The sequence below is a fragment of the Hyalella azteca genome, unplaced genomic scaffold (assembly GCF_000764305.2).
Source record: "Hyalella azteca isolate HAZT.00-mixed unplaced genomic scaffold, Hazt_2.0.2 contig4936, whole genome shotgun sequence".
NCBI classification, from domain to species: Eukaryota; Metazoa; Arthropoda; class Malacostraca; order Amphipoda; family Hyalellidae; genus Hyalella; species Hyalella azteca.
In genome coordinates this window covers 29,716-81,179 of record NW_025935144.1, presented here as the reverse complement: position 1 = coordinate 81,179, position 51,464 = coordinate 29,716, and the positions used below count along the sequence as shown (strand labels likewise).

General features: G+C 41.2%; 1 protein-coding gene across 1 annotated transcript; it reads right to left on the bottom strand.

Annotated features, from left to right (window-relative positions):
* Window positions 1-8,453: 8,453 nt before the first annotated feature.
* Window positions 8,454-17,880, bottom strand: LOC125177790. The gene is made up of 9 exons (XM_047880188.1): window positions 17,799-17,880; window positions 16,238-16,456; window positions 15,759-15,898; window positions 14,724-14,906; window positions 12,853-13,353; window positions 12,086-12,695; window positions 11,653-11,670; window positions 8,878-8,996; window positions 8,454-8,591 (listed from the first exon to the last, which is right to left on the bottom strand). The coding sequence occupies exons 1-9, from the start codon at window positions 17,878-17,880 to the stop codon at window positions 8,454-8,456; spliced, it is 2,010 nt and encodes a 669-aa protein (XP_047736144.1).
* Window positions 17,881-51,464: the final 33,584 nt, after the last annotated feature.

The following is a 51,464-nucleotide window of genomic DNA, read 5'->3' as shown; positions in this document are numbered from 1 at the left end:
TTTTTAGTTTAGCAATTTTAGCAATTCAAATCATTTTCCAGGGTTGGAAACTCTGTATGTTCGAGAAAAAAAAACGATTCCCGACCGTGAATTTTTACAGTTTTTTTTAATTTTTTAATTTTGTTTAACTTATTACTTCTGATGATCAAATCTTGAATTGTTAGGCAGCATAAGCATGCATGCCAAATTAAAAGTTTCTAGGATCTTCAGAAGTGCTCTAAATTAAGGTTTGATTTTTTGATGACAGACGAACACGAAACGAAAATAAGAAAAACGTGTTAATAACAATATAACTCACTCGGAGTTGGCTTGATCACTCAAACAAGACTTAACATATTCTCCCCTGACCTAACCGAGCAGCGCCTTCTCTTGGATACTCAATACCGCGTTCAGAAATTGAACAATATGAAATTGTTCGTAATTTCGTCAAGTGTGAATTAATTTTATTGGAACCATCATGGAAATTTGAATGAAATTACGTAACTACGAGTATAAAAAATTTCTTTTTAAATAATGTGATATATTGTTTCTTGTTAGTGTTATAGTTCAAGGTTGCAAAAGCAATAAGCCAAAAAACGTATTAATTGGTTTGTGTTAATTGAATTCGTTAAACCAACCGTATTGAGTGAATTTGGTCCTATTTTGAGCAGCATGTTATCTCGAACAAAATTCTCATTCAAAGGAAAAGTTTTTTTTTTTCTTCTCGTAATGAGATGATTTATTTTAAATGTATGGTTTCTGAGGTTCATTTTATATCAAATATAAGCTAATATTAATTTCATTATTCAGAGAAGAATTTAGACTTCGAGCTTCAATACTCATGCCGATTTTCGATCCAAACACTTGAACGCTATGACTTTAATGCTCGCCATTATAATAAAAACGTAGGCTTGCAATGCCTGCAACGACAACCTTGTACGTAGCCCAGGTCGGCTGGCCTTATAATTGAGACCATCAACAAGATGATGCATTGTTTGGCCCTTGCGTTTCGGCTACATTACAAATTCTGATCGAGGACCTTAAGCAATAACAAATTTACCCTACGACCTTGTGATTATACGTCATATTTTCAGAACTATTCGTCGGACTGAGAATTATTTCTTGGAATTCCACAATGTACATCACACATCGAATGAAGGTTGTTCTCTATAACCTTCATCAGTCGATCAGAATTCTCCAGCACTCTGAATCACTGACCGTTACCGTGACCCTGGCTGGCACGGCGTTACCGTGAGCCTGGCTGGCACGGCGTTACCGTGAGCCTGGCTGGCACGGCGTTACCGTGACCCTGGCTGGCACGGCGTTACCGTGACCCTGGCTGGCACGACGTTACCGTGACCCTGGCTGGCACGGCGTTACCGTGACCCAGGCTAGCACGGCGTTACCGTGACCCTGGCTGGCACGGCGTTACCGTGTTGCTCAATCCTTGATAATCTATCACGATACAAGAGCCATTAGCCACCAGGTGATTTACTCCTCTAATTCTCATTCAGAGCTGCAAAATAGTGATTTCTTACACAGGTCACTAAAATCTAGACGCGTCAAAAATAATTGAGTTGCAATTTGCCCTCGTAATTTAGTGCCAGCAATTCAGCACCATTCATTTCTTTGTGAATCCTCTCTATACAATTCATGGACAAATGATTTGTCGCACCCCGGCAGAGATAATCGTCGTGACTGACCGCTCGAGACACGTGCGATTTTCTCTATCACCCCAGTGAGTTGAACGAACACTAATGTCTTAGTAACCCATCAAGAATTTCTGCGAAACATTATAATGTATACCCAAATACTGGATAGGTATACCGGATGTTCTCAGCAGCTGGAATGTTCAGACAGAACTCACACTCGAAGACTGATAAAGGCAAATTTTATTGGCAATGAATGTGGAGGAAAATAACCAAGATGATTTCGCATACAAATTTGCATGAAGCGATTGGTTTTAAGAATGAGGGTGGCTACAGCACTTTGAGATTATGCTTAGAAGCTACGAACGGCCGCCCCTTTTAATCGATTAGTGTAAATATGTATTACGTATGTTGGGGATAAAGAATAAAAAGATTCAATGTGTTTTTAATGAAGGATTGAAGAATGATGCCGCCGACCAACATCAGCGTGCGTGATGGTCGTTGGAATAAAGACGTGACATAGCATAGTAATGACATAACAAAACAGCATAAAAATATCCAAAAAATACTCATAGCAAGTGTTTACACATTGAAATTTCTAATTACATTATAAGAATTGAATTCTAGAGCAGAACTTTACAGCTTACCCCTAGCAATTCACGCGTCGATGCTAACCAAAAAATGAAGGTAATGCATGACTAGCTAATGTTGCCCGCTGACGCACTCTAAACGGAATTTAGAAATTTTGAATGACCCTATTAGAACTTGAAAGTGTTTTTGTCACTAACTGAATTTTTATTATTCGCAAATGAGACGAATATTGTTCATGCTTGAAAATTAAAAATATTTTTGATTTAATATTATACAGTTCAGTTATAGTAAACATTGAAATAAATAGTTGAATTTTAACTAACAAGGTTACATGAAGCTACAAAAAATGAGGTTCAACGAGCTTGGGGATTTAATGAAAATAAATATGATGTTCGCTAGAAATGATAGTGCGAGTTATGGATGCATGGCACTATATCTTCATCAGTATCTCGGACGCCACACGCGTTCCGCTACGAACGTGTCGCCTCCTCCTTCTGCTCGTCTTACGCTGCACTTTCCCGCTTGAAGAAACTATGGCGATCAGTTTGCATTTCTTGCATTTGGCATTGCACTTTCAGCTGCTGTTTTATTTCGCTGCAGGCAGAAACTTTAACACCTTCCTGGTCTCCGAGGTCGTCTTGGATTTCTAAGACAGGGGGTGGATTCGTCTGGGCAGCGTGGCCCAGTGGTTAGAGTTCAGCGTACCAAGATTGAAGCAGAGAGGTGCGGGTTCGATCCCAGCCCTGGCCGCGCCAGTTTCTGGTCAGAATCGGCGAGGAGGCCGGGCGGTTAAGCACAGCAGAATTGTAGCAGTGTGTTGCGAGTTCGAAACCGCAAAATGCTGTGAATGTTCTGCGATGTTAAGAATCGGTGACAGGCCTACAGCCTACTAAACGCTGCAACCGCTATTAAGACCTAACCTTGCGGGAAACTGGAGAGGTGGAGCAAGTGAGGAGGAAGGGCCAGTCATTAGCTTAATCAAAGTAGAGAGAGTCGGGGGTAGGTGCGGAGGTATGGCCGTGGGGGTTATGTTCTGATAGTATGGCATTAAGGCTTCATATTTTGTGAATTGGTACATGGCACACAACATTTCGGTCAAGAAAAGGTCTTGTTTCTGGTATTCCAGCGAAGGATGCAACTTCTTAGTTCTGAGTCTGAGTGAATTTCAACCGATCACCACAACTGAACAATCCAAGTAAATTGAATATATATATTAGGTGGCGAAACATTTTTTACCCCCCCCCCCTTTTCATGGGTCGAACCAGCCCTCGGTCGAACGGCCACTTGTCGAAGGACGATAAATTTTGGAACAGAACTATGCTATCTGAAACCTAACCTCAGATGCGGTGAACGTAAAATTACGTAATTTAACGATGCCTGGAAGACATATTCGATCCGCGGCCTGGTGGTGCAAAGCAGGTGGTGGTCAAGGCCGGAAGAGGACAAAGCCGAGTGGCGCACGGCTGATTGGTGTAGGTCCGGAGAGACCCAAGGCGTTTGATTCAGGGCTTATTGGTGCACGAAATTGGTGGTGCACGGCTGCGCTCCTCTTTATATACTCTACCTCGCAACCGAAGACGATTATTTTGGATTACAGTGCGTGACAGCGGTGTTTAGAAGTAGTCGGTTCATATCCTAACACATCGTTTAAGGGAATTTAAAGCAAGCTACTGTTATAATGTTAGGTTGTTACGTAAATTTCCGGTAATAGATTTTTAGGCGTAATGGTAATTTTTCAATGACAGTTATCGCAAAAACATTTAGCTGATGAAAAAAAGTGCGGAAGCAGTTGATACGGAGCTGTGATCTGGTATTCAAAAACAGCTGTCTCACGTTTTCAAAATGAAGGCGACGTAAAGGAGGCAAACATTATTGGAAAAGAAAGCGAAGCCGTAAACCTGCATAAGTAGGACTGTAGGAGTAATAGTCTAGACTCTAGGAGATGTAAATAATTCTTTGGAATTACCAAGTATAAGGTGCCTGGTGCTGTGCACACAGCACAATGCATGCAATGATGCAATTCATAGATAGGTTTAGGTACAATTACAAATTTGGAAAAATTTTGGTTTGCCGATTGTTGATGACTCATTCTACTATTGAGCGTTGCGTGAGTTGCGTGCTGCGTCATGCTTGGCGTTTGCAGTGTGCACTGCATCATCTGCATCATGCATGGGATGTGATAAGTGGGCCAGGCCAGGTGGCTACTAGTCAGAGCCTACCTAAATTTTCGACTCATCAACGGACTAAATTAAAATATATATATATATATGAATAGTGACAAAATTATTGAGACTGCTTAGTTTTGACAGATTGCTCACGTGCCGTTGACCGTCGTCCTGAGCTCGCCGGTAGAACGCAGTCAGACCACACAGAACGTCTTCTCTCTTCCACGGTTAAATCGAGACTCGAACGTAGCATTCAACACTTCAAGCCGTCCGTATCTAGGCCGTGGGTCGAACCAGCCTCTTTTTTTATTTATTTTATATTTGATTTTATTTTTTTCTTCATCCATTCCTTTTATTTTTATTTTACATTATTTTATTATTATTTTTTTTTTTGTTTTTCCATTTGTGTGTGTGTTCTCTCTTTGTTTCATATTTTCACTTTCAGAGTTATTAAATTGTTAGGTACCAATTAAACCCAGTTTAGGCAAGGGGCTTTATGGACTAGTTTCTAGTGCTCCTATAAGAATAAATAAGAAGAAGAACCAGCCCTCGGTCGAACGGCCACTTGTCGAAGGAGGATAAATTTTGGAACAGAACTATGCTATCTGAAACCTAACCTCAGATGCGGTGAACGTAAAATTACGTAATTTAACGATGCCCGGAAGTCAGATTCGATCCGCGGCCTGGTGGTGCACGGCAGGTGGTGGTCAAGGCCGGAAGAGGACAAAACCGAGTGGTGCATGGCTGATTGGTGTAGGTCCGGAGATATCCAAGGCGTTTGATTCAGGGCTTATTGGTGCAAAAATTGGTGGTGCACGGCTGCGCTCCCGTTAAGTTCACAGCACATTATAAACTTAAAGATTCGTTTAAGTAACTTCACAAACGAATTATATCATTACATGGCATGGTAAAAATATACAGAATGTCGCGAATATGCCAGATCCACCATAATCAATTCTATAACTGCTATTGCGGTCAAGTGACAAAATTGTAGGATCCCTGGCTTTGCTAGGATTTTTCAAGCTATCCAAACCTCGTAAATAAACTCAAGATGCCTTTTCGTGGCTCGAGGATTTTTCAGTCGCTGTATTAGACTTCCGCTGACTTATTTGCCGAATGAAAATTAATTTATATAAAAACTGCGTAAGGATGATATCGCATTAACAATTCCCTTGTGATAACAACAAAATGAACATTTGCAACGTTCATTAAAAGCTTTGGTAATGAGCAAAAATGAGCGCAAATAAATGGACCCCTAGTTCAGAAGCTAGCGTCATTGAGACATTGACGTAAGTTTAAGTTGCTTCTAGTTTATGCGATTTCGTAGCCCAATTCAGTGACTCTCCTAGACGTTAATTCAAAATCAGCCCGCTCGTTGCCGTCTAACCAACGTTTTTAAGCCATATTAACTACAAAAAAATCGAAGCTCATCTCTTAAGACTTAAGCCACAAAAATCTTCACATCATTAATATTCACAATAAGCTAGTTAAATTGGTACATGTACATTTCTTTGTCCCGGTATTTGTCAATCAATTTAATTGATAACTTCTAGCATTATTTTTAAAGAGGGAACATATGACCCCAATGGGAGACAACAGTATTTAAATTTACAGGATTAATATATAATCTCTTGTAATTGCAGCTATTCATTCATTAGTAGGAAGCTCATTTATGCGAACGGCGGTAAAGTTAAGATTTATAATTTATAACCTCATAGAATTTAATTTTAGGCTCATTCTATAATGAGTCAGTGGCCTTTTTGCTTTAGAACCTTAATGTTCTTCATCAGTACATAATTAATTACATCGGCAGGAAACGTTCTCTCGGTGAGCGTGACCAATGCTCATCGAGGTACACGCGTGGCATGGCCATTGCACTGCGGTACACATGTGTCCAACCCACTTAATAAAATTAGTTTCTGACGTTTAGAAACTGAATGAGCCTTGCAGCTCATATGTACTCTCCCAGACGGACACATCTTGCGATCTTGAATATCAAATTCGTCAGCTGCTACTTGGCCTGAATGAGAGGAAAACTGCGCCTACAGTGGGTTAATTAAAGCTCATGCTGACATTGTTCGCATCGAGCTAGCTGATGCTGTTGCAAAGAAGGGTCCTACTCCTGACCATTCTGCATTGTTCGAGCTAAAATCAGGGTATGAAGTGGTGATTCGATGTAACGTTCAGATCAGTGGTGGACAACCATTATACTCTGGGCTATTCGATTCAGAATATGGTGACGTAAAGTGTCAGGGAACGTCGGTTCGAAATTATATTTAGGGGGTAAGCAAATCAATTCAAGTAGGCAGGTTGGATTTATAAACTACAGTTAACGTTACAGGCTTAAAGTATATAGGATACAAGGGAATATTATTGACAATAGTGCAAAGTGAATATAAAAAAGGTAAGTTGATACAAGTGGATACGGGAATATAAATTAGTATTTGAACTAGTATGTGAACTCGCGGGACGACAAGGTTCAGTCCTAAAGATCTGACCTGCTCAGGAAACGAGCCTAAATTAATAACTAAGCAATTATATTGATCTGTCTTCACTTAGTTAAATTTTATCAAGCATAAATGTCAACATTCATAGTTTTATCCTAAGCTACACAAATACACAAATATTGCCCTACGCTTATATGCTCACCTGCTCAGTGTGGGAGAATAGGGTCGACAATTTTATTCAGGATACCCAGCCCTGAGCAAAGTGACGGTATTGAAGAAAAAGTCTATGACAGTAATGTGGATGGACCCCTCACATAAAGCTCCTAATATTTAAAGCAAGATGATGTCATGGGCTGGTTACCGACGGATGGCTTTACCGCGGCTGATTGGTGGTCATCCGCAAATATGCTAGGCGTTACTTTCAAGGCTGATTGGTGCACAAATTTGGTGGTACACGGCTGCGTACCCAATACGGCGAATATTTTTTTAACCGGCGAGATTAACCGTATGATCCTAAAACAGAATACACGAGTAAATACCTACGCATAACAAATCAATATGTTCACTAAAATCACGTTATTTTATGAAGCATTCAAATTTCAACACTACCACGTGTGACACCACACCTTGGCGTCGGAGTTATAATCCTATAAAAAAGTCGCCAGTACGCCAATTGGGATCAGCAGCATAACGGAAGCCCACAAATTTAAAGAACACGACAAAGCTGATCGCGCTTATACGTATAGCGGTCTGATTGCCAGTGGTGGGGAATTCAATGCAGTGAGTACTAGGTTATATTTTTTCAATCAGGATGCATTAATTTCATGAACTGACTAGCAGTTATTTTTATTTAATTAACTGGAATCCTTAATTAACTGGAATAATGATCATTGCGTATCATAATTGCAAAACACCACGAACACACCTAATAGATCCCATAAAATTCCGGATAGTAAATACTTTTCAGTATTGCCATGTTCTTCATGGTTCACACATATAGTTCACCCAAATGTATGACACGAATTCATTGATATTCATGCTGGCAGCTCCGGAAAATATAATTCGGATCATAGAACCACATTTTGCAGTTTTTCTCGTATTATGAAATCCAAGCTAAACGTAAGTTGAATTTATTTTTCTGCTGAAATTCGAGTAGCTAAACATTAATCTGTCATATTTTAATCAACTTCATGGAAATGTTTCAAATATTTAATTTTAATTATTCAACAAAATTTAATCAACCTTCAGTGACATACACTTATATTCTGCCGCAAATTGGGGTAATTACTAGCTTCCAAATTATATTACCAAATGCGTCTAGTTTCTAAATGAAAAATATGAAGTAACTATGAAAAGCCGTCCGGCAGTCGGTGCAAAAACGCGGGGAGACGGGGTAAGCGTGGAGGTAGAATTATGATGGGGGACAACAGCTGCTACGAGCGGACTGGCTGGAGTGCTGGCTGTGCACCAACAGTGATGTGGCGTAGAGAGTTCCATACCGAAAATCGTAAGGATCTTAGGATATCTCAGAGAACAATTGAATATCGTCTGGACTCCACTTTGCTGTGTTCTTAGAACCATTATCGTTCAAACAAGTCATGATTCACTTCACCCAAGATGCTTCACATGAGCGGCACAGGTACTCTCGCCATGGCTGAATCAGCACCACGTACTGGCCACTTCTCCAGCGAAGAAATCAACACATCGTTGACCCTCTCGGCCGCGTCTCGGGCACGTGCCGGCACATGCCTCTTAAGCGGCTGAAACCCCATACACAAGGACAGTAGCGTGGACAGTTCAAGCGGCAGATGAACTGGCAGCCAGTACTGGGCACCTTTAATTCGTCCAGAGTTCGGGGCTTGTATCGCCAACGTGCAACATTTGCCCTTACTTCTTTGAAGACTGTAATGGTCATGCTGTTACAGTGAACTCAGAGCGCTAATCAGAAATGACGATGGTTATACTCTAGCCTTGAGATGTCCCCATGAGAAAAAATCGCATTTGGATAAATCTGGGGACCGAGGAGGCCAAAGAACAACGCCAAACCTGGAAATAAGGCGACCAGGGAAGAGAGGGCGGATGACGTCCATTGATGCTCTGGCTCTGTGGGCGGGCGCCCCATCCTACTGGAACCACACACGTCTGGTAGGGGCTCTGGGCTCTAACTGTTGCACAATGGCTAATTTGTATGGGGGAAAGCATAGATCCAAATGCAAAATTCGCCTCACCGAACGGTCACTGAGGCGAAGTGCAGCAGCATGTTGCCGGTCAGATCGAGTCGGACTGCGAAGAACGGCTTGTCGAATGATGTCCATATTTTCAGGAGTTCGAACTGTTCGCGGAGCTCCTTTTGTTCTTCTGTTGATCAGTTCACCACGCCTGCGGAGTGATTCAACCCAACGAATGATGGTGTTTTAAGAGGTAACAGCTCTATTTCGGTGAATGTTGAAGTAGCGTCGAAACTCACGCTGTACGACGGTGACTGACTCATTATTTAGGACGAAAGAATCATAGGCGAAAACGCGATGTTCCATCGTCCAAGACTCCAAGGCTCCATGGCAACTGAAGCACGAACAATGCTATGACCTCACGAGTCAAACGAAACCATCCGCCCCCCTCTCTTAGACGGTATAGGGGAGAGTACTACACATCACAAAAACATCCGCCCTCACTGCCGCACCCAGTAGTTCCAACTCATGAATAAAAAGCATGTGTGAAATTAGCTATAAGGTTAAACGAGTGTTTATTTATAACATTTAAAATTTTATTTCGAGTACATGAAAAGCGTTATTACATTGGTGCACTTGAAGCATTGAAATACTTACGTTAAATGCTAACGAAACTACAACAGCGTCCTTAAACTGTCAATACGTTACGTAAGGTTGAGGAAAACTGATTTTTGTTTGAAGCAAAACTGAAATTCCAGCTTATTATATGAATGGAATGAAAAATGTTATATAGGAAATAAGTTTGCAATATATCGTTATTTGCTTTAAAATACATTTATATAGTGAAATATAGTAAGAATTCGCTACGATAACCATTCCGTAGACACGTAATTAATATATCATATTAAACGTCTATATTAAAAAGAGTAATGAGACATATCAACAGTTTTCTTAGATTACATCGAGATTAAAAGCAGTAAATCAAGTGGAGGAGTTTGCATTTACTGTTTGCATTTACTCCATATTGAATTTCTTTGACACAGCCATCGCCTTAATGCTGCGTCGCTACCATGCAAGCTAATATAACATCGCCGTCAGCACACGTTCCAGCATTCTAAGCGATGTATATAAAGCCTTTACTGCTATATTATCCATTAAGTCGGTTGGTAAATCCGGTGCTACATTCACCAAAAAGTGAAGAATGCTCGTGATCCAGGAGAAAAAAATATAGAAAGTATTCTAAAGAAATAATTTTCTGCGCACTGTGAATTAACAGTTGATAGTCAATACTAAAACAACAATCAATACCTCTTTTCTGGCCGATTGCAAGCGAGTTAATTATTCAACGTTGCGATAGCTGACATAAATCATGGATTTTGGCGTTCGAACGGCATATGATAAGTTAGTTAGTTAGTTTAGTGGCCAAATGTTTACTAGCGCTTCAGCTATTTAGCTATCTCGCACCGAAAGTCACGATGAACATCACCATAGAGGTGGAAGGTCTCAATTATTCATCACCCACAAGGGGCGGAAGGTCTCAGATGTCCAGCCCGCTGAAGCTGGCTCGAAAGAAGCAGCGTTAGCATCTCAAAGAGACGAAGTGACAAGGAGGGACAGGTGAAAAGCAACAGAAACGAAGACACTCGAACATGAGGTCGCTTACGCGGGACGTCGGCCACCCGCACGAGAGAGACAGAGAAAGGAAATGTAAGGAATCCTGCCTACATAATAACTTAACCCCACAACTGAGACCTGCAGTCAGACACCGCGAGCTCAACGGTGGGGCGCTCAGGAACAATCCCCCTAGGAACGCGAAATCACATAGGACTTCTGACGAGCAGAGACACCCGTCAGAAGTCCCCCCTGAGGGGGGCATATGATAAAAAAGTTTTTTTCAATCTTACCTGTATTCAATACTTTTGAGCTCTTCGGGAATTCCCCTTTGTTAATCTTTTAAATCTTTTCATCAAATGGAAATGGATCTCGCTAGCTGCTAAGAGAGAAGTTCTCTACTTGGATGAAACATATTTCACGCGAGTAACATATCAAGAATCGATCAACATACCTAGACATTAATTCTAGGTTACCAAAGTTTGGCTTGGCCAATAACAAAGTAACTGTCATTGACGCCGACAAGTTGCTCCGACCGATATTATTCTTTGACGTTTTGAAGTTTTGTTATGTTTGGATGATTTTCGTGAATTTTAGAAAAATACCCAGCATAATTCCCATTTTGAGCAAGGAAAAGATGTCACACTTGTTTTCCAATGACTTTCGGACTTATTTATATAAATTTAGCATGATTTCGAAGTCTGGCTCATCAACGGAAGAAGTAAATAACTTAAAGGAAGGTAGTCAGCTCAACTTGGCACACTCTCAAGTTAAACCAAACCTGAAATAATTATTTGCAAATTTTTCGCTTGATTTCCAATGAAGCTTCACTGATTCATTTTTTTTACCGCACTGTAGTTGGAGAGCATGAATACACACTAGAGAAACAAAAGCTTCGATTTATTAAAATTGCTGAAAAAATTCTCCTGTGCACGACTAGAATTCACAATAATTTTTTACTTTTTTATTAAACTTATCTTGCTCATTTACATAGGCTTCTTTTCTGCTGGGAAGGTCTTTCAAATCCCCAATGATACAACACCTTCACTGATTATGTTCGCTGTTGAATAGAGACACTTGAAGCTCAAATATGTATTGTATACAATAAGATTGAAATAGTGTCTGTCGAAATACACAACTGATCTTGGTGATTTCCGTAGTTCGGGCAGATGAGCATTCCCTTCTAGATTTCCGTAGTTCGACGATATTTTACAACACACTTCGATAACAAACAGTTGAATAAGTAAGCAATCAAAGCAAATATTCTTGTAAAATTCAAGAGAAGATGCTTGTAAAATTTAAAAGCTTCATTAAAAAACCATCCATTTTGTATGAGACTTCATGATGTTTCATTCATAGATACTGTATTTGACTATCACGGCACCATAACTGTTCTTATTATATATGATATATGTATCATTTTTTATATTTAACTGATTGAATATTTTTACATTTTCTATGCAAATAGTACGTACCTTCGTCCGAGTTGTCTGATCCTCCTTGGACAGCTGTTCCTCCAGCAATTAATTCAACTCGAGATCCTTGCTCCAGATTGGAAAATAGATTTCCATCATCGTTGTAAAAGAAAATTTCCGGGAACCAAATTTTCTGTACCTCCTCGGGCGTCAGCATGTTGAGGGAACGTTCGTTTTTCAGGTCAAGAAATTTGAGGCGCGAATCTTGCCACATTAACAGCAGCACGAAGTTTGTTTCGAAGGAGAGAACTTCAGTCTTGATTCCAGGGAATGAAGAAATGAACACAGATATATTTACTGGCAGCGGTTCGCTCTGAACAAGAGGTGGTGGTGGGATCGTGTTGCTGTAACCGACTGGGATGCTCAGAAGAGTGCATTTCGTCTCGTCGCTGTTGTCGGGGCAATCCATTCTGAGGTCGCACTTCTTGCGCAAGGCTATGCAGGAACCATCATCACACGTGTACTGGCCAAAAATACAGGCCGATAAGGTCAATTGAACCTTTTCACCTCGACTGTATCCGCAAATTTGTGATTCCACCTCCCACGTTTTCTTCCCCAAAGGATAATCAGAGGGCGAATCAGGAATGTGCAGAGCCGAGGCCCCCGGCGTCTGTAAAATTTTTATAAAAACATTTTTTCATTGGAGACTTTCCTACTTCAATTCAAGGAATGGAATGCATTAACAAATGCATCAAATTCCAGAAATATACTAAAAAAATCACATTGCATAAACAAACGACTCCATGCATGCATCAATTGTGTCTCACTTTTTTCGAAGCCAGCTTCCACGCTTGGGTTTCGTTGTCCCAAAAGATGTCAGAGTGCCGGTAACCAGTGAGTGAAGGCCGGTTATTGACGCTTCCACGTAAGATGTATCTAGTGTTGAAAGGCGAATTTTTGCACAAGAGAGGCCCTTTTAGGAACATTGTTGGGTAGTTCTTAAATTCACAGAACATGCATTTTTTATGTGAATCAAAGCAAGCGAAATCGGACCAGAGTCCGTTGATGCCAGGACCATACATCATCGCCAAGCAATTTTCGACAGTGCCTCCGTTGGGGCCACCTCCCCGCCACCGGCCTTGGTACGTGATTGTTTTATTGGACTCGAAATGCTCCCAGCGGCCTTCTACATTACCGTCCTGAGCCCCAAGCCACAGGTAAGCTGATCCGAGGTAACTAGAGCAGTGTTCAGCCCACCCGACCGTCTCGGTGAACATCCGAGTGTTTTCTGCGTCGTTGATAGGGATGCCAATCTCCCCACCAAATTTCTAAGCAAATAAAATTGCATGTTTCATTTTAACAAAATTTGGTAAAAAATTTGTTTCATTTTAACAAAATTTGGCGAATTGCGTATAAAAATACGCATTTTGAGTTTATTTACTAGCGTTGTGCATGATTTGATTTGATTGATTCTATAAACGGAATCAATTGGAAACGGAATCTAAACGGAATATATATCTAATCTAAATCTAAATGGAGAAATAAGTTGGATTGGGAGTGCATTTTTTTTCAATAGTTGGTTCCAGTCAGACTTACCGATAATGAGTTTGTGAATGAATATAGATTTCGAAATTCTAGCAGAGTATCAGAATCTAGGATTCGCATAATAAGCTGCTCATATTCTAATGTACAGGATTCAACAGGGAAGTATGGGTGATTTGAGCTGCACAACACGTGATGTATAAACGATCTTAATTGGGGGGGGGGAAGAGTAAAGGGTCTGTTCGTGACGAAACGTAATTTCAGTAGAGAGAGTGGTCGATAGAGAATCACATGTTGATCTACAACCAGTTAATAGAAACAGGCCGTTTTGTCATTAAAAAACAGAAACTTTTCCGGAATCATTTCAACGTTGGTCTTTATTGTCGAATTCCGGAGTTTAATTCGATAGAGAAGTGGACGAATAATTAGTGAAGGTTCTATGAGACCAGGGACTGCAGGAGGATGGGACGGACCAAGGGAAGCCGACCCAGGAAAACTAGGGACCTAGGAAAACTTTGAACATGAGCGTCCAGCCACTGAAGCCATGCCGGCCTAGCTTAGGCGCTCAGCCGTACGACATGCTGGTGCAATCAAACAAGAGTTCGCAGTTTCCCGACGTTCGCACTGTTCGATCACCTCCTCGTGCCGTCCCAGGTGTCAAAGAACCAGTTCATTCAAAATTATTCGCACATCTCTCTACCGATGCATGACCATCCCTTTCAATTAACTTGTTGAAGACAAACACACGCGATGCTCTATTGACTACGCCTCTGAGCAGCCTCTCTTGCTATTCAAATGACTTCTCTCTATCTTGAGATTTACTCTTTACCCCCCCCCCCAAACCACACCTTCGCATAATTGATCTGTCCATACTTCCTCTCCGGATCACGCATTTTCGTTGGCTCATTGTGCTTCAAATATTACTTTTACCTGTAAAATTTCATAATTGCGCATCAAACTTCTAAATATACTACTAGAATGCGATACAATACGGATGAGCATTGGAACAAACTGTCAAAAATGAGTGAATGTTTCCCTTATTATCTCAAAATATTTATAACATCGAAAATTCAAATTTATTCGAAAAGTTTTAAAAGACATCAAAAAATGTATGTCCAAATGGATTAATATATACTGACATCAATTTTTTAATCACCTTACACACAGCCCGAGCCTCGTTTAACTGAAACCGGCTTGGGAAGAAGATGAAGTCTCGCCTAGACGATGAGCAGAGAGTAGTCAAGTTTTGAACAAGCCACTCGACCTCTCCACTGATATTCCAGCGCAGTGTTGACCACGCCAACGCATCACCTTCATCTTTATTACTGCATTCGGCGATCTGCCGGGTTATAAGGGGAAAAATTCGTGAATTCCTCTATATACTCGTGAACTGCAGTTGTAGCAATATTATCCTTGTGCTTTCCATCATCTATACATCAGACCACAAAATATTATTATTAAACTCAATCCCATATGAGCGTTCTCCAACAACTTAATTTAATTAATTTGTTGCCTAATTTAAATTTCTATTGACATTAATTCAGTTACTTCTTAAAGTTTAATGCATGGGATACTACATTTTTGATAGTCGATGCGTCTAAAACTCGGTGCCAAAAGTTGAGTTGTGTGATCTCCCCGCTGTAGCTCCTGTCTCCTTCGAAACCACCTCCGAAATTATCTTGTTGTTGGCCTGGTCAGAATCAACTTATAACTGGAAGAATTGAAATAAGTATGCTGTTCTGCTAACACAATCGCTGGTCAATTAAGATCACTTGATATTTTCACGAAAATAGCGAATCAATGTGAAAACAAATTTTGAATTCGACAGCTACCGATTCATCTTCGATTTTTTCATATCTTAGGCCTACATTAAAATAAAATCGAGCCTGGAATGAGGTAAGAAATATACACGAGGACTGCCACTTACATAAATATCCATAGAAAATAACTTTGAACTTGATAGTTAAATGAAGGTTAACGACAAATATAAAATGCATTTTAGTTTTCCTTGTTGAGTAGAGTAAACAAGCTAAAATATTCGCTAAGTTTTAACTACTACAGGAAAAGTGTCCTTCTGTGAATAATATTCACATTAAGAGTAACATCTTCAACCCGTCTTACCAATGACAAAGGCTCCATTTCCAGAAATCACTCCGGAAAAGTCGTATAGTTTATCTCCGGCTTCCTTTACTCCATCCTTGTAGATAATCCAGGACTTGTCAGAGTCGTCGAAAGTGAAGCAAAAGTGACTCCAGTACCACAGTGGAGTGATCACATTGGATGTTGCACAAATGCTACTCAGGCACACCTGGTAGCCATACAGCCTGTGATCTGCCCCCATATTGATATGTAACGTAAATACCGTCGTCATGACACAACTGAACTGGTGGTCATAAAGAGAGCTGGTGCTCATGTCAAACCGTTCATCTTTGTTCACAATTATGTTAAAAATTCATCACCATAATTAGAACTACTATAAAACTCGCAATATCAAATAAAAAGTATTATTTATTTACATAGTCTTCAGACAATTGCTTCAGCTTCTTTGATTTTGAAATGTGGAAGTAATCCAAATAAGTATCTCCTGCAAGAATATCGAAAAAATGGCAAAAACAAAACTATTTCTGGATTTACAGCCTGAGTAAATTTACGAAAACTTCAAAGACATACCAATCCTGAGAGCGCTGCTATCAGTATCAAGCAAGGCATATGACAGGAGCGGTCCTCCATATATATTTATATCGTCCTCCTCCCGGTAGCGGTACATGCGGATGCGGTAGCACAGAGTGAACTTCCTCAACTCGGGAAACGGGTTCAGGAGACGCGCGTAACTTGTGGCCGCCGGTGTGCCGGAGCCCTGCAGCAGCATCACAGCCGCAGCACCATCGCCTGCAGCGTCAAGAAGGCGATATAAGTTCAGGACATATAAGTTATTTTACACGTAAATGTATAATTATAGTATTTGGTTGTTTGAATACTCAACTAGATATTGATATGGCAGCGCTGTGATAAAAGTGGTCGCGATGAGTCTTATCTAAATGCTTCATGCACTGTTTCTACTCGTATTATAAAAAATTCTTAGACAAATGCAAAACTTGGCTCAAACGGAGCCCCCTATTGGCAACGTCAAATTAATATAGATTCCTGAAAATGTTAATATCAGTTTCGCAATTGTTATTACTCGTAATATGAATATTGCTGCTAGTACTGCAATCTTTTTTATTTCTTGTCTCCGCAAAAAACATAGTCAAAATACTTCCATCATAGTGCTGCGATAAGAGGCTAAGTCTTGTTTCCAAACAGACTGTAATATTTCGTTAACTTGATGTACGACTTGACCTTGCACATTTCACTTGCATAATTTGTACTGTGGATGATTCAGGATGATTCATGGAAACTTTCTGATTTGAAAGCTCAATAAAAAATAACTAGCAAAGATATCATTACAATAAATATATTATTGAAAAAACATTGCCTGAAATTTTGTATCACTTGGTTTTTAAGATGACATCGGACAAATGACGGCATCCATTGTCAATACATTCAGTTGGTCGATTTTCGAAGCTCCGTTCAACTCGCAGAAGCATATTGACAGGTATGTTGGCGATGGCTTGTTCAATAAGGTAGGGTCCTATTCAATGCTGATGTTCTTCAAATAAGGTAGGGTCCTTGGACAGTCATTGTAAACATTTTATTCAAGGTAATCCCATGAAAAACTCACACGGAGCCAAATCGAGGGATCGAGTCGGCCATAGAAGATGAGGCTCTCAATGAGATGAGGCGCTCTGCAAGATGTAGCGGAAGATCCAAAGTGTGGAGAACGCAGAAACGCCTCTCGAACTCTATCTACGTTTTCGGGTGTTGCGGCAGTCCGCTGACCTCCAGTTCACCTTGCATTCACACTTACACACCCTCTAAATGTATTCACCCTCGTACCCATCGATTTCCGATCATGAACCCGACCTGAAGGACGAATACGGAACCGAGTGTGGAATGCTCGTTGAGTAGCGATAATGAAACGACCAATAGGAAAGTGCGCCTCGACAGCAAACACACGCTGCGCACTTGTCCAATGCATCGCGGCAACAGACTAGCCGGGACACAAAACTTTATGACCTTGCCTTTCATATGAAATACTTTTCTCCCTTTTCCTACATTTGACTGTTTGGCACGAAATACAAAACAGGAAGTTTTTGTGAATCACCCTGTATAACAGAGCGCTGAATCTCACCTGGTTCCGGCCGCTGAGTCTCCTGCGCTAGGGCGGCGGCTGCCAGACTAGTGAGCAGCAGCAGCGGCGCTAGCGCGTTCATCTTGTCAACCGATGCCCTTGAAGGCAGTGTTGAAAATGACCCCCTGACGCTGATAGGAAAATATAGGATTTAATATTATTATAATTTCGGATTTTTGTATTTCATTTTTCGCAATTTACATATGCGGACGTTAGATTTGTAAATTCCCATCCGATTAGTCAGCCCCGCTGTTGAACCCACAGTGTCAAAGAGCGTTTTACTACCTTGGACTAGTGTTCAGAGCTTCAACTCCAAATGAAGAAAAATAGAGTTTTAACTTGGTTTAAGGTTTGTTCGTGTGTTTTTCATTTAGTGATTATTTCAATGTGTTGAATACTTTGTTATATTCTGTATAGTTAGATAAGTTAATTTGAGCAACCCCAGCAACGCCCTCTGTGCTTCATTTCAAACTGTGGAGATTAATTACTTGGAGCGACCTCAGCAACGCCCCCTGCGCTTCATTTAAACTGTGGTAATCACTTCCATTTCACTCTTATAAATTTGTCTCTCATTGCTACTAGTTGTTGTGGTTCCCCGGTTTCCCTTTTACAGGAGACCCCCCTCACGCAGGTACGACACTACCGATAGGAGGTCGCAATTCAGAGCTGTAGGGCCGAGGTTATGTGGTGGTGTTGTCTGAGATCCTGCCAGAGCTGACATTCCAGGAGAATGTTCGTGATTGTGTGGGGAGCTTCCTGGCAGGATGGGCAGGTGTCTGAGTCTGCTTGACCAATTCTGTTTGCGTGTGTTTGTAGCGGGGGGGTGGGGATGGTGGCCGCAGCGCAGCCTGGCTAGGTGTACTCTCTCCAGTCTTGAGAGCTGGGTTTCTGTGATGCTTATGTCAGGTGGTGGGTGTCCAAGGATTTTGTTGTTGCCGGCCAGCTCCAGCATTCTCTGTGTTATGATTGTGTGTATTTTTTGTGTTGGTGTTGCCTTGGGATTGGGATACTGTGTTTAGCGTGTTGGTGTAATATCTCCGTTGGGTTTGCAATATTCGTCTGTGTGTAGGTGGGTGGTCGCGCAGGTAGTAGCATGGGTGTTCTGTGTTGTTTATGGCTGCAGCTAGGAACTGTGTTCCTCTCATGTCGAGGTGTACTTTTATGGGAAGTATTTTTGTTTCAGCATGAAGTTGTTCGATGGGGGTGCTTTGTGTGCAGCCTGTGACTATCCTGAGGGCTTTTTTTGTAGTGTTTGGAGTTTGTTTGTTGGTGTTGGATAGTGCGGGCGCCCAAGCGGGGCTGGCATAAGCCAGCACTGTTCTGATGAATTGTTTGTATGTGGGTGCTAGTGTTACTCTGTCTTTACCAAATTTGGTACCGCCTAGGAACCGAAGTGAGTTGAGTGTGATGTTTGCGTTGTTCACTATGTTGTCGATGTTAGGACCGAAAGTCACGGAGGTGTTGTAGGTGACCCTAATATTTTTGTTTCGTTTGTGTGAGGGATCGGGCTGTTGTTTAATGTGATGTTTGGTCTGTATTGGTGCTCCTTTGTGTAGCTGGTCATTAGTGTGCTTGTACCTTTGCTAGGGGCCACCTTGAGTCTGTTCAGTGTAAGCCATTGTGATAATGTGTTGAGATATGATTGTGCTTTTTGAGTACATATGTCTGCGGATGTGTGAGTGGATGTTATTGTAGCGTCTTCTGCGTAGGAGGCAATTTGTATGTTTGGAGGTGGTTCGGGTATATGTCGTGCATGTATAGATTGAAAAGTGAGGGTGATTGGACGGAGCCCTGTGGGACGCCGTTGGCTTGAGTGACGTGTGTGAAGACTTGCCAGAGTAGTGTACGTATGCTTGTCTTCCTGATAGGTAATTGGCAAGCCAGCGTTTGTTGTTGTTGTGTAGTGTGGTGTTGTAAATTTGGTTTGTGAGAGGGAGACGAGGGATGGCATCAAAGGCTTTACTGATGTTTATTGTAAGGAGTAGTGTTCTCTGTGCGGGTTTGCGGGAGTTGATGCTATCGTTTATGCTTTGTGTGAGGTTTGTGAGTAGTGTTGTGGTCGAGTGGTGAGGTCTGAATCCGTGTTGTATTGGAGAAAGTGTAATGTGCGGAGTGGCTGTGTTCAGTATGAGGCGCTCTATGACTTTTGATGGTGTACAGAGTAGTGTGATTGGTCTGTATGAGACGGTCTCAGTGGGTGAATTGTTGGGTTTGAGAAGTGTAATTATTTTGCCAACTTTCCAGATGTCTGGTACTTTGGAATGTGAGGAGAAGTTCGCGATATTTGTAAGTGTTGTGATTTCCTGTGGACCAAGGTATTTGAGGTGTATGTTTGTAATGTTGTCGGGCCCAGCAGCGGAGGAGTCTAATTTTTTATGACCCTTTTAGTGTCGTCTGTAGTTGCTAGGGTAGCTGTTGGGTCTAGTGGAAATAGTTGTTTGCGTTTGATGATGCGTCTGTCTTCTTTGTATTTGGGTAACCTACTTATGTTTGCGTAGTGTTGTATTAAAATGTTTGCTTGTGCTTGTCTGGTGGCAATGTTGTCTGTGTTAGTGGTGATTGCAGCGTGGGTGTGTTCTTGTTTGCTGTTCGAATTGTGTATGCTGCGTATTGTTCTATAAAGTTGTGTGGTGTTGGATTTGTGGTCCAGTGTATCTAGGAACTCGAGCCAAGCCCGGTGCTGTTGTTCTGTGATTTTGTTCTGAATTCGTGCGTTTAGTTCATGGATTTCTCGAGTAGTGATTGATAAGGGAGGGGTGGGTGTTTGTCTGAGATTGTTGCGTTGACGGATGAGGCTGGCTATCTCAGGTGTGAAATTAGGGTTGTGTTTTTTTCTGTTGCCCTTTGGTATTTGTTTCTCGTCTGCCTCTTGAATGATTTTGTTAAATTGGGCAACAGTGTGCTCAATTTTTGTGATTGGGAGGAGGTTCATGTGTTCAAATTGAGCTTCAGTCCCGTGTTTGAATTCCTACCATTGCGGGCGTTTAAAGTTGTGTGTTTTGCGTGGTTGTGTGTTGTTGGTTTTGGATTGTGTTGATTTCATTTGCGCCTAGCCTTGCCGACTTTCAAACATCACTTTTCTTTGCTATGACGACTTTCCATGCAACATTGATGTTTCCCTGGTTTAATTTCTATAAAACCATAAGCATTTATTTGCACAGCTTGAACCTCGGTTTCTCGGTTGAACCTTTGCGAGTGATCAGGTGCCTGTAGGCGCTTTCGGCGGTCACTATCTCGAATTGCTTGCCAGAGACTATCCCAACACATAATACATCCCGCAGGCAAGCAAGCTAGAGGGCATATAGTAGTAGCCTTTGGAATTATGTGATTGAAGCAATAGAGCCGAAAGTCCACAAATACTGCTGAAACATGCCCGATCATAAGCAGGCAATTGTGCATCAGGCGCCACTTACTACGTTGTCCCAACTCTCCCCATAAAATGAAGCCTGAGCGGACCTAACCTAACCTCACTAGCTGCGGTAAGATGGAGTGGCGGAGCAAGTGCATGTGAACGGTTGTGCGCGGTGAGGCACTGCAGCAAACGACTCAAAGCGCATGTCGTTGCCACTAGTGTAACGGACCTTTACGATGTTCTCCCGACGTGTGCGTATCTTTTATCGCTGTAGCTGAGTTAGGTTAATGCATCTGAAGCTTTACGCTTTCTGCAGGGCTTGTTCGTGAGTTAAATTTATAGCCAGTGGATGTGCCCCCGCTTCCGCTACCTTTGGTTCTGGCCCCTCCAGGACACAACTTAGAGCCACTTCACCAGTTAAAAAGTAAACTTGGTTAAATTAAATTCACCTTATTTACCATCCCAGCCCCTCACTCATTTTCAATGGTCTGTAAGGGATATTCACTCATTTTTCGAGACTTCAGTTGCTATACCTATATTAAGTTCTTCGTTCTTTTGTTACTGGTTACTGGTAAGGTTGGCTACCGTGTCAACGCTCTGACGTTGCATTACGGGGCTGAAGCCCGCGCTAGGATACAGTTCTTAGGTTGCTGAGACGTTGTATGAACGTAGGGAAAAATGAGGTGCAGTGGGACACGTCAGTTATTTTAAATAATTAAAAATATTGAATAGCATTATAAGGTAGTAATAGCACATAAGTTTGTGCATTGATAAACGTGGCAGCGAGACGTGCATGTCGCCCTGTCCTGCATTCCTCAGTGAGTAATATTTTGTTTTAAGGTAAGCCGACTAAACATTTTTATGAATGTATTAAGTGTGATGAGAGCGCCAGTATTGCAGACTTAAGTTTTACTGTGTGATTTACTGTTATACTATAGGTCCAAATAAAATTTTTTGAGATAAATAGTAACTTGGTTTTATAATAATAAAATGGCAGGTGAATGTTTCCTGATGGGGGTTTGGAGCATACTGGGACTGAATCAACGTCCCAGGACTGTCCAATTCCTCAAGCCAGGACTTTCCATTATGAAGTTGAAATTGACCGTTCGCTGCCAAATATTCGTTGAAAGAGATCGCAGGCTCTCCTCGTGTTCATCAGAAGAAAAATTCAGTATTTAGCACAATTCATTTGAAGCAATATACTGCTAGGAAAAAGTTAAAAAAATATTTTTTTCACAGATTCAAAAACATATTAAGGCTTAATAACAGAGCTAAAAGACGACAATGACGAATATGAAAAATCTTACTTGAGTCGTAGAGAAAAATAACAACATTTCGTATTTCTCTTACCGACCCTACTACAGTACATGCAGAACAACGAAAAACAAATTCTGACCTGAAATTTTGATAGTGTCTTGGTTATGAAAAGTGTCCCAATTGGCCAAATGCACTGTACCTCGGGTCGAGGTACTATATATGGGACATTTTATTTTATTTCTCTTTTAGTATTTCTCGCCTGTGAAACAATTCTTAGCATTACTTTGGTTGTAAGCAATTCAATCAAGGATGTGATGCTTAGTTTTATCCATCATTTTTATTCATCATCAAGAGTAAAATAATTGTGCTATTTTCCATTTAATTTGTTTTTGTCCCATTAATAGTGCCCACTTTTCCCAACCTACTAGCTCCGATGTACTCTGGGGCCGCATTATCAAAACTTCGTAACTTTTTGTACTTCCGACAAAAAAGTTACGTGTTACGTAAGTATACCCTAATTTTGGCATTATCAAAACATTCGTACATAAGACTTAGCTAAAAGCGTATTATCAAAACCATCTGACCAACTGACCAATCAGAGGCTTTGGATTTGTTTACATTCTGTGAACTTCGATGGCGGGAATCGATGCCTTCCATGGTATCGACTATCGAATGCTGTCTGTCGGTATTGCACCTTGTTGGCCCAGAAAAAGCCGTTCTAAAATGGTTGTGAACTCTTTTTAATTAACAGCGTGAGTTGAAGAAGAAATCTGTGTACGGAGCTAAAAATTATGGTTGGCAAAGATATAAAGTACCGACTAGAATGGAATGAATGAATTGAATTTTGAAAATGAATGAAAACATTTTTGGAAAAATGAATTGAATTTTTTCCAATAGCACTGCTTAGCACGATCACATATTTTGATCGTGCAAATGTTGCACAATCAAGTAGTGGAGCCATCACAAGTAGAGCCATCATTCTATGCGTGTATAATCTGCGCTGTCTGATTATTGACAAAATTCTATCACAAATCACGGTGTTGCTACTTGCTAGTAAATCAATAGTTTCCTATTGCTTCAGGTTCAGCAGACACTCTAAACTTGTGTGGAACTCCACTTACGACATCTCCGAGCAGGCGTACAGTTACGTTACGTAGGTTCCCGCGCAAATGTTTTGATAATACCACCTCTAGAGTTACGTCATCAAGTCAGCACTTACGCCTCTCGTAAGTTTATTTTGCGTTCATACGAATTTTTGATAATACGGCCCCTGGTGTCTGTGTAGCGTTTCTAGTAGGTGAGTTACATTAGAATTAGAAGTAGGGCCAACTCTATATAGCGTTTGGACCTCTATAGTCTTTCCAATAAGTAAAAATTAAATTGTCCATTAGAATTATTTTCATGTATTTGATATTGTTGTAAGTATGTCCGTTGATAGTATTGCAAATTTGTCCGTACAAAAAGTCGGGCTGACCACCATTATCTGGCAGGATCGATTTCTTATACCCGGCCATGGACGGATAGTAAGCAGGCCGACACCTACGATGCTTCCTTGTATCGGTAACAGTCCTGGTTCAAAGCCCCTCCGTGCGCTACACATGTGTTAATTAATTAATTAATTACGGATAGCTGTGCATTTTCTTCGTTATATACCAAATTTGTGCATCTTCTGAAGCCTTCTCATCGTGCAATTCGCATCCCTTTCTAGCTCATCGCCCACGCTTGAGCCCGGCGCACCGTGTACCTTATAAGTGACATTGTACGTTGAGGAGAGATTAATGAGGATTTGTAAAGGAATTTACTTGTTTATTCGTTTTTTTTAATTTGCTCAATAAATGTTTATTTATTAAGCTTCCATTTGTCCTTTTTTGAGGATCAGTGGCAGCATTGGGTTAAATCAGTGGTTCCCAAAGTGGGCGATATCGCCCCCCTAGGGGCGGTGGGAAGATTTTGGGGGGCGATAAGGAAGAAGAAGACGGTAGGGGGGCGATATGGGGGGCGGCTGTCCGAAGTCAATGACGGAAGTTCGAACGTTTGTTAGACGATTTGTACACAACACGTGCAGCACATGACTCCCAGCGATGGTTTTTTCTGTTTTTTTTTAACCTAGCTCTCCTGGGTTTGCGTCCCGGACAAATTAACGGCCGGACTCGAGGCCGGTCTCACGGCCAATTTTCAAATTCAATGATCAAGGAATCCGAATATCTCTCAAACTAATGAACTTAACTCGATGAAACTTGGTACACGTATTCATTAGGACCTAACGGTAATGTTTTGCTCGTGAAAATTGTTTGAATTTTGCCATCGTTCTTTTTTTCCATACTTATATCACAATACGTGCCGAAATTCACAGTAATCAAGTAATTTCTTCCAAACTACTGAACAGATTCGAACGAAATTTTGAATTTACAGTCCTAACTAAAAATTTTTCGATTGTGCCTTCGTTCGCGAGTTTTTTTTTTTTCATTTCAGCTTCATTCGTGATTTAAACAGCAATGCGTGCTTAAATTCGCAGCAATCAAGGATTTTTGCCAAAACTACTGAACAGATTTGAACGAAACTCAGTATTTAAATACCTAAACCTCAGCAACGGTGATGTTTACATTTTTTCTTTTTGCCTTCGTTTGCGAGTTATACAGCTATACGTATACTGATTCTGATTTATAGAAGCCATCGATCGACCGGTAGAAAAGCTGGTCGTTCCTACTATGTCTGTATAACTCGCAAACGAAAGCAAAATGGAAAAATTGTTACGAGCTAAACATCACTGTTGAGAGGTTATGTATTTTACAACACTTCTCTTTAACTTCACTTCTTGTTTGTCTGTCTGCTACAAATCTTGTAATCAAAATTTAATACACTTCTACTTATCCTATCAATCTGAAATTTTGCCCACTTGTGTAAAGTTGGAGACAATGCATGAATCAAATGTCAAAATAAATTATTTTAGAAATTAAAAACAAAATTCTTCAATATTAAAAAAAATTGAAAAAATACTTTTGTCAGCTACAAATCTTATAACTGATATTTGACACACTTTTACCTGTCTGATTGATCTGAAATTTTGCACACTTGTGTGAAGTCAGAGGCAATGCATGCATCAATTAACTGTTTAAACAATCTCATTAGTGAATCCTACAAGTTATGTGCATGATTCAAGTACTATATAAAAGTAATTTAAAAAGAACATTAATATTTATAGCGAAATAGAGTGATTCTTAATTGATGAATAATTGAGAGTATAATTACAAAAGTGTATTCAAAATACAAGCTTGGCATATAACGAATCCTCATTGAAAGATTTAAATTAAAAAATTGAGCAAAACCTAGATGGAATGCTTTCCGTTTACGTTTATGTTTAAACAAAATTAGCCGTTGCAACTTTGAGAGAATCACATTTCCGACATTTTATGAGGAGTATCGAAACAATTCAAGCAATCCTCATCCCACGCATTGAGCAGAACTCATTTTTATTGTGTATATATTTTAATTATATTGTATATATATATGTCAAATATTGTACGGGAATTTAAAACCACCTGTGCTTTTCTGATGTATGATTTCCGGTATATTAAAGTTGATTTTCGATTTATTTCATTGACTCCAAATTGATGCGACCATTTAACCCAGTGGTTCCCAAACTTTTTCAGGCTGGCGCCCCCTTTGACCCCCTAGTGAATTTCTAGCGCCCCCCACAGACATACGCCACTCTCTTGAAATTTAGTACGCTGAAATTTTAAAAGATTAACGCAGCTCTATGAAACTTGGAACACGCATTCATCAGAACCTAACGGTGATGTTTAGCTAGTAATTTTTTTTAAATTTCACCTTCATTCGTGAGTTGCGCGTATCTTGCGAAACAGGCCAAAATTCGCATTGATCAGAGAATTTCTTCCAAACTATTGAACAGATTTGAACGAAATTTTGAATATACATTCCTAACTACCAAGCGGTGATTTTTAGCTTATAAATTTTTTTCGATTTTACCTTCGTTTGCGAGTTTTTTTCATTTCACCGTCATTCTTGATTTCACACTTCCTTATATTCGGCCCGTATCGCCGGGTAATTTATCGCTTAAATTCGCGGCGATCAAGAAATTTCTTCTAAAATACAGAACAGATTTCAACGAAACTTTGTATAAATAATATACGTTTAAAAACTACTTTTTAAAGACAACACTTCCAAAGAATCCAGCATCTCCAATCTTACAGATGTACAATGAATTTCTTATCTAATTTTCGAAAATTAAAAAATTACCTTTTCAATTTTTTAAATATATATATATTTTCTTTAATATATCAATATTTCTCAGAATGATTTATTCTGTTAACTTTAAAGCCTTAATGAACCAAGAAGGATATAATTTGTTATTAAGGAGGCCCGTAATTGTTCTGAACTATTAAGTAGAAGGCGCTTGATACATGAAGATATGAACTATGACCCTCTCGTTATTCCAGAGTCGTGACATTGACGCTATTGTTTTGTTTCTTGAGAACTTAGATTTCGCTACAAAAATCTACCACTTCTAAAATCTTTCTTACACGTACCGACGTACAGGCGGATTCTCCTATCATTGGATGAAATATTCCGTATAATTGCAAATGTAAAATCTGGGGTTAAGTCCTTCATAATAGCGGTTTCAACGTTTATTAGGCCGTATGCCTGTCGCCAATTCCTAACATCGTAGAACACTCACAGCTTGTTGCAGTCTCGAACGCGCAGCGCAACTCACTGCCCCATGCAATGTTGCTTTGCTTAACCGCCCGGCCGCCTCACCGATTCTGACCAGAAACTGTCGCACAGAGCAAGGATCGAACGCTAACCTCTCGTCTGATCCTGGTACACTGAGCAGTAACCACAGGGCCACCCTGCCCTCATTGGCACCAGCGTTTTCTTCTCTGTTCGCGTTCGCATGGACAATTGAATGAATTATCAGGACTGGAATGGCGTTAATAAAGATACAGTTAATTAACTGTATACTTGCCTAAAGACTGCCAGCTTTCGAACCATAATTAATATTCCGTAGTAAAATTTTCTCAAAAATTCATACCGGTCTGTTCAATTCTCTTTTGCGGGGAAGCATAAAAATTTGAAGTAATTTTCATTTCTGAAACAAGAAGAGAAAAGAAGAAATTTTTGCATATTTAAGGAGAAAATTTCCATTAAATATTTTATTACGTTGAAAAATTCCAATACAATTAAATTGTAAAGAATAACTTTCAAGCTTCAATTAAATTCAATTTCATTAAGTTACATTAATTCAGTGAAGAAATATCACTACTTCCGTCTTTAAAAAATGCGGAAAGAGCATCAATCTCATTGTTCTAGTCAAAACTTTCATTTAAATGCTCACACTTTACATTTTTTAACAATTAAGGTAGGCGATGATGCTATGTATGGAAGAACTGTCAGATAATTAATGATTTGCACAGGCATGATAACTTAGTATCAAACACAAACCGGATTTGACCATATATGGACAGATTTGATGGACCATATAAGGACACTTACCCGCGAAAAGTTAAGTTTGGTCTAGCGTAGTCTCAGATGTTCAACTATGCACACCGGTGTGTACTTGGTGTCGTTTAGGTTTGATCTAGCGTAGTCTCCGATAATCAACGAGCATGACAGTCTATTTGATGTATCATTTCTGACTGGTATCAGTGGTATGGCCTGTGCCTGCCATTGATGATCAAAAATTTATACCGGCCTGCTTGGTGCTTCGGGCCCTCCTGTTTGCTTCGGGTCAAAATGACACGCAACTCCAACCTTATGCCCAGAGGGCATAATTAATTTATGGCTTGTAGCAAAAATGAAGACAACTGGAGGATAATATGGTCTTGCTCAGGTCTGAGGTGCATGTCGGCAACCAACTTTTCCCGACTTCGCACTACATTAACCTTTCCGTGTGCGAGTTGAAGGTGGAGAGGCGGGGCAAGTTAGGAGGTTAAGAGCCTGTTATTGGTTGCTAGAGGGTGGAGGGTCAGGGCAAGGTGGAAATCGGACCTGCTGGGTTAAAGGCTTTCGATGTACCGCCTTGATAAGCAAGTTGCAACGACTATGGACTTACAGTACTTTGACTTTGAGCAGTTGGGACGTGATCTCTCTTTTAGCGATTTCTCTGCTGCTTTGTAGCTTTGAGACGGAGTGTAGCTATTGCATGCTGAGGTTAGGCTTGGTGCCATGGCTAATTGAATAGATAAATTTATGGCCCAGAGCTGCGCCGTCTCTGGATCGATGTAAAGAACAAATTATCGATTGATCTATTCGTTCAACAAGTAAAACGGTTGATGAAACCCCGTTTGCAAAGAAAATTATAGTTCACTCAACAATCTATTTCGTGCGGTTCTTGGCAGACGCCTAGGAAATTGAGTGGAATTATTTCCTGAATAGTTATGATTCCTGACGGCAATTGTGTTTTACTCTCCTGTTCATTTAGGCTTCAAGTAACCTGAGAAGTCAAGCTCGCTGCTTAACTTATTGTCAAACTGGAAAAATATTAGAGCGTCATAATAATTTTTACTGCGATTTCATGTCATGTATTTATGCTTGAATTTCAATCTCAAGTGGGAGTGAACATTCACTTGTTGACTCATTTTTGTGAGTCTCATATGTATAATGTTTATCCGACATTTATTATTCCTATGTTCTTGACTTTGAAAGAAGTACAAGGATATTTTTTGGATAACAGAGCATTTAGAAAATAAGTTTCACTATTTTCACTAAATACCTCAATCAAGTTATACCCTATATTTATCAACTTTTTCGTTTAACCCAATTCGATGCTTTTTCAAGCATTTATTTGTTAATTAATCCATTATATTTAATTTGCATCTTCCGAATTTTTATTTATTTATAGTTACTCATGTAGTTTTTTAATTTAAAAACGATGATTGAAATCAAAATATCAATTGAAATTATATAACCAAAAATACATAAATAAAAGCTATCGTTCAAATAATTATAATTTCTTTATTCTAATTCTACTTTTCGTTACTCAATTGTAGACAATACTCGATTATTCTATCTGTTCATTACTTAATATAAGTGCAATAATTAATACATTAAACCTCTGAATGAATAATTTCTTGTGTCATAGTAAGGCTGAATTTTGGATCATGGATCTGCCTACAGTTATAATACCTAATTGAAGAACTCAAGAGCGTCACGTACTTTTGCTGTTGCCAATTCGAATAACTTGCAGTAATCAAAAACAATTGTACTCCGTTCACGGGCATGTGGATGACAAAGAAATTACTCGCACGTGTCAAAATAATGGCAAGATTTAAAAAGTACCAGACAATTCAAATTCATGAATAATAAAAAAAAAACATATCAGTGCACAGCCTTTGTCTTCAAGTCAGACAAACGCCACTTGAATGCATTCGCCACGTGTAAAGTCCGGGGCCTTTCTTGTGCCGGCGACTCTATTTGTAATGAGTGAAGGATAGCGCTTGATTAGGTTACTTATTTAGCACTCTAAGTAATAAGTCTTAGGCAGGATGGAGAAGCTCACGGCAACTAAAAGACCAGGTTCACTAGTGAGCAAGATGTGGATATCTCTGTGCTAAATAGTTGAACTCAAACAATTCGTTATCGTGGTTATCCAGTAATATTGTCGGGTTACATGTCACTGTTATGATATTTGTTGCGTGTGTGAGCACTTTCTCATAAGTTCTGCATTGCACTGGCCACAAAATTGGATCCAATATTTAATTATTGTACGAGGCCATGCGTGAGTTGAGGTGGTAACCAGCAGATATCTTAATCGCTTTTAATTATTTGCTTACATAATATTCTCAAAAGTATTGATTACTGTATTAATTAATGTAAGAAAATCGGTGCGGAAGCCAACATTCTTATCATTGCCATTCTGAGTTTAATGGTGAAATGAGCTGGACGATACTGGTATGGAATACTTGCCAAATGTTGATGAATATCTTTAACTGACTACAAAATATCCATCTAATACTCGTATATACAGATCATGGCAATCTCACTGAAACTTATAGGACTTGTTCGTTAAGTCAAAAATTTATTTTTTGACTATCATTATTTCCTTTTCAACTTAAACTTCAGAGCAGCTCATACTTGTTATATTTTTCACAATTTTCCACTATCTGATTCCTGAAAAATTTTCCTTAAAACAGCGAGGAAAATGTTGCCGTAATATTTGCATTCACATTCAGGTACCATTAATACATCAATCTTTTCTCGTGTATTCGTTGGTCATGCTCGCCTCCACTGTACTGATGCACGGGTATACGCTCTACGTTCATACCATGCAAGATGTAATTTAGTTATGTATGTTTTAAATATGAAATAGATCTAGCGAAATAAAATGGTGTTACTTATGTAGTATCAAAATATCACTCAAGATTCTACAGCGACCCGTACACTTGGGCCTAATTCTGTTGAAATTGAAACTAAAGTTCTAATGCAATGACAGCAAATGGGCATTGAACGTGGTAATTTAATCAGCATAGTTTTCTTATTAATTCATTGACCCTGTCTCTGTTCCGGTACATTTAAAGCCTGATGCCATATTAAAGGTGTTTGAAATATGCGGAGCTTGATGACCTAGGCCGGGCATATAATTTGAATAGGTAATTGGGAAGAGTCAAATAGAAAGAGATGAGCCTCCTAACTATTAGATAGCAGTGGCTCGCAGAATTTTCTATAACATTATTTCTTTTTTTTGGGGGGGGGGAGAGGAGCCTCTGTCCAGTCGTGGCATACGACGAGGTGTGAGGTGCTTTCCACCAATAAACTCATATATACTAGCCTGTCATAAGAGTTATTAGTTGCATAGTGTTTTTTTTTACTGCACTAATAATTTGCACATTGACTGAATGTACCGTTTGAATTTAAGGGTAAGCCGTTGTGGCTGGGGGATCGGGGCAAAAGTTGCAATCCGTTGACAGCTTCTCGCGTCAAGCTGTACATTGCACGAGTAAACCTTGTGTGTGAACAAAAATTAACTTCCTAAAACTGGCGTATATCCTGACAATGTTCACATACCACCTGTGAAATGCCCCATCGCACCATCAAGGACAGGTCAAAAACACTATTTCCGCACAATAACAGGCCTTTCCCCACAATAACAGGCACAATAACAGGCCATATAGTGGGGCCTTTTCAAGTGAAATTATCTTTTTTAACCCGAAAATCCAGAAGTAAGTCCCGCTGGGCCGTATGAGATATTTTTGATGATCCTGACACAAATGGTGACTGAAAGCTAATAATCTCTAAATTTTTGTAAGTGCCCAGCGTTAATATAATATATTTTATTTGTGCTTCAATGCAATAGAACTTTTGTTTTTATGGTATGACAGAATTGACCATAACTGTTATAAACGGAGCAATTACAATAACATACAAACAATACATCATATAAATGAATGATATATAAAATTTTTAATGCTGTGAGAAATAAATGAGAACCATTATCATGACGGCAGATCACAGCCGCCAGTCTCTCCTGAACAATTCAGGTCCCTCGACCCAAGTCACGCCCTCGACCTTCACAATTAATGCTTGCGAAGAACCTAAGAACCCGCAGTTTCGAACGCATATGATATAAATTATGAAATTGGGCATGTTAAATTCAAATCATTGCACGAAACATTTGAATGAAAAATGCTAGATTCAAGTTTAAGTGGTGTTCCCAACTAATCTGAGCGTTTTCAATACTCTGGTTCAACTCAAGGTTGAACCATGTAAGTATTACATGTTATACAGGGTGTTTCAGAATTAAGTAACCCTTTTAATTTGTTAATAAATAAAAAACTAAGAACGTTATGAATTTGAAACTTGTTTTGTTGAAACTTGTACATGATGGCGCCATATGTTTAAGATTATTTATTAATTTCAACCAAGTGCAGGCGTTGTGTGAGTTGAAGAACTTTATATAAACTATACAATATTTTTAAAAATGTGATTGATAAGACAGACGAATATCAAGTTAAACGATTTATTCATATTCATATGTCTGAGAACGATTCATATGCAACATATATTGATCCCTGCTAGTAAGAACATCGCACAAAGAATTTGCTTCTTTGAATTATGTACCGTAACTGCAATAATTTTCCAATTCGATATTTACAATACCTTATGTACAAATTACTGACAAATATTTATTCCAAAAATAAGTCACACGTTTTTGTCACAATATTAATGAAGCAGAGCGTGTCGCAATGAAACAAATGAATAAAAAATCATTCATACTCGTATGAAGATCGGTTACTTAAGAACATCTGTTAGTCATATTACGAATATTATATCATTTGCAATAACATGAGAGAGCCAGAGAAGTATATTCAACAATTACTTCGACAATATGGTCCTACCCTTTATAAATTTACCTACATGAAATATTCGAATTTTTCTTATTATGGGGTTGAACGATCCATGGAATTTGTCGTTATGAAAAAATAGCGGGAATACCGACATTACGGAAGTAATTGTATAGCAGACCGGAGCTTACCAGGAATTAGTTGTTTTATGTACAAAGGTTATTGACTATACGCTCCAATCCTCAGCGGACGTCTCCCTCTGATCTATCTCTTATGTGTACAAACTCCAAAGTGATTGCTGATTTTACTTCAATAAAATACAAATGGAATGTGTGTGATCTATACTCCGATGAATTTGTAGCTGACGAGAAGACCCAACTGAATATAATCACAAACTACTTTCGAGACGTACACTCTGCCTCCTCGCAAGTCGTTAAAGATGAGTCGGTGTCACTCACTCTCTACTGTAATTGGAGCTTCCGTTGAGGCTCTATGGTCCGCAATAGAACAAATAAAAAATAAATAAATAAAGCTAGGGCATTTAAGTTTTTTCTCTTCTGTACAGCCCAAATTGCAAATTCACACTTCACTACATAATTTTTTTCATAGGTAACTCCGCTAAAGAGCATAGCATCCTGTAAATGTATGTTGTCATGGCCACAGCCACCGCATGAGCATTCTAAAGTTAAGCATGGCCGTAGCATAACCGCTTATAGGCTCGTATCGTGAATAAGAATCACATCGCTACTATTGCAAAGTCTTCATGAGTACCATTTAGCCTCCTTGCACTCAAAATTTTCCATTTTTGTGGCGAATAGGATTCTGATCTCTCATTAGAGAATTTTTTTATTGATATTATCAACTGTTATTATTATGACGCATCATGACGACTGCTAGACCAACACTCACCGAGTGCCAAATGACGCGAGCAGGAGTACGACAAAATATTACTTTATTAATGGTATGAATATGGGCAATTAAAATCTAATACCCTTTTAGGTACTTGTAGAGGGCAGAAACTTGGAAAAAGTCAGGCTTAAACAAACGCTGATTCATAATTTATTTTCTCAATAATCGTTTGAGTAATGCTATTTGAAACAGAATTTACTATTTCCGTCCAAAGCGAATGCAGTGCCTGTGTTCAATGTTCACCGTCTTGGATGCAACATAAAGGACGCCAATGTGGCAACATTTCTGTGCATGCATCACACCAATAGACCAAAAGCTGGTGGAGATGGTTTGCGCGCACTTAATATTATTGTGCCCTTTCATGGAAATCATATGAAGTTATAATCGAAATATTGAGAGAGGAATGATGTTTTCGTTGTTAAATCATGTCTTGTCAAAAATTTTCGAATAATTTTGTTGCAGTAACTAATGCTTTTGCCGTGGGTCTTTCTTGTATTTCCTCTAAGTCTCTCGTTTTATAAAAAAAACTGTGTTTTTCATTCATAATTATTTTTCGTCTGACATGAAAAATAAAATGATTTTTTCTGTGTTTTGTCATAAGAAAATGTCCTCGGCAGAATTAATTTGGAAATAAAGCAACTTGCTTTATTGTTCAAAAAATTTACCAAAAATCGAACAAAATTGACATTCACTCAATTTTCATAGAACTTCACCTTGCATTCGCCACCTAATAAAAGTTATGAACAATCTTCTGCATGCTTAAATTTAGACGTTTCTCCTACTCTAGATGAAACAATTGCACATGAACCACATTTATTTCTACTCACGGTAAAAAGTAATTTTCTGATTGATAATCCGAGCAGTAACACAAAACTGCCGGTCAAACTTCCCTGCCTCCCCAGATCGTCATTATTCACTGCTACAGAAACTAAAACATTTCGTGGAGTGTTTAGGATGTCTGCACCATGGTTGAATTAATATTAATATGTATTAATTCAACCATGGTCTGCACATTGTGCTGAAAGTTTAACGGGTTTCCTTACGACTGAGCATCGTTGTCAGCTTCACCGCAGCAATCAAAAGCGGTGGGCGTCACTCGATTATAAGATCCATGCACGCTGCTTAGTTCGCTGACTGCATTCACGCGTCCGCCCTTGACGTACAAATACCAAACGTTATGCGACGTCGTATTTGCGCCGCATATATTGCACGTTATATAATTGAGAACATTACTTTTCCTTCTGGCTACCTGGTAGTGAGCATTTGGATTTGGCGCGTGGGGAGACTGAAACAGACGTCCAGTTGTCAGGTTTTTAAATCAACTCGCTGCTACGCGTCACACATTTATTACAAAGGATGGCCTCAACCTGTATAATGATGAAAAGATGCCCAAGTATGAATGGATAAATGATGGCGTTAGGGGTGGTGACTTGATGTTTTGCAAGAGAGCAAATGCTAAAAGTGTGAATGCACGGACGTACAGGTGGAATGAAAGAAGAGAAGATATCTGCTTCATACGTGATAAAGGCGAGAAGTAAACAGTGGAACACCTGATGATGCAGTGTGAAGCATATAGGAGAGAACGACTGGAAACGATGATAGTTTTGTTGGATGAAAGGGGTTGGGCTGATGGTGTGATGAATGAGAGAACGGGAGACGAATGGATTGTGATGTTAGTGGGTCTGTCAGCAGGGTTCTTTCAATTCCTTGCTAGTTGCTTTCATACTCTTAGACCACTTAATTTCACTTTCTTCTCTATTGCTTTCATCCATTCTTTGACATCCCATTCTATCCCAGTTATGCCCCGTACTGTCATTAACCATTCATCCTTTGGTCTGTTATGCATTGGGCAAACCCAAGTCTCGTGTAACTCACATAAATTTACGTACTATTGCATGACACGTACTTACGTTCCCATTTACTCACCCTCATGTTTCACAGGAACATCTTTCGCTCCAACGTTCATCATCCATTCTTTTCAGTCGTACTTTATATCTCAATGCTGCTTTCATTTTTCTCTCTCTCTAAACGTGCTCCATCCCATATCTCCTCTCAAAGCCTCCACTGCAGTCCATCAGGAGGCCCCAAGTGCCAGTCTAGCTATCCTAATTTGTAGAACATCCCGTTTATCCACTAACCAAAAAGCATAGAAATTAAAGCGAGTGAAACCGTCGGCCAGGGATGTTTCATCATCATCATTTAATTAAATGATGATGATTAATTTAAATCATCACCCGCTTTTACTTCTAGACTTTTTGACTTGCCGTAATCCAGTTGCCTGGCGCACTGAGACAGGAGTAGCCGGTTCAACGTTTGAATCCAGGGCAGCCAGGATCAATCTATAGTCTATATACAATGTCGCTAGCAGGCAACATGAGCCATCGGAGGTGGCGCGTACAGCGTGGCCGTGGACGTGGTGTCCGTATGGAAAATATAGTACCTGGGTGGACCTCATGGTACTAAGGTAAAGGTTAAATCACTCCATATATTAGGAAATAATGACGTCTTTCAGATGCGCTTAATAGGGTTATGATGCTTGATAAATTATTGATAGTTAACCACTGGGCAGGGTGGCCCAGTGGTTAATGCGCATGCAGACAGAGAGCGCATGCAGACAGAGAGCGCATGCAGACAAAGCTGCACTTGATGTGTTATTTTTGCATAAAATCATTTAGATTGTTCTATGTGGTGGGAGCTACAACGTTCAAGACTTTGAAGCTACTGCTAATAAATATCACTTCTAATCCAAATCGCAGAAATCGTTTCAGTATTTTTTGCTTGCGACATAATGTGCTGCCTTATAGCCTATTATAATAATCACTTTATTGCGATTGCGATAAAGATTGAAATATATGCGGATAAATTACACCTTTGCTTAATTTGCTCCACCTATATTAGTCGTATTCACTGAGATCAGGTCTATATAACTCGACGGATTTATAAGTCGAAATTTGGCCGAACGTGATTGAAATGCTGTCACTAATGAAAACTAAATTAGGATGTAATACTACAAACGCACATCGCGTGCAATGGAATAGAACAGGTTTGTTGCTGATTATATCGCACTTTAATAAAAATTGACGAGTTTTCTAATTGAAAACTCCGTGGGAGCAGCATTTAGCAAAACCTAGACGGAGTTTTGAAGAACAATATGTACATATTTTTTCTCTAGCTAAATATTTATCAGGCAGCATATGATGACATATCACAGAATCGATTCTGTCATGGTCGCGGTTGAAGTCTATTTTGCAGGAGCGCTCTTTACAATGCGAAGCTACCCCTTTATGGTTAGATAAAGTACCGTGATTACGGTGGTCAACTTTAATTGTGGTCAATTTGACGTAGTATATCTTTCACAGAAACTTGGTTATAACACAGCACTCTTTGTGTATTAATTTCTGATAAAAGTTTTTTTTAACATTCATACAGATAATCAAACTCATAGTTAAAACATGATTTACCTGATTTTGCGATCCGTGAGACCAAGATAGTCAGTTGACTGACCATATTACTACTTGTAATTGATTACGACAGATTACCTTGGTTTAGTATATCAAAACAACTTTTGCGCTAATTACGCAATTGGTGGAAAGTTTACAACATTAAAATTTGCAAGCACAGTTATGCATGCATGATAATTTTAGAAGAGAAAGTAAACACAGTTTTTCAAGTTTTTACAGTAGCGTTGAGACACATGAGGTCCATGAATGAGGTGTTCATTCAGAGTTCAGTCAGAATTGTAGTATCCGGATGATTGTCGAACGTATATGTATTCTGCAGGTACAAAATTTTTCAACTTTTGAAGTGAATTCCGGTTCGAGCTGCGGTCGGCGACGGGGATGCATGCCAGAGGCCAGCATTGCCCAACTTCCAAGACCAGCATATCTTTCATCCTCCTTTCCATGCGTAAGCCTGCTAAAGGGCAGAGTAGACTAAGGGATTATATGTTAAAAGCCAATAGTACAAATCCCCTTCATGGAAATTAACCAGCGAGCTAATGAGAAGTAAGCCACCAATAGAATCGCTCTACGCCGTATTGAAAACCGTCCAACAGCTCTATCCCATGCCGTCTAACCTGCATTACCGTTTGGTACAGTTCACATTTGCGACAATGCAGTGTGGTCAGCGGACACTTAGGATAACAGCATGTGTAAGAAGTGATGGTATGGGTTATAAAGCATTGGAGAACAACGTATTGACCGTAACTATGTGGAGTAGCAGCTTGTGTGCTGAAGCAGTGTTGGTTTAAAGTTCGTGTGGTGAGATTATACTGAGATAGGTCAATTGACTACAGCTGCTTAGGTGCCAGGATGTCAATATCTATAGCATTTAGATGGTTGATGTTGGCTCCAGGGCTGATTTGAGCGTTAATTTGCTGGTCTACGCCGACGGCTGCGCACCCCGGCGACGGACGTTGGTGCGCACGGAGCTGCCTAGCTAGAAAATAGAAATTAATATTTAATTTTGGAAATTGAGATTCATGTTGCTTTGTAGTCTCAACACAATCATACTATCCAAGCAGTAAGCACTGCCTGCACTGGTACCCCCAGACCCTGGAATCCTGGATGATCTTACGTTCTTACCCCTAATCTCAATCTTCAACAATTTGTGGATGAACAAGACTGACTGACTCTTAGATTAGAGCCTTTTTTAGAGGTGCACACTGCACATGAGAGTGCACTGGTTCATTACTGACATACCTAACTCTGAAGTCCTCCTCTTCCTTTGTAGATGATGTAGATGACATTTTCTGTGATTTTTACTTGTTTTTCCTTTAGTGATATGATATTACCATATCCATACATTCCCGTATTAATGATTTGATATTACTGCCTACCGGATCCATGGACATGCCACTGAGCACTGTCTGCACTGACTACCTATGGCCTTCAACCTTGTCCACTGCAAGCTTCATATGAGAGTAATCAGACAGCAGCCATATAGCATTTCTTCTGTATCTGTAAGCAGTAAGCTTACAGGTCAGAATGGCTTGTATGTAATTTTGCACCAATTTAATTGGGATACTTGGATCAAGACTGTCAAGTGAATTCACTATAACCAAACACTGAAAGTTGAAACAGATCATAAAAAAATTCCTGCAACAGAAAAGAATATTTTAGTGACAACTATCATATTTTTTTAAGCAATAAATCATAGTTTAGGTTGATTAACTTTCATTCTATGCTGCCTGGTGCACAATCTTTCTAGGGTAAACGCGGTATATTCCGACATCGTGGGTAATTCCGACACCTCTCTAGTTTTTCCTTTATATCAAGCTTTGTTTTAGTTCCATGTGTTCGTTGATGGTTGAAATAGTGACGTCATACATTTGCGCGTCAGACTAGGGTAAACGTGGTATATTCCGTCACATTAAGGACGCATCGAGAAATGAAAAACTTAAAAAAAAATAACCGTATGCGTTACTCAAGTTCTGTTTGCTTTATGTGACTCTCAAAACACCGCACTACGCGTCAGCAACGGCGAAACGTCACAAAATGTTGCCATATTTATTTAAAAGCCTTTAGAATGCAAACCTACCAAATCCCTATATTCCGTCACTGTGTGTGGCACCTAGGCTACGCTACGGTAATTACCTTATCTACCTACTTTCAAGATCAAATGGCGGCGGCCGCCACCCCGCCACTACCCTGCGACCCGAGAGTCGTGCGTGACACGCGCATGAGCATGCAAGGAGCGGGTACGCAGCCGTGCACCACCAAATTTGTGCACCAATCAGCCTTGAAAGGAACGCCTAGCATATTTCCAGATGACCACCAATCAGCCGTGGATTAAGCCATCCGACGGTAACTAGCCCGTGACATCATCTTGCTTTAAACATTAGTAGCTTTACGCCACCATATTCTGAAGCGAATAGCATAGAGAGTAATGGTTGTCCACCACTGAACGTTGCATCGAAGCATCACTTCACACCCTGACTTTAGCTCGAACTGTAACTTGCGGACAGCGGACTGCGACCAACCAGCCCAGCAGGTCGCCAGTGCCCAGTGGAACTGCATGCATCCTGCCGTGCACCACCAGACCGTCACTTTTAGCTCAACATCCGGGGTTAGGTTTCAGAAAACATAGTTCTGTTCCAAAATCTATCGTCCTTTGACGAGCGACTTCCGCAGCTTTGCTAAATTAAGTAACTTTTAGCTCACAGCATCTGAGGTTAGGTTTTAGATAGCATAGTTCTGTTCCAAAATTTATCGTCGCACGACGCGTGGCCGTTCGACCGCAGGCTCGAACGACGGCTCCGGCGCACTCCGTCCAGGTGGTGTATTTTTTTGCGTATTGGCGCACGATGCTGGGCCATTCTACGTCAGGCTACTTTCCAGTGGGCTGATTGATCTCATTCAATGGATGTGATCTGTCTCGTGGCTTGCGGCTGATAATGTTACAGTCAACAAGTGTTATAGGCTACGTTCTTGAGGGAAGGGATCATGATAGTACATTCGATGCACGGCAGTGGTGGTCAGCTGGTCACCGACAGGCGTCCCCATGGAGCGCATGAAGTGTGAAGATTCTCCGTTCTGCAGGCTGCAGGAGCATTTCCCATGTCCTTCTGCCTCAACAATCTTAGTTTTATTCCTTTTCTTGAAGTCTTCTTATGATACAAAATAATTATATTTTGTATACCAATTGTATAACAAATGCATGTACCGCATTAATCACACAAAATAACGTAGGTACCTATATAAATATTCATTTTCCGACATGGATTTTATCCTTTCAAGTTTGCCATGTGCTTAAAATAGTTTTGTTTGTTTTCATCTCTTCGCTTCAAGAGATATAACGAGGTAGTTTGCCTTATTAAGATAAATAAGATTATTTGTAAATTGTAAGAAAGTCGACTCTTGTCAGGCTTATTCAAACAAGCTCATAAACTTCCATGCAGCGCTCTACCCTTCGTTCGCGCAACTCTGATCGATTTACAAGCGTCGTGCACGACTTTTAAAGTCATTTTACAACGTTTTTAAAAACGAATTGTCAATTATGTGGGGAAGAACATTAATGGGGAATGATTCTTTAATTATTTTAGACAACACCCGGACACACTTATTGCATTGTTGGTATAAATTAGCAAAGAAAATTATCGTTTAAGTCCTGCCTCGTAAAGCAAACGTCCTACACAAACCTCGCCATTTATCCCAAATTTGTATGCACTTAGATCGCCAGGTATATTTAGAATAAAATAATGACTACCTATATTACAATGTCTCTAAAATTCGGAGTACGAGCAATATGAACCTCTCTACTGCGTTTCAGCTCGGAATGACCCCGGGCTTGTACGGAAAACATTTTCTTGGTAAAAGAGCATCGCCCGAACGCGGTTCAGACAGGAGAAGGAAAAAATTCGTTTTATAATATAATAATAATAGCGGTTTCAGAGTTTATTAGGCCGTAGGCTTGTCGCCGATTCCGATCATCGCAGAACATTCACAGCATTTTGTGGTCTCGAGCTCGCAACTCACTGCTACAATGCTGCTGTGCTTTAACCGCCCGGCCTCCTTGCCGATTCTGACCAGAAACTGGCCCACAGAGCTGGGATCGAACCCGCGCCTCTCTTGGTACAATGTTACTCTGCTGAACTGTAACCACTGGGCCACCCTGCATTGCAAAATTTTCGTCGTGTTGATTTAGAATCTCACAAATATTTACAAATTTATTGTCGGAAATGTTTTATAGTATCTTTAAGCATTACCAATAAAAGTTCTAGTATTTTCCTAAGTTAACGAAATGTTCGTTTTGGGTCCTATTTAAGAAATATTTCCTTTCCCCTGTAGCGTGGCGACTTTAGTGGCATTGACGGTAGTTACAATGTCAACGAAGTTGTTAACATGTTGACCATCAAATGGTGTGGTGTACAACTGTACATAAGTCAGACTAGTTAAAATGAATGATGCTTGATGGATAAGTGATTCTTTAGAATGCTCTTGTACCATCATCTGTCATGGAATACGAGTACGTATTAGGTAGCAGAGAGCAAAATGACTAAGTTACCTGCTGTTGGTTGTTGCGTTCTTTGATGCGCAGTACAATGTCAAGTTATGTCAACAGTCTAATAGCTTTTACATATGCACCTAACTTGACCTAAGGGAGTTAAAGACTCAGCCTAATAGGCGCGAGTCCATGTCAGGCAACGGCCACATTGGTCGCAATGCGCGTGAGTAATTGAGTATACCGTATACGTCGATCATTGGGCATACGCCACCACATAATGCACATGCCTCCACGTAAGGCAATGGCCACATTGGTCGTAACATGCCTGAGTCCACATCAATCATTGGGCATCAGCCGCATCAGTGATAATATTTATGCCTGACTGCCTGTAATATTATATATGATGCATAATACAATGATGGGCGATGGCCACATTGATCGTAATGTGTGCGAGTCCGCGTCAATATTAGGCATTGCCGCGTCAGCCAGTCAGCCAAAATGCCACATAGGTCATAACTTGTATGAGACATGCGTCCATGTCAAGCGATGGCCAAATTGGTGCCATTTGGTGGTAGCGCAAGTGAGTCCGACTGTTCCTGTCTATCAGCACAGCAGGCAACAGCCATATTGATCGTATATAATGTGCGTTGGCCATAATAATCTGTTATATAATGGTAATGTGCGATCATCCGATGGGTCTGCGTCATTTGAAACAGGGCAGTAGTGGTCCCTGGTCTGAGTTGTTTGGTGATTATTGGAGCTTTGGAGACTTGTCGATGTAGCTCCACAACTGTAGGGGAATTTGTAGTTTACATCGGAGGTGTTTATGATTTGAAAAATTCCGCATCCTTGAATATCTTTCTAGCTAAATTTTCCAGAATAATGAGCAGAGTTCATATCCACTGGTAGTTGTTCTTGTTGACGAATTAATTCTTACGTTATTCTGTTTTGAGAATTTGTTTTACTCGCTCGTTTAAAATGTAGTTGTCTATTTTATTACACGAGCATTATTGAGTTCACAACTGCCAATGCAGATGATTTCCAAGACGTTTCTGATCAAGATAACATAGATTTTGCGGACAACTTATTTGCTTATAAAATATAAATTTATGAATTTAACCCTAATAAACTGCTTTTATCCGCATTTCATAATGACCTTGTGCTCTTTCAATGACTAATACCATTGACATAATAGGTACTGTTGCACCATAGTGATAGTGTTTCAAATGAAGTCGATGGTTTTGCCGATGTTCGCACAAGAGCGGATCGAGGCAGCTTACAGAGAGAAGGTGAGTGAAGGCGAAGAAGGCTTTGTGGGGAGCTAGCACCCGACCACATTTAATAAATTTACCCCTTATCAGGGGTTTTCAAGGCCAGGGTAACAAGAGATAGGTTAATTGGAGCAAAATGAAATTAACTAGGGTGGCTTGATATAAGTGGTCGTTAATGACAACAAATCAATAATTGTCAGCTTACTATTAGCTCACGTGTCCCTGCTCGATGATGTTGGCCACGAGACGAACTGTAGCACGTGGTGATGACGAGGTGTCAGGAGCACATGGCGATGACGGCCTCCGAGGCACGATAGGCGAAAGATTCTAGCCGCCTCGGTGGCAGTGACCTTTAAGTGACGCTGAGGAATATTGAGTATACCATATTACACGTGAATTCGAGAATTCATGTAAGAGTAATATGATCATCGCAGATCTTAGCGTAGAGGTGAATTCACGATTCGCCAGTGCCGAGTTGAAGAGCGTGACTACAGACGCTAGAGAAGATTTTCCCCAGGCAGGCTGTGTAACTTCGAGCATTCTGAAAACCGAGATAGAACGGTCGGCATACAAGGCGATGTTGCTTGCAATCAGAAATTAAGTGATTGAAAAGTACAGAGTAGATGACCGACCTTCGGGAAATTCAATGTATAGGATCCTGAAAGGAAATCTAGTTCTGGACTGCTTTTAAGGTAGCAATATAGAAAGCAGACGAGGTTGTGGTTGGGATTGGAGGTTAAAATCATGGAGAGAAGATAAGGGATCAATACAGTGTTATGGATACGGCAATTGGCACGCTTGTGTGAGAACGACCGCGGACGCCATAGAACGGACAGGAGGCCGCCGCTGGACGAAAGATTGTCGCGATCTGACGCGAGAGCATGAAGAAGCGTGTAGAGGACTCACGACTACACTGTTGCGGGAGAGCTTTCAACATGTACTGACGCGTCCTCATTGCCAGAGGACGCAGATGGTTTGCGGAGAATGAAATACAGATTTTTTGGTATCTTACTGTACTTCTTTTCAGTCCATCTTCACATGACGTGCTCTGCAAAACAGAGTACCATAAGAAGGCAGAACTTAAAATTAGTCTTAATAGTAACTCCTAGAAACGTTAGTCGGTAACGATTGAGCAATTCAAGACGCTTAGGAATATTCAGAAATTTCCATATAGGCGGCAACAGGAAAATTTTGTCAAGGAAAAANTCAGAGACACGGTTGCCTTTTCCTGGTTGAAGTTGCCGATGAAGTTTGTGCCCATGTCGCATCGTATGCGCTTGCACGTTCCACGCAAGGCGAAAAACCGTCGAAGCGCGTTCTTGAATGCAGAAGTGTCCATCGCGTGAAGCGGTTCCACGTGAACGGCACGAGATACGAGGCAGGTGAAGAGGACCGCCCATACCTTCTTCGTGGCACGACTACGTCTTGTCGTGTAGCCGTCGGTGACGTAGAAGGGTCCTAGTGCGTCTAGGCCACAGTTTGTGAAAGGAGGAGCCTCCTAAAGCCTGTCTGCGGGAAGATCGCTCATTTGTTGACTAACGAAGGTTCCACGAAGCCTCCTGCACAACACGCACCTTGCTATTTCGTCCTTGATTAATTTGGAAGATCGGTGTATGAAGAAACCGGCTTCACGTATCGCTCCTTGAGTTAGCACGCGTCCTTGGTGTTTTACCTGTTGATGATAGTGAAGAAAAATGAGTTTGGCGATCGCGTGGTTTCTTGGCAGTAATATTGGAAATTTTACGGCCGCAGTCAGTTCTGAGTGACGCAGGCGTCCGCCTACTCTGATCAGGCCGTCGGCGTCGACGAATGGCGACAGTGGTGCGAAAACGTGATCGCCGGGCAAGTTTCCTGTGCTCGAGGAGAGGTGGCGAAATATTTCTGGTAGGGCATTCTTTTGCGTGATTTCGATGAGTATCTTTCCGGCGGCGTCCAAAGATACTGTAGGGCGTTGAACAATGTAATGACCTCGACTTTTGCGATGCCTATCTAGTAGACGACAGGCGAAAGAGGTCGCAATCTGGACTACCTTGACTGCCCTGTTCCAACTGCTCACTTTGTCGCATATTGTCTGCAGACCGCCCGACGGTGCAGAAACGTTGGTGAGCAGGCTACTGACCTCAATCAGGGTCTCAGGCAGTTCTTCGTCTGGCTCCGGACGGTTGCGTGCAAGTTTTCCATGCAACCAAAGAAAGCGAGGTCCCCGCAACCAGCAGGTCATTGAGAGGGATGCGTGGTCGTGAGGACGAGAAGCCATGTCTGCAGGATTTTCTTCTGTTGTTATGTAGCTCCAGTGCTGAGCAGAGTAGCATTTCAGTAGCATGTTGACTCTCCTAGTGATGTACATCGAAAAATTCTTGGTTTCGTTGGTGATGTAGCCAATGACGATCTTGCTGTCGGTGTATAGATACACGTCCTGGACGTCAATGTTCAGCTCCGTGGCAAGTTGTTTTACCGCGATGGAAACGTCCATTGCGGCACAGAGCTCAAGCCGAGGAATAGTTAATGCAGTGCGAGGGGCAACCTTGGAGCTCGCACACACGAAGGCGACGTGCACTTCGTTCGAATCGTTGCACGATCACAAGTACACCACGAAACCAATTGCATCCTTCGAAGCGTCGGAGAAGGCGTGCAGTTCGCGCTTCTTTACTTCGCCGAATTCAGGTGGGCAGTAACCGCGAGGTACTGCGAACCCAGAGGATGCGATCAGGTTCATTTTCCAGTTTTTCCAAGATTCCAGGTGATCTGGTGGCAATGGATTGTCCCAGTCGTTCGAAGGAGGTTGGTCGATGCATGGTTTCGTCGAGATGATGGCGCGTTGAATTAGTCGTCCTGTAAGAACAATTGGACTTGCAAATCCAAGTGGGTCAAAAATCGAATTGATGGTCGATAACACACCTCTCTTGGTGAAGGGTCGTTCCGGCACGTTGGTGCGAATGATGAATTCGTCGGAAGCGATGTTCCAGGAAAGACCAAGTGTTTGTTGGATGCTCCTTTCCCCACAGTGGTTCAGCTCCAGTTCTCTTGGGTCAGTGATGACTTCCGAGGCTGGGAAGGCTTGCAGCACCTATCTGTTGTTGCTGCAGATTTTATGAAGCCTGATGTTGAATTTGCTCAACACTTTTCTAGTCTCGGTGAGGATGTTTATAGCCTGCTGGGGGCTATCTGCCGTGCCGAGACCGTCGTCTACATAAAAACGCCTTTCAACGAAGTCGCGAGTTTCTGGGGAGACTTCAAGGTCCGGACAATTGACTGCATGTCGAAGTCCGAGTGTTGCGACTGCAGGGCTGCTGCAGTTGCCGAAAATATGGACGTTTGCTCTAAATTGGGTGAGTCCGTTCTTGGCATCATTTTTGTTGAACCAGTAAAATCTGGTAAAATCCTTGTCTTGAGACTGTAGGAAAAATCCATGGAACATGGATTCAATGTCTGCCGCGAATGCCACGGCTCCAAGTCTGAAGCGAAGAAGTACTGCACGTAAGCGGTTGTTCAGGTCGGGGCCCGCGAGCAATTCTGCGTTAAGGCTCGTTCCTTGATACTTGGCCGATGAATCGAAAACCAGTCTGACTTTCTGTTTCTTCGGGTGCGTGACTGGGAAAATTGGGATCCACCAAGCCTTGCCTGGCCTACTCGGTTCCAGTTCTTCCAGAGGAACGGCTTCTACATGTTCCGCGTCGAGATACTTCTGCATCACTTCGATGCATTGAGATAATTTTGCTGGTTCTTTCTTGAGTCTTTCCAGGGTGTTGTGCGTCCGGTGAAACACTGCCTTCCTGTTGTCCGGCAGCACTGGGTCGTCTTTTCGGCAAAGTAAAAAGGCGCAAACTGAACAGGGTGCGAGACGAAAGGACCTACGCTACAAAAAGCAAACCTGTACCCGAAACATTAGTTTACGACCCCGCTGGAAGAGACGTATGTGTGCTTCACCCTTCTGCAACGCATCTCCTGAAAGACTGCAAGATTTTTGCAAATAAACCGTTTGAAGATCGACGAAAGATACTTCTTTTGAATGGTCTTTGTTTCCGGTGCCTCGGGAATAGACAAACAACAAGAAGTGAAGTTAAAGAGAAGTGTTGTATAAATGGCGGGAAACCTCTAGTCGCGCTGCTCTGAAGGTAATCTATATAATCCACACCTATATATACGCTGGGAAAAGTTCAAACTTCAAATGTGGAACTTAATTAATGCAGTAAATTTGTAGTAAGTCAGAAAATAGCAGATTTAGGTAAATATACCTGACACGGCCTCATGCCAGAGGCCGCAGATGGTTTGCGGAGAATGAAATACAGAATTTGGAATCTTACTGTACTTCTTTTCAGTCCATCTTCACATGACGTGCTTACTTTTGTTTTGTCTACGTGTCACATCGTTGTTTATCCCAGTAACAGGGATCGACGCTTCTCTAACCGCCAAAATTTCTAAGTCACCCGGAACGCCACTGTCTGCCTACGCAGATGCAAAAAAAAATATTAAACTAAAACTAGCATTAATGCTAATGCTGGGATTTATTCCAGCACACTCCCTGCCCACAAATCCAGTACAGTAAAGGGGGGATGCAGGAGGCCTGATCATTTGCCGCTCATCAGCAGGATGAGCTCGGTGATGGGGCATAGGAAGGATCAAAAGTTTCCCGGGGTGCCGATGCGGATTGTGGCTGTTCGTACCCAAACGGATGACTTCCGAGGCTGGGAAGGCTTGTGGGTTGTTGTTGGTAGTGGGTTCCAAGTGAAGTTTCTTGCTGGCCTGGGAGCACAGGTGTGTTGAATTGGGGTGCATGAGTAGAATGGTGTTGGATTGTGTAGAGAGATGTTGTCAAATGGGCAGTGGTGGGTCCACCACTGCCTATGGGGTTCAAGCCAGGTTGATTCAGATCGTTTTCCTGCATTGAGAGCTCAGCAAGCTCATCAATGTAAGACTGGGTTTGTGAGGCTCTGTTTTCAGTAGGCAAGACCTTGAGGTTCAGGTTGTCCGAAAATTGGGCTGGAGCAGGAACTAAATCCAAGTCAGGCTCGGAAGCAGAAACTTGAGATTTGGAAGACGTTTCAGTAGTATCGGTGATTGATACCTGGGAGGTATCTTTGGGGTCCATGTCTCCCTCCAGTTCGCGGAGAAGAGAGAGACATTCATTGACTTCCTCCTTGAAGGCAAGTCGTTCAGTCCTCAAACCCTTTGATCGTTCCATGTGCCCTGTGTCTTTGAACCTTTTAGTCAAGGTCATTGCCTTCAATTTATAGTACTTGAAGGTGTCCTTTATTGCTTCAGTGACTTCTGTCACTTCCTGGGGTTCCATGTTGTCCAAAACTTTGTCCAGTAACCCCAGCAGGGTTGTTCAAGCAGACCAGCTGTGTCAACCTGCTCTTCCAGAAGATGCGTAGATGGTGCATGGCACCTCCTTGCCTCATTTTCCATGTTAGACATGATTTTCCAGGTGCCAGTATTTAGGTGTAAATAAGTCACTAGATTGCTTTAATTGCAGATTCACCAGAAATTTAAAAGCAAAGAAAACACCACAAAACTTTTACTAGAAAATCTCTGATCCATTGGAGTACGTTTCCCTCAATTCCCAAAGACTGCACTTTACGTAACAGCCGTTCATGCGGAACACTGTCAAATGCCTTGGCAAAATCGAGGTACAATGCATCCACTGGTTCCCTTTCGTCCAGCAGGCGAGTCCACTCGTTCAACGTAGATAATAAGTTAGTAGTGCAGGATCTACCGGCAATAAAACCATGTTGACAATCTGATATGAGATGGTGATCAGTCAAGTGATCGGTAATCCTATCCCTCACAACAGATTCCATTAGCTTACAAACAACACTTGTCAGACTGACAGGGCGATAGTTGCCGGGGCTGCTTTTGTCGCCTTTTTTGAACAACGGTGTTACTTGAGCTTCTTTCCAGTAGGACGGCAAAGTTCCTTCGTTCAAGGTTTTTTGAAAGAATACTGTCAATGGGCCGGCCAGAACGGTTGCTAATCCTTTGAGCAATCTGAGATGGAAGCCGTCTGGTCCACATGACTTGTTGGGATTTTGAGCTACCAGGCGCTTGAGAACCTCTTCTTCGTGTATTTCAAAACCTGTTAGCTTCGAGCTGACTGGGCGCTCCTCAATATCTTAGTTTCAGTAGAATTTTAAAACGAGGGGGATTAAAATGTACAGTCGTAATATAAGCAATTGTCCTGAGCTCATGTGACCTGAAATGGGGCTAGCTCCAGCAGTCAGGGAGCAATGGAGCGACATCCTCAAGACGTGGGCGGCGAGGCAGCGACGTGGGCGGCGAGGCAGCGACGTGGGCGGCGAGGCAGCGACGTGTCCTCCAGACGGCGACTACGAGATGAGCCGTCCGCAAAAGTTGCGAGGTGGCGTTAAGGGAACGGTTGGCAATGTGGCAGATGTAATCTACTACTTGTATAGAGTTAGTATTGCCCAAGATAAGATAGTCCTGCTACGCCAGACTTTTAAATGTAGCCAGATGCAAAATGCCATAATTGTTTGCGGCGAAAACCACTATATACAGGCTGAAACTGACGAATAAACCGTTTTGAAGCCATTTTTTGACCCAGCAGCGGTAGGGGAGGCTTCGATGTATTGGGAGCCACTTTATAATCTGGCCGGGTGGGCAAAGGAGAAAGACAGAGTGGTAGGAGGAGCATTTGTCTCTAGGTCTAGCCAGCTAAGGTAGATGAATAATCTGGGGCCAGGGCAGATGGATGGGAAGAAATTCTTCAGGACGCCGGGGGAATGTGTTATATTGCGATCGCAGCCAGGTTGCGGGCTTGCGGCCAGCCGCGCACGAGGTGGTGCAGTGACCACCTCTAGTGCAGTCTCAACGGCACTCATGCAGGTGGGGCGAATGGGTTCGTAAAATTAACTAACGAACGAGCCGTTCCAGGAGCGGAAGAGGGATGAAAAGGCAGAAGAGAGTTCAGCATTGGTAGGTGGCTGATATCCACAGTGGTATGCGAGGCCGCCCAGGCTATTTCAAGAACGGTGATGTCTAGTGAATAAGAAGGCCCGCGGGAGAAGAGCCCTCGTTGGCGACACAGAAGGTGGAGGCAGAAATGAATTTGTCATGAATTCATGATTAGAACCGCAGCTGCAGCTCTCTGAAAGATTACCATTATACGTGGTAGAAGTTAGAATCCATCGCACTTAGGTAGTCCTTTACTCAAAAGGGCTACCTAATAATAGAAAGAGACGCAATATGCCGACTAGTGTTACTCATATTAAGTAGTCTATTACGGATGGCTCACTCGTAAGTTCCACAGCCTCACAGGCATATCTTTTGCGCCCAACGTTCATGATCCATTCTTTCCAGTCGGACTTTAAATCTCAATGCTGCTTCCATTCTTCTCTCTCTAAACGTGCTCTATCCTGTATGTACCGAGGTTTAAGCCTAACGCTTTGCTACGCGTTGACGTGACCGCGACACGTAGTTGTCTTAGGAGGTCGTGGCGCGTCAATCGGCCTCTTCTTGTGTCAACCTCCTACTGAAATACATGTGCGTGTCCCTGATCGTGTTTCACTGACTCGAAGACTGATACACCGTATCGCCTCTCAAAGCCTCTACAGCAGTCCATCTGGGGGCCCCAAGAAACAGGCTAGCTATCCAATTCTATACAACCTCTAATTTATCCAGTTCCTCCCAGCTGCCACACTCTTTCCAGTTTCCACATCTTTGGCTGTTCCATTAACTACTAGCACCTGGTACTTCTCGCGGCTAAAGCGCACATTAAAATCCATGCCATACTCAATTATGCAGTAGCGTACTCTGAATTTCAACCCTAATTTCACTCATCATTCCCGTCTCATCAGCATTAAGTGCGACAAAGTCTGAGAGCGAGGTATTCGCGACCATCGTGTGAAATCCTCGTTGGTTCAGAGAAGTGGCAGTTCGGTCTGTCGCCACCCTCGAGCTTGCAGTCTTTGTAACATGATTTCCTCACCAGCCCCTTTTTGCGGCAACTGGTAGCTTTCAGGTGGCCGAGGAATGGCCAGCGGTCGGCTAGAACTAATTGGCCTCGGCCGACCGTTGTTTACGTATTATTCCTCGCCTCTCATTGAGTTGCCCTTCTACGTACCGCCCGTCGTGGACTAACTGGAGAGTATTTACGACGTCTGTATCCCCTCATACCTTACACGATGCCTGCATTTGAACAGTTAGTATACGGGATTTTCCCCCCACATTAGAGTATGCTCGTATATAACTAATTTATGGTGAGAAATATCTTTAAAATAGAGGTGGATTCAGATATATATTCAATACCAATCAGTGGAGAATAAATGAATAGTTATACTTCCTCAAGTCTCACAAATTTTCGGTAAGTCGCATGTAAAATGAACACTGATGAACAAAATTTTCCTTTGTCACAACTGAGGTTATACAAAGTTTACATACTTTTTGGTGCTGGCAATGAAATTGCAAAAAAATACATGAATAATTATGTAAAAATTTAGATTGATATTTCATTTACGAGCAGAGTTATAACGAAACAACGAATAGAATCCCATTTGCACCAGCCGAGCCTGCCTGAGGGCTCGCGGTTCTCAACCTGAGCCTTAAGTAGCATTTTTAGTCTTTAATTTAAAACATGCACTCCCACATCTATTCTTCTCAGTCTAGCAGCCATCTCTTC

Bases quoted from the DNA above. Each gene is read 5' to 3' on its own strand.
- LOC125177790 (XM_047880188.1), bottom strand. From the start codon at position 17,880: ATGAACGCGCTAGCGCCGCTGCTGCTGCTCACTAGTCTGGCAGCCGCC. The intron at 13,354-14,723 runs GTGATTAAAAAA...TTATTTGCTTAG, and splicing joins AGGCTCGGGCTGTGTGTAAG to AAATTTGGTGGGGAGATTGG. The intron at 12,696-12,852 runs GTGAGACACAAT...AAAATTTTACAG, and splicing joins GGAAGCTGGCTTCGAAAAAA to ACGCCGGGGGCCTCGGCTCT.